A 54,972-nucleotide genomic window follows, 5' to 3' on the forward strand; every position below is an offset into this window, starting at 1 on the left:
TGAATGGAGATTTGAGTTTCAACCCTGCCATACCTATTGAATGGAGATTCTTCTATGACCAGTTCGCTTACAACCAATAAACTATTGAGGGTCCACGAACAATTTAGCTCCTTCTAAAGAAAACAATTTAGCTGTTAAGTACAAGTGCTAACACCACGGAAGGCAAAAAAAAATCCAATGCATCGAGATCCTTGTCGCGCTTTTCCGCTCTACATTCCCTCCCTCGCCTTGTTTATTCCTCACTGTCCCCGTCGCAGCTGCCTGCAGTTGTCGCCGGCATCTTCAGGCTTTCAGCCCGGCTCGCTCGCCTTATTTAATCCTCTTCGCTTCAGTCAGAGACGGCGGTGGACGGACATCAAATGCGGCGATCAAAATGATAATAACCCTCCCGCGATGACCGGATTGATGAGCGTCACGAATCCGGATCCCGTCGGCACGTAGAGAACTGACCCGCAGGCCGTCTGGATTACAATGCTCCCCGTGCTGTTCAACCAAACACTTCTTTTTATCCCCTGCATCCTGATGATGACAAGCTAGAGAAAGTCCACCAGAGCTAGAGATAAAAAGAGTCTTGCTGCTCCTGCTACCGATCAAGTTCTTCTTTTCTGCTCCTCGACCGCTTTGATGCGGGAGTTTGTTTGCTGACTCATCACCGCACCCGCCGTGTGTCGTAGCGTGTATCAGCGTCGCTCAACCACCGCCGTTCGATTGCCTTGGTTCTCCTGCTTTTCTCAAACCATCAGTGTCTTGTCTTAAAATTAATGACGTGCACCGGCACAAAAAGAAAAGAAAAACACGCGTCTTGGCGTGCGACGAGGAAAACGTGCTTGCGCTGCAGCGAAGGGCGCGTCATGATTCGTGACCGTCACCGGTGCTTGCGCGAAGGACGTCTCGGTTACATCCTACCCTCCGGGTTGGATATGTACTAGTACAGCCGTATATTTGAGCATATATGATCATATGCTGTGCTAAGTTGCCGCATTTAAGTAATACCACGCTACTTCCGAATATCTCATCAGAAATTTTCATCGAACGGTCCATCGCAACATTAATAAATAATAGTTGCAACATCAGAAATCAACGCTGGCAACATCAGAAAAACATGTACACAAATAATTCTGACATCCGATTTGATGATGAAAATTCCCACCGCAACATTGATACCATATTTCGTGCAACGTCCACAATGAAATATAAAAAAATAATAATTACAATATTGGTGCTCGTCTCTTGCAATATATGTAGAGCATCCGATCGATGGACGGAAATTAGACGTCTCATCCGTAGCCTTACCGTAAGTAATAAATCTCCCGTTAGCAAAAACCGCAAGCATCTCGCAAGTGGTTGCGCAGTTACTCAGTTATAGTCAGCACAATCTTAACATAGGAGTACAGTGTTAAGCACTCAGCATTCAGCAACATGGTCGCCACTCACTAACAGTCACCAACGTTGACCAAGCACCGACCGGTGGAGCAACAGCTACGACCGTTCCTCGCGGCACGGCAGAGCCTTTCATCGGACGGGCGTGACGCGGAGCGGCAGCGTGAAGCCAGAGCCGCCGCGTTGCCGCGTGAGGCGGGCAACTCTGCCGACCCGCCTCGCCGCGTGCCGGCGCGGTGGCTGCAGCGTCCCAATCACAGGGAACGTCAGTACGTCACGTGCTCGCGCACGGAAAAAGGAAAATCCTCCGCCCCCGACAGATCCTCTGCCCGCGCGGGCTATTTCCATGTGCCTTTTTTTTAACTTAGGTGCGTTCGTTTCACCCCTCTAAAACCCGAAACATCTAAACTTTAGAGATTTGACACCGAACAGCCCTCTAATCCAGCCTCTAATAAGACTGCGATTCTTTAGGGTGTGTTCGTTTCACCCCTCGAAAACCCGAAACATCTAAATTTTAGAGGTTTGGCACCAAACAACCCTCTAATCCAGCATCTAATAAGACTGCGATTTTTTAGAGGGACCGAGGCCTCTAAAATTTTTAGAGGCCTATAATCGGAAACGAACGCACCCTTAGAGGGATCGAGGCCTCTAAAATTTTTAGAGGCTTATAATGGGAAACGAACACACCCTTAGGCGCCGTTAGATTTTGGAGGGCTAATAGCCCTATGAAAAAAAATCTTACTATTTAGAGTATTAAATAAAATTTATTTGTAAAACTTTTTGCACGTATGGATACTAATTAGCGATACAAATTTAATAAGCTTAATTAATCTATAATTTACTACAGTGATTTGCAATTAATTTTATAATTAAATTTTATTTAATATTTCTAAACGATAAAATTATCTTTGATGTGATAAGCCTAAAATTTAGATCCCGGAGCCACACCCCCCCTTAATTTCCGTGTGCGTTTCGAGCGCCCCCATGTGCAGTATCAGGCGTGGTCGCATGGAGCCGTCTGCGCCCGTCCACCCCCGTTGAGGAAAAAGGCCGCCGCGCCGCACCACGCTGACGCGTCTCGGCCGCCACCAGCCGCGCCCCGCTCCCTTCCACTTGCTGACTTCCACGCGCCATCCCAACAACCGGCGCACTCCAAGCCCAAGCAACCGCGCCGCGAGAGCACAGTAAAATAAGCGAAAAACGCAGCCCCGGCCCGCACCCTTTCGACGACGCGCCTGGCGCCCGTGCCGTTGGGGGGGGGGGGGGGGCCAGGTGGAGACTTCACGTCCCCGCCTCCTCCCCCCCTCTCCTTCACCCCACGCGCGCGCGCGCGCATAAACCCTGCGGCCCGCCTTCACAGACAAGCCTCCCCTCCTCAGCAAGTCAACCGCCTTTCCACCTCCTCGCCACCGCCCCGTAGTGGGCTAGTGGCGTGACGCCTAGTCCTGCGCCGCTGCGCCTGCTATATACAAAGAGAGCCGCGCGGGTCTCTGCAGCAGCCAGCAAGGGACGGAGTGGAGCGGGGAGCACGCACGCGACGCGCAGTGCAGGCAGGCCGCAAGCAAAGGCGGGGCGAGCGGGAGGTGGAGCTAGCGTGACCTTGCTTCCGCCGCGGAGAAGAGCCGGGTGGTGCGCGTAGCAGCTGCTGCTGTTGAAGTCCGGCCATGGCGGACCACCAGCGGATCCACCCGGTCGACCTGGAGGCCGGCCGGAACCGCCCGACGGCACCGCTGGTGCCCGGCGGCTCGTTCCGGTCGGACAAGGGCGACCCGGCGCAGCGCGCCAACAACCAACAACAGCGGGGCCACGGCGGCTACGGGCACGGCCCGCTTCCCCCGCCGCCGCGCCGCGTGGCGCCGCCGGCGCCCCTTCCTCCGCCGAAGCGCCGCGGCCGCGGCTGCTGCTGCCGCTTCCTCTGCTGCGTCGTCGCCACCGCGGCCGTGCTGGCCGTCCTCGCCGCGGCGGCCGCGGCCGCGCTGTACCTGATCTTCAAGCCCCAGGCGCCGCGGTACTCGGTGGACCGCCTGGCCGTGTCCGCGTTCCAGGTCGACCCGTCCACGCTCACGGCGCGGGCGGCGTTCGACGTGACGGTGACGGCGGCGAACCCGAACGCGCGCATCGGCGTGTACTACGAGCGCGGGTCCAGCCTGAGCGTGTGGTACGGCCCGTACCCCCTGGCGCGGGGCGCGCTGCCGGCCTTCTACCAGGGCCGCCGCAACACCACGGTGCTGGCGCTCGCCATGGCCGGGGAGGTGCAGCTGGCCAGCGCCGCCGTGTCCGGGATGCGGGACGCGCAGCGGGACGGGGCCGTGCCGCTGGTGTTCCGCGCCGACGTGCCCGTGCGCGTCGAGCTGGGGAGCCTCAGGCTGTGGAAGGTCACCGCCAGGGTGCGCTGCGACCTCGTCGTCGACAGGATCATGGACGTCAGCAGCCCCATCAAGATCAAGGCCAGCAACTGCAAGTTCGGCTTCAAGCTGTGACTTGCGATTCCGTTCGTGTTGCCGCGCTCCTAGATTTCGTTGGGATTCCTGTTGGGAATCGGGATTGGGAGATAGAGTTGCTGCGTTCCGATTGGATTCTTTTGGGCAGAGTGCTCCTGGCGGTGTGGTTTTTGCACGTACACGTGCGCTCCAGCCCACCCCGTCGTGTTCATCTTGTGTACAGATTGTAGCATACTGTATCACATTATTACTGTTAGAGAGGAATAATACTGATGGCCTTTCAGAGTTCATTTCACCATTTCCGCCTGTTCTGTGGGAGAGATTTTCACAACAGCTGAGCTGAACAATGTAGCTGACAGCGACCAAATGATTCTGCCATTACTCGACATGGGAGAGGCTTACAAGTAGCCTGATAATGTTAGGCCCAAGATCCAGATGCGTCGCTTGCAACAAAGCGACCTCTGATAACGCCGGGTCCTGAACCCTGACGCGTGGTCATTTACAAGTGCACCAATGCTCAGCTGCTCCACCTAAAAGCGATGGCGAAGCGAGCAAAGGAAAGTTAACTTGTGCCATGTATGCTCTGCGAAGTCAACACGGTTCACCTGCTCCAAAGTAGTCTCCAACATAGGCCGCGACACCGAAGGACAGAGTATGCATCTAATTGATCGAGAAGGTACAGACCGACGGACGATGTTTACGATCCGCGCAGTCTCGCTCTCCCTGAACTTCTGAAAAGCCATCAAGTCAACTTGCAGTTTACCTCCTCTCTCTCAAAATAAAAAAAATAAACTTAAAGTTTACCCGCCCCAAGTCCAACTTCGTCAAGAATCAGTGCACAACATGCCGGCAGAACAGAAGCTAGCCACGATAATTGACTACACCGCAAACCGGAGCAGGTTTGTAATAAATATGTTTTCTCATTGAGAACTTACTCTTCGTTCCAAATTATAGATTGATGAAGTACATTAAAAAATAGACAATGCAAGTTTTACATCCCCACATTACTCTCTCTCGTTTTAACAAATTCTTGGGTCACAATTACCGCACAATTACTTCTAATCCAAGAAAACTTCTCTTGGGAGCTTCTCCATTACCACGGTGATACATGTTGAAGTTGGTTCTTTCGAGCTAAATTTTAGTTCCGTCATATTAAATATTTGAACACCAATTATAAGTATTAAATATAGTTTAATTATAAAACTAATTGCATAGATTGAGGCTAATTCGTGAGATGGATCCATTAAACCTAATTAGTCCATAATTTGATTATACTGTGCTAAATATGTGCTAATAATGGATTAATTAGGTTTAATAGATTCATCTCGTGAAATAGCCCCATTTATATAATTAGTTTTATAATTAATTTATATTTAATCTTTTTATTTAATATCTAAATATTGGATGTGATTCGGATTAAAAAAATTAGTCCCTGCTTGATTATCCTACGACAGCCCGGCCCAATTCCTACCCGAGGGAAGGAAGGAAACACGAGGCAGCCAACCCGGCCGGAAAAGACTTGCGCAAGACGCCGCGACCGCAACCCGGCCCATAAACGCGCGCTGCGACCGGCGAGCCGGATAGATACTCCACGCAAGAGGTGGACGAGAGCGGCGGCGGCGCGGTGGTAGAGGACGAGAGAAGGTGATGGCGAGGACCGACAGCTGCCTGGCGCGCGTGGGCGCCGGAGCCGCCATCGGCGGCGCGGTGGGCGGAGCCGTCGGTAAGACCCCTCCCTCCATAAAACCTTAAACCCTAGCCCTGTATCAATCCGCGCGAAATGGTGCGGGTTCCCATGGTTTTGCGGTAGGTTGAAGCGGATTAGTGTGCGATTCGAGGGATCTTCTAGAGCTAGCCGCTGATCCGTGGCTTGTCTGGTTAGTTGGGGGGCTCTGCGGCCTCAGATGTGCGAGCCACGCAGCTTTGTTGAGAGTCCAAGTTTAGGTAGCAGTTCTGGAGGTTGAAGTACTAGACGATGAGTCCTGGGAGACTAGGTCGATGCTCTAGTTGGGGTTTGTTTGCCCAATCGCGTGTGCTTTAAGGGTTGTTGCTTGTTTGGTGAATCTGCTTCTGGTTGTTAGGACTTGGGATGAAAAATATAAGATTTTCTATTTGCTTTTGACTGAATGACTTATAGTGTCAAAAGCCGTTCAATGCCACTGTGGAATGTACTCTGTACCCATGTATAATTCGATTTTGGTTTTATTTGCTGATTTGGACTTCATTATGGAAAGATGACAGCGATTTGAGATTGTTCGTATGTCCAACTTACTGGTATTTACCGTTGAAAAGTTATAGTTCCACCTGGTGGTTTTGTACTTTCCTCTGTTGAAAAGGGTTGGATATGGTTGTCGTTGTATTAGGCTACTAGTCTCTGGCATTCTTACTTATTGTTTTTGGGTATTGTATAAGGCAGAAAAGATGCTCCTTTGGAAAGTATTACTTTTTAGGCATGTTTTTACGGCATGTTAGAGGACCAGTGCTTCCACCGTTGGTAGCTAACATGCTTGGCTTCTTTGCTTCTTCTGGGAGACGACTCTGATACAATTGTTCATCCAAGATGTAGCTCCAACAGAAAGTTGCTTGTAACTAGTTCTCGAGACCATGTGCTTCCTAGGATATGAATATCACGAAAATAAATGGCATATTGTTTTCTTCTTTCTGCTGCCATAGGATATGGGTACCGAGTTAATAATTGGCATGTTTTCCATCTTTCTGTGCAGGTGCTTGCTATGGAACTTTTGAGGCATTCAGATACAAGGTATGCATACATTGCTTGCTTTTGTGGTTGTGCTTTTATTTGATTCCCCTTTCAATATTTGGTTTTGTGGCATTCTTGATGAACAACGTTCATAAATTATTAGATATTGATGCATCAATCAAAACAGTGGAAACGAAATAAATCTGTCATCCTATCTTTTAAGACGCAAAAGGTGCTACATATCATGGTGTTACTGATATTCTGTTGAGATTAAGCCTTGATTGTCCATTCAATTAATGTTAGTGGAGATTTACTTTATCAAACTCATGGCAAAATGTAGCTTTTTGTTGATTTAACTGACAAGAGAAAACGTATTTGAATGCTAGTTTATAGTTATTTCTATGGTTATTATGGGTGCTAATCAGTGTGTTATTCTGTTTCATAGATTCCTGGGTTGCTAAAGATAAGATACATTGGACAGACCACTGTGGGCAGCGCAGCAATTTTTGGGCTTTTCTTGGGGGCTGGCAGCTTGATTCACTGTGGAAAATCCTACTAGTTTGTGTCATCCTTTTTTTTGGAAAAATACTCAGTTGATGGGCTTCCCTGGGTGGCCTCAGATGACGTCTGTGAAAACATTTTTCAATGCTTATGTGCAATTTAACAGCTAATAGCTCAGGGTGGAAAGAACAATCATGTTATTTGATATGCTGGTCCTAGTTTTGGTGTGGAAATAAAATCCATGTTCATCTGTACGCTTGAATCATCAATTTCTGGATGCATCTAGTGTCTGATGTTCCTATACGATCTATAAGAATGTTTTGCTTGCTAGGGTATCAAAAGTAGCTTAAAACGTCTTCACTTACAGCTATAATGGTAGGTCCGACGCAACATAAAACATAATTAGCTACTCAGTGAGCTGAAATTATCTCGTACGAGTATGACTAGTTAATTGTGTCATGCGTTCAGCCGTTCATCCATACCTATGCTGAAGACTTGAAAACTAGTGCCACACATGTTATGATGTTTGACTTTGACGTCACAGGGATACTACGGGGTACATGACCGTAAGAAGTACGATAAATGAAAACACCATTCTCACTCCAAAAAACTTCAGTGGATCAGGACCATATAAAGTTATGTACAAAGCAAGCAGGACAAGATAGACATCACTGCACCAAGCTCTCGGAACAGCACAACTAAAATGACTACAACTTCTGATAGATTCATGTTCCGGAGGGGCAGAATTACAACGCTTGGATCTCAAACACCTATACCTTAGTTTTTGCCCACCCGTCTGTTACAGACCAATCAATGCCCGAGGTCTGTGCTCGATGGTTAGCAAAGGCATACCAGACTGTGAAACAGCCCTTACAAACCCCATGTTAGCAGTCAAAGTTGGAGCGCGCCAATGGTCACCTGTACCGAAAACAACTTTGTTCTTCATTGCGAGCTTCCTTGTGGTTGGAAGATCCATCATACGTGCTGAAGGACTGTCTGGGATAATACTGCAGGCCCAAATGCGTTGGTCAGTGTTCTGTAAGATACTGGTTGTGTGGTTGGAAAAAACGAATTCAAGGCCATTTGCAAGCACGGAACACATAGGATACGATAATAATGACGTACAGAAAATACTAGAGTTTCTAGTCCAGCACGTGTCTAGTATGGTTATATGGACAGGAAAATATTAGTTGAATCAGAGAACAAAATATTTGTGCAGATATAGAGGGCAGGTGAAACAGGTAGCTAGCAGCCACAACATGTTTGATTCAAAGTCACTAGAAGCTAAAGCAGTTCTCAATTATCTACCAATTTAGCAAATCTAGTGTAATAACATAGATGGTATCGCCAGTTCTACCAATTTATATGGCTGTCCTTTAGCCTACCAATTACTACAAAATTTTTACTTGGCAGCCAATAAAGGTCCACTCGTCCACAGAATTCAAGGGTGAAATGACAAATTGTTGAGTACTTTTATTTGTAAAAATCTTGTAGAACCCAGTGCATCTACATATTTTCAACATATAAGGATCAGAAGAACAAAGAAAATCGTCTGACAGCTACAATTGGGCACTACATGCACCACAAATGATCCACATAAAGATAGGAAAAGTAAGAGCAAAAATCTGCCTCACAAACTTGATCATGTGTTAGTTCTCAAAGGGAAAATTGATGATGGGTTAGTTCTCAAAGGGAAACTTGATGATGGGTTATGTCTTAAATCCTGTATGCAATATTATGGTAACAGAAGAATCGTGTTCAAATTCAAGATAAGGGTTACTAAACCATGGCACAAAATACTGGACCTTGAATAACCATATTAGCTATGTGACAGAACTTACGTGAGTTGTTTCAGTAAGTGTCTTGCTCTGGTTTTCTCCTCAGGCCCACCACACATCGAAACAATTTCTTTGAACTCTGAGTTGACAGTTCCACATATGATACATTGCTTACCCTCAACTGCTTTACCCAACTCTAGGAGTATTGGTAACTGCAGTTCGGAATGTGCCTACAAAGCAAGCATGAAATGATTCAAGATACAATGTACTGCATGAGATATTTTGTAAGTGCACAGTTCTCTAGTATAGCAATTCACTATTTCTATTATCATTTATCAATTTGGACTGCAGAAACATATTTCTGAAGATTCAAGTAAGTGTTTGATGTGGGCTTCCTTATGCAAATCGCGAAACACAATTAAATCCATGTACTTGATTACAGTTAACAACTAATCAACATAGTTTAGAACTGGGGAATGAAACACTAGCTTCTAGATTGCAAAACGAACATTTCCAAATGACCTGATCCATGACGAACTTGTAGTTGCACTTGAACCTTGCCCTGGTCACTTCCTTGGGCGCAGCCATCAGTTTCCCCACCCCGCCGTTGCTGATCCCTGACACTATAGCAACCAGGGCCGTGGTGTCCAAATTCATCAGCTCCCTCGATTCCCTCCACATCTTCCCCACGAAGGCACCAAACGCTCCCTCAAAACCCAAAGGCACCTCCTCATCAGAGCTTCCCTCAGCCACCGTGGCCTCCGGTGGCAGCAAAACCTCGGCAGCACCCTCCACGATATCAATCTCGAACGCCCTGAAGCTCCTCATCTCCTCACCCGTGTTGAAGCTGACGGCAATCCACCCTTCATCATCCTCATCCTCGGAAACACCGACGAACTCCGCGAGCATGTCGGTCTCCACGGCCCCAAACCCCACCGCGAGCCCCAGCGCGATGTCCGCGCCGACACCGCGGGAGAAGACGAGGAGCAGCTTCTCGGGTCGCGTAGCGGGCGGAGCGCCGCGCGCGGCATCCAGCACCGACGCGACGCGGGCGCGGAGCCCCCCGCGCGGGACCCAGGCGAGCCTGGCGGGGTTGCTCGCGGAGAGGAGCGCCCACGCGGGCCGGCCGCGGAAGGCGCAGGCGAAGTCGACCCCCGGGAGCGGCGAGAGCCGAGACGGGCTCCGCACGGCCGGGTGGGTGAGGAGGAGGTGGAGCGCCGCGAGGTGGGGCAGGTTGGAGGAGAGCGGCGCCGCGGGGTCCGGGTGGGCCGAGGCGAGGAACCCCAGCTCGGCGGTGACGAGGCGGAGGAGGGAGCGGAGCGCGGGCTGGCGCGGCAGGTCCGGCGAAGCCGCGAGGCGGCCGTGCAGCGCGCCGCACCGCGCCCGCGCGAGCTCCAGCTCGGAGCCGGCGGCGCACGCTTGCGGAGCATCCATTCTCGGCGCTCGGTGCGATCCGGGTTCGCCGAGTTGGGGAGAGAAACGAGAGAGCAAGAGGTTCGTGGGTTGGAATGGGCCGGCCCAGCTGGAGCCGAACGTGTGGGCTGGCAGCGGGAAGCACAGAATGGCCCAGGTAAGTGGTTGACGCTGGCGGCATATAGAAGGGCCACAAATATAGCCGTTGGGCTCGACCTGGGCGTTGGCGTTCGCTTTTTTGCTCCGCCATTTTTAAGCACGTTGCGGCCGTGCTTTCGTTTGGCCTCCTCTTCCGGTCCTCGGCTCTTCGCTCCCCCAACCTCTCTCACCACAACGGCACGCTCCCGCCGCCGCCGGCCGACTCCCGCGGCGAATCCTGCGTCCGAAGCGCCGCCCTCCTCTGGATCTGAGACGTCGAGCGCGCCGCGGGCTCTAGCCGGAGGTAAATTTCTGGGATCTGGTTTGCTACTCTTGGCTAGCGTTCTATCATACTACTGTCTGCAGTTCACCCATGTCCTTCTATGCATTTTGCATTTGTGTTCAATTTAGTTTGGAGCATATAACTTATGATCCCACTATTTTAGTGTTTGGATCTGAAAATGAGTGAGGGGAATACTACTCAGCTTGACCTTGAGAAAGGACTGCCTCAAATTTCGAATGATAATGATTCAAGTAGCCCTTCAACAATACACAAGATGAAAGCTAACACGGAAGATTCTGGAAGCAAAATTGAATCACCCACTCCAGAGAAGCTTGAATCTAGAAGCAAAGGGGTTGTTGTGAGTTCGCTAGCAAGGAATTTGCTTGCAGAGAGGTACAAAGACAGATTTGCAAACCAGCTGGGGGAAGATGAGGATGACACAGATGATGAAGACTATAATGACAGTCTTTCACCTGGTGTTAGCCGACCTCTAATTTCAGGAAGCATCGAACTCCTTGAGAAGTGAGCCATCTCGATATATCATGCATCTCATATCTGAAGCATCTGATTTTTCACCTTGTCTTTCTTATTCACAATGGCAGACACAAGGATTTGCTGAATTTTTTCAATAGAATGGAAAGTTCTATAAGGTTGCTACGGTTACGGAAGAAGATGACTACATTTAAGAATATTGCTACCCAGGTGGAAGTACTCACAAAGAGGTACCAATGACAATGAAACTATCTATATGGATTATTATTTTTATTTTCTTTTTTGTTGCAGTTGGATGGTAATATTTCTGCATTACAGGACATTCTCATACAGTCATTTGGCCCAGATGAAGCATTTATTTCCAGAAGCAATCCAGATAAAGAGGATACTCTTACATGATGAGAAAAGCTTATGCATGTATCCTGATATGGAAATCACACTTGTCATGGATGTTGTGGAATGTACAAGTCCAGATGAGTCTCCATCAATGGCAATCTGCGAGGCGTTTTACTCAAAGCTTTTGAATTTTTTGGATGCTCATCATAAGGTACTAAACTTGATTTAACTTGGCCTTGCTCAGGTGGTTGTTAATAATAGAGTTTCACTGTACAATATTTTTCTTAGTTTGACCTCAACTGAAATTCTTTCATCCCAAGTGAGCCTGTATGGGCCTTTTTAAGGTGATATATTATATTTAGTCTTCAGATCATGATAGTTTACTCAGCATTTTAGTTGCATTTGTTATGTATGCAGGGTACAGACATTCCTGAGGCAATCCTACCAGAACCCTTTAATTCAAGGCCAAGGGAGAAGTTATATCTTCAGGCACCTGATGGACATGCTGCGGAGCCACCTCTGCAGGGCACCACTGAGGATGGATTGTCATATGCTTCCCACTTCCCACAAACTTTTCAAAAACTCATGTCACAGAAAATTGTTGCTGATGGAACAGAAAAGACTCAGTTGCTATCTGATCCAGCAGAACTGAGCTCTGTGCGTGCTTATGATACGGAAGGGACAAACAGAAGCCCTAAAAAGCAAGACACACATGCTCCAGTTCCAGTGAACTCTGAAATCTCTGCTACTCCAAGCCGCCATTTGATCTCGTGTTGTCAAGAGAGTACACCGAAACAAGGGACCTCAGAATCATCATTTTTGGCTGGAACACCAGCAATGCAGACACCAAAAAGGCTGTTGCCGACTTCACTTGAGAAACTTGAGACCACTTGTGGACACATTTCTGAACCACGTTCAACCAGTTCAGCCCGCAGATCACTGAATACATCGTTAAAATTTGAAGGAGGAAGCCTGTCTTGTCACGATGGAATGGAACATGAGGCTACAGCTAAAAAGGACGTGTTCTCAGAAGTTTCATCTAGTTCCAACAAGTCACTAGAGGTACTGATCTGATTCCTATCCATCAGATAGAATTGTATTTATTTTATATGGATTAGCACATAACTAAATGCTGGAGGACCACAGATGCCGTAGTCAATAACATAAGTTAGATAACAAAATCCTTGTGCTTGGATTCTGATTTCTAGAAAAAAAGACTAATGTGCAATGGAGAAAATGTGGACACTGGAGTACTGGACAGCTCTTTCTGCATTCAATTGCGTGCTTTTCATCATAGGATTGGTAAACTGCGTTAATCTGGGTTGTGTCAAATAGACTTAGAGCTACCTTCATCTAATAGTACAGTGCAGTAGAATGTTGACCGTGCAGTAGTTGATGCTATGGAAATAAGCCAGGTATTAGACTATTAATAACCAGTAGTAGCTTACTGATGATCTTGGAACTTATCCAGCAATAGGTTAGTCAGGTAGAATGACTTTTCCTGTACAAATGCACTATAAAAAAATAATGTACTCCTGTTTTTGAAGGTATGTCATGGTGTATGACTAATAGATGTCTTCCTCCTGCTGTTTCAAGAGTTTTACCTATCAAATAAAAAAAAAAACTTGAATAACTCTAAGCTAATTCATTTCTTTGATGTAACTTTTTCCTTGCAGGAAAATGATCTTATCTCCTTTACTTATGAAGAAAAAACCAATCAAATAGACCCAGTGGAAACCCAGGAAAAGATAGCTTCGCTTTGTAGCACATTTGATATAGTCTGTGATATTTCTCGTTCTACCAAGAATTCGCAAATCACGAAACAGGAACTTTTCCACTATATTCTTGCCAGCAACTTGGAGATAGAAGAGACAGGTAATGATGAATTGATTATCAATGTAAAAACTGCAAATTATACTTGATATTTCCTGAGTTATGCTGATGGTGTGTTATCCTTGCCCACTCCAGGGGAGATAGAAGAGCAGCTGCATATTTTAGAGGATCTGGCTCCCGACTGGATATCTAAGAAGGTGATAAATGGAGGAGAAATACTTTACAGGCAAGTTTCATGAGCGTCCCTTTTTGTTTGCCTATGTTCTTGAGTTGTATCATTCGGTATTACTAGCACACATACTTTTTTTTTAGATTTTCAAGGGAATACTAACAACTATTTTCTTTTCATTGGCAGCATTGTACCTATACCTATAACAGATCAGAGTTCAGTTCGGGCAAGGCTTGTTGAAGCCGTATGAGATAGCTGTGATCGGTTCAAAGCTGAAGAATCCACCTGATACTTCTATGTATGTACCACTAATGGAACCCATCAAGCAGCCACATTAGCCAATTTACCATCATGGAATCCGCTGGATTGCTCTTGTCTGATTCGAGTTCAATTGAGTAGCAACAGAAGCAGATGGGATTCCTCAGTGCAATCTGTGTTCTTGTTGACCTGCTCAATGCTAAAACTGTTATGAAGCTTGAATGAATTCACAGCTGAGTGTAGTTTGCTGCTCAGATTTGGTGCGTCCCAGTGGCCGCGTACTGCCGCCTGAGCTTTCTGTTGAAATCCCTAGAATTCAACATTAGAATCTGTGTGGAAATCAATTGCCCTTTGCATCTCCTCTGTGATGTGTACTCATGAAAATGCGGTACCAGAATATGTTTTCTGCTGTCAGGGTTCTTATTGGGCATGCACATGCTTAACACATAACGATGCACACCATTCCGTGATGTTAAGCTCTGTACTACTGGTGTCAAGCGCATTACTAGCTTCATTAATGTTCACTATACTCTGCGTGCACTATTTATTCCATATATATATAGACTATAATGATACTGCATAGAGTACACTAGAGCAGGGCAATGAGCCCAGGACCTGTATCCTCTAATCGTACACAGCATGTGCCAAGTGCCAACAGATAGAGCACTACAGCAGACAACCATCTCAGACTCACTCCTCAGACCAGGTGATGTCCACCATCCCGACGCTCTGGTCGAGCCCCAGGGCGTCCCAGACCGCCGGCGACGCGTCGACGATGTTGTTGTCGCAGGGCGGCTCGAAGTTGTGCTCGTCGTCGCAGCCGTGCACGGAGTCGCACTCGTCCACCACCTTGGCGTACACGGAGTTGCCGTTGGCAGAGATCTTGATGCGGTGGCCGCAGCGCGCCATGTTGCTGAACCACCCGGTGGAGAGCGCCACCACCTTCTCCTCGTCGCTGTGGTAGGCGTTGTCGCACTCCGACGGGCCGCCCCCGTCCTTGCCCTTCTCGAAGCTGTTGAGCGTCAGCACGGCCTTGGTGCTCGCGGTCACCGGCGGCGAGCAGCGGTACTGCGGGTACCTCTTGCCGTCCTCGCAGCAGTCCGGGTCGTTGCTCTTCTCGCAGTTGCCGGACCGGCCGGGGAGGTAGCCGCTGGCGCGGCACACGCCGAGGCCGGCGCCGGGGCGGAGGGAGGACGCCATGTGGGACGCAGAGAGCGCAACCAGGACGAAGATCGCCATGGCGGCTGCAGCTCTGGCAGTGGCCATCTTTGCTTCCCTGAAAAATGAAGTGCTCAAGCTCTCTCTGTTTTTCTTATTTCCTGTGCTCTGGTTTGCTTGCTGCTTTGAGATTAGTCGTGCATGGGATTATATATAGTGCCATAGTGGTCTTTCCGCGTGCTACATTAGTCTGAACTTGCACTGATACACATGGCGTACCGGATGGTTTGATTGACGATGTGATTGCCCGAGACGGCAATCCGGCCACCACGTAGTTGTTTTTCGCCGTGCCGTATGGAATGGTTCGAATTCGTTCCATGTGAACACGTGGAGAATTTGTTCTACACAGCAACGTGGGATCTGCACAAGTTAATTTCATATTCAAATTAGTAAAATTGGAAAACTCGAAGAATTTTGGAGCTGCGGCCTTTTATCCTTCACAACCCAATCCATGCAGTTTCGTGGGATAAGTCTGCCCTGCAGTACTGCAAGGGGGACTCACTTGCTGATGTGTGGCCCGAGTGCAGTAGGACCACACGTCAACAAGGGAAAATCCTCTACAGTTTCTCACCATGCTGTAGAATAATATCTATTCAGCCTTTCTAGTTGGCACATGTAAAATCTAGTTCTGCGCAGCCTATTTTACACTCCGGACAGGGCGAGTGTGTTTTTTAAACCTTGCTACGCAACATTTCACTTGTCAACCGTCAACTATGAAAATAAATTTTTTAACATTGACTTAAATTATGGTTCGATGACATGGCATTAACGTGGCGATGTGGTCAGCAGTTAAATGATATTTAAATTTTTAAGTTGATAAAAATATGCTTTTTACTAAGAAGTATTTATAACCTAAATAACTTTTCATAAGTGAAATAATATATATCCGGAAAAATAAAAAAGATAATGTTTAAAACAAAACCAAACTTTTTTATTATGTTGATCAAACTAAACACCTATACTAAGTTGATTTAGGTTCTATCTGACTAATCCTATGCACAATTTCTAAAAAAATCAAGTCATTATAAATTATGAAAATTTGGAAACTATGCCTAAATTTGAAAATTTTAGTATACCACCTTAAACAACTATGTACAAAAAATTGAAATTCATATGCGAAACTTGAAAGAACAAGTTGCATCTGTAGGGAATATAACAGTTTAATTAGCATGCAATAACTTTTTTATCCGTGTCACAATTGATTTCAAATATGTAAAAATATTTATACCACATATATTCCATAACACGTCAAAAAAAGAAACATTAAGTTTTCAAAGATAGCTTTGTAAAGGACTGTAATACCATTTTATCCCTCGCCACGTCTCCACATCAACAAAAAAAAACATTCCAAATTCCACAAAATTTAAAAATAAAAAGTTTAACTGTTGATGACCGGAAATGAACGATATTATAGTCTTTTCGCTGAACATAGTACAGATGCTAACACTTATATACATGCACACACTCACCCCTATAAATACAATCACGCAAACCCTACCCCTATCGCTACTCCTATGAACATCACTGAGAGATTGAGTCAAACGTGAGCACCTGTGTTGAGTCGAGAACTCAGAACCCGGGTGGACAGATCCATCACAATAAACCTTACATTGATTTTTAGGGTTAGAAATGTGCCTAGTAGAAAAGAAGTACTGTACCTCTCAAAGTTTGACAAATGTCTTGCCATTCTTTAAAAAAATGTACTATTCCTTTTATTCCATATACTATCATAGCAAACAGGATAAAAGCAACGAGCCACGACTACTAATCTCTCCATCCGTACACGGCATGTACCGTACTGTACAGAAACCAGACACTACCATGAACTGGCACTCACTCCTCAGACCAGGTGATGTCCACCATGCCGACGCTCTGGTCGAGCCCCAGTGCGTCCCACACCGCCGGCGAGGCGTCGACGATGTTGTTGTCGCAGGGCGGCTCGAAGTTGTGCTCATCGTCGCAGCCGTGCACGGAGTCGCACTCGTCCACCACCTTGGCGTACACGGAGTTGCCGTTGGCAGAGATCTTGATGCGGTGGCCGCAGCGCGCCATGTTGCTGAACCACCCCGTGGAGAGCGCCACCACCTTCTCCTCGTCGCTGTGGTAGGCGTTATCGCACTCCGACGGGCCGCCGCCGTCCTTGCCCTTCTCGAAGCTGTTGAGCGTCAGCACGGCCTTGGTGCTCGCGGTCACTGGCGGCGAGCACCGGTACTGCGGGTAGCTCTTGCCGTCCTCGCAGCAGTCCGGGTCGTTGCTCTTCTCGCAGTTGCCGGACCGGCCCGGGAGATAGCCGCTGGCGCGGCACACGCCGAGGCGGAGGGAGGACGCCATGTGGGAGGCGGAGAGCGCGACCAGGAGGAACATCGCCATGGTGGCTACACCTCTGGCGGTGGTCATCTTTGCTTCGCTTGAACAAGTGCTCGAGCTCTCCTCGCTCTCACTCTTCTGTTGCTTTAAGTGTGCTCTGGTTTTGCTTGATGGCTTCAGATCGGGGTGCATGGGCTTATATAGTTGTTCTTCTCGCCTGCTCGTTGCTATGTTCGTATGAACTTGCTCTGATGCCCGTGGCGTACCAAATGGTTTGATGTACGTGTGAACGAGGCGGCAATCAAATCACTAACTGCTGGTGCGTTCAGTCTTGGCGAGCTAGATGATTTTTTGCCGTGCCGGATCAGAATATCTGAATACGTCTGATGTGGAAAAAGGAGACACAGAAACGTGTAGTCCTTGATCTACTGGAGCCATCCTCTTGAAGTTTCCTCCCTCATCGTCGACCTTGTCATCCACGCTAGCCCCCACCTCGTCCTTCTGCTTGTCTTTGGTGTCTCCCGCCAGCGGTCTTTGATGAGCAGTTCTTTCACTTCCCCTGCTGCTGGCCCCACATCACCACGCACCCTCCTTTCAATCTCCATTCTAGCGGCGACCCCGACCATTTTTAGGCAAAGATAGTGTGAGTCGTTCCGTAAAAGATTTCTCTAGCCTACGCAGTGACGCGGTTCATCAAAGACAAATCTAAGCAACTAGACGTATGCATATCCCATCTTTCACGACCCGATTGAAATCTGCATCCATTTTTCTTCAACAAGAGTTTCCATTTACAGTTTGTGGTTGCCACCAAAAAGCACAACGCGTAGCTCGTCGACAAGCGCACGGTGCATAGTGCACGCTTAATTACCAGCAATGGCAAGGAGCAGGAGGCGGGTCGCAGTCGGCGGCGCTGGCATTTGGTGTCTGCCACGCGATCGAAGGCACCCAAACGGGAACCAGGACGAGCAGTGCGAGAGGGGTAGGTAGCAACTGCCCCAAACGGGAAACAAGCCAAGGTCGCCTTGACGGCCAGCTTGGCACAAGCCACCGGCCAGCTCCACGCCTCCGCGTGTCCAACGACCGATCAGCCATGCTCCTCCTCCTCGCCGTCGTCGCCGCGACGGCGAACCCCGGCGCCGCTCTCGTGGTGGGCACCACGGGCGTCCACCACCCGCCCCTGCTCGACTGCACCCCGGCGCCGGCGCCGCCGCCCACGCGCAACGGCAGCTCGTTCCGTGCGAACCTGGCCGCGGCCCTCGCCGACCTCCCTCCATCGCCGCGGCCGCGCCAGGGCGCGCCGCCGCCTTGCAGTCCGTCGAGGCCGGCCCCGACCGCGCGTTCGCGCGCGGCTTCTGCTTCGGCGGCCCGCCAGCGGGCTCCTCCTCGGCCGGCGCCGGCGCCTGCCTCGCGTGCCTGGCCGCGGCGGCCGCGGACGTCAGCCGCGGCTGCGGCAACGCCAGCCGGCGCGCCGGCGTCTGGCGCTCCGGTTGCTTCCTGGCCTACGCGGACACCGGCGCCGCCTCCGCCCACGAGGACGCGTTCCGCGGCTGGTTCTACGCCGGCCCGAAGACGGCGGGGGCGCTGGCCGGCGGCGTGTGCGTGGGCTACCGCGTGCCGGCGGACTGCACCCGGTGCCTGTACGACTCGCTGCGAGCGGCGCCGGCGCTGGGGTGGCTCTCAAGGCTCCGCGGAGACGAGGTGATTGTCGCCGGCTACAGCTGCTGCCTACGCGTCCAGAAGCCACCGTACGAGCAGCATCGTGAGTTCCCTCTTCGTTGCCATCTGTTTGATCGAAAAGTTTGGCGCGGGGTGGGATTTTTTAAAAAAAAGAAAAGTAGGAGGCGAAAGTATGGAGATTTTGATCGATGTCCGGGATTGGAAGCGTTTTCTTTGGACTCTGGGTTCTGTGTATGTTACTTCTCGAAGCCGTAATGATCGTAGCATTGTTCTTCAATATCATCAAGACTCTACAAGGTGGTTAACCTGTCTCGAATTGTGGCATGCGTATTGTGTTGGCTTAATTTTTCCAATGTTCTTAGGATCGAAATAACTGCTTATTTCATATATAAGCTATATGTTCTTGTAACCTGGGATATGTTTGATTGTTTGAAGTTGATATGTACTTAGCGATGCAAGAACTGGTATGATGCTAATAAGATAGAGAACTCTCCACAACAAGCTGAGATGCAATTTAACTGAGGATAGATTGTTTCATGTGTACTCATATTTCTTCCCCTATATATGTTTTTGCAGAACTCCCAGAGCTGATACAGTAAATGGAGAAAGCAGCCTGACACAATTAGTGAATAAGGAGTAGTATATATGTTCTATCCATGTCTGATGTCTGAGATGTCCTCTTCGAACAGGAGACTTGAGAAAATAGGATTAAGTCCATAGTATATATGTGCTGGTGAAGACATGAAAATAATATAATGGATTGAGTTGGAAGAGTAGCTTTTATGAGCATCGAGAGTGAATCAAGTAGAAAAACTCCAAACTCAAAATTGTTCAATTTTCAATAGTGGGCCGGACGATAGTGCACGATCTAACGTTGACACTAGATAGAGTTTGTCAAGCTAGCAGACACCGTTCAAAAGTGCCTAGCTAGCTAGCCAATGAGCTGTATACGGAAGATCCTGTAGTAGTAATCCATGTGATGAGCTGCCATGGCTTGTTTGAAACACGAACTAAACTTCATTGCCACAGAAAGAATCCGAAGGCCGTCACTGAAACAAACTTGAGGTTTGCCTGGACGAACAGTAGAATATTAGAGCCATGGCCGCGCACGAGAGTACGATGCCATGCCATTGCCAATAACTTGTCGCTGTTGCAGGTCCAAAGCATGTGTGCGCTCTGTTCCGTGCACGACGCGGCCACGCGTGCTAAGGTCCAGATCAAATATTTTGGACCTGCGTGCGTCAGAGATCAATCCAAGCCATCAAAATCTAGGAGGAACACTAGGATCAATGAATAACTACTTGCCGTTTTATTTCTTGCTCCCCATTAGCCCTCTTCCTCAGGTCAAGGGATCGGAGATGAAAATGAAATCGGTGGGGCGTTGGCGCTCGCTCCCCAGCTCCCCCCCACAGTGACCACCTCGCCGTCGCCGGAGTTTCTTTCCTTCCTGTTTCCTCCCTGTTGCATTCTCTCCTATATATTCCGATGTCTTCCACTCCCTGGTTCTAAGGTCATTGCCTGGGTGTAGTTCTTCATTTCGTTACGAAAGTCTTGTATTGTCTAAACCAGTAACGACTACCAGGGGACAAACAGAAATATGATCAAAATGCTAATTAGCAGAAGCTTTCAACAGACCTGTACCTGGTTGATGCACAATCTATTCGTGTACAGTATGGCCATGTACATTTAACATTTTTCACGCGATATCTGTAGCTTTTCTTTATAGTGTTTGTTATCTTTTTTTTTAACGAACGAGCACAAACTGTACGTATTTCTATTAATAAAGAAGGGATTACAGTAGGGAGGCTAAGGGAGGCTACGGCAGGCTTCTAAAAGACATGAAAGCAAGAAAAACTGCGGTCAAAAAACTGTACAAAGAGTGGCAAGTGGCCCACCACTAGACTCCGGTGAGATCCGCCAGGCGTCGAGTGTCTGTTATCTAGGTCAAGACTAACTGACTAAGCTATGTATGCCATGCAAATTTGTTGTACTGTGCTGCAAGTTGGCACGGAGAAAAAAACGTGATGTAAAGAAATTAGGATTTGAGATCCTGTTTACTATATGTTTAATGCCTTCATCCCTTGAAGGCGTGCTTGTTTTATAACTTTGTTTTTACACAAGATTTTCATAAGATGATGCTCACGCAAGGGCCACATGGGGAGAAACTTTTGATGTATACCATTGAATGCATGGACCAACAATAGTCGAACAATTTCAAATTAAGATCACATAGAGAAATGCGAATTTTCCAACAATGGTCTTCTTGAATACGGCAAAGTGCTCCAACAAATGGTCTAATGTGAATTGCGCCTAGTTGAGGCCTTTGATTTTTTTTAAAAAAAAGAACATCAACTACAAGGAGTAAATAGTTGCTCCCAACATATTCCTTAGAACTTGGGACTAAAATTATTACTATCGTATACAACACAAGCATTCTAGCAAAGTGGTCATCATCTTACTCTCTCGCCATCCATGTTCCAAATGTTTGAAACTAATTTTTGTAAGGTATTCCCTCCGTCCTAAATTATTAGTTATTTTAGCTTTTTATCCTAAATTATTAGTTGTTTTAATTTTTTTAGTGTATAGTTTTTATTATACATCCAAATTTACCAGAAACTCACGGACGTTGTTTGTGTACAGGCCAAACACAACAACCACACGGCGCCGCGCAGCTGTGGAACACAATAGCCCCTCCTCGGAAAGCCAAATTCTTTGTCTCCATCGTCGTTGCTGCACTAGATAAACAGAGTTGGTCAGCAGTTACTCGTGGCATTCTAACGGGTTTGTTTTTAGGAGCCCAGCCCACGCGGGCCACAACTGGTTTGCGGATTCCACTATGGGCCCAACCGACGCGGGCCACAACTGGTTTGCGGATTCCACTATGGGCCAACCGGGTACAAAAATTAGTACACACAAATCACCAAATTCTCAAATGAGATGAGCTAACAACACCACAACATGCCGCATGGTGTACACACACACATGTAATCATGACCAGGGTTCGATATGGGCTAACCACGCTTGCCACGCGGTGATCACCATGTCCGGGCCCCGGCTTATCAATCGCTTGTGTCTAATCTGTGTAACCCGTTTGGAATCATTAGACTTCAGACAACTCCCGGGTATTTTGCTCCGTGAAGTACCGCCTCCTGGGCTGGCTTTCGGCCCGAACACGGCCCACGAAGATGCGCGTCCGGCTGGAGCCCAGCTGTATTAAGCCCGCGCGCGCAGTTCGGTGGCCCGTCATGCATAGCTGTCGCCTATCGTTGCACGCCCGATCCGCCGTCGCCGCCGCCGGCTCACCGTGTGCGCAGGTAAAGCTCCCGGCCGCCGGCTCCGCGCCCGCCGACCGCCGACTACGTACGTACTCGAACGCGTCGGGAGAGACAAGTGGTAAAGCAAAAGCATGATATCGTCGCCGGCATGGTGGCATGCGGTGATGGGATCGGCGGACACCCTGCCCTCGTAGACTTGGCTCTAGCATAAATGGATCATTCCGCGAGCCGATCGGCCGGCCACCAACAGGCCAGAGCTAATTACCACATGCATGCTGCATCCTATCTATGACCGGTGATCTGAAACCCCAGCAGAGCTTAGGCTGAGTCCAGTGGCGGGGGAAGATATCTCCCTGCCACGTCAGTTCTCACCCCCACTCCCACTCCACTCTCACCCCACCCCTCCAATGCACAGGTTATAGTGCCAGCTCTCACTTCTCTCTCCTCCACGTCAGTTTTTCTTTTCCAGATTTAATTATTTCAATCTCCTTTGTTCGAATTCGTGGTAGATGAAGACATGGCGTCGAGAAAAGTGAAATTAAAGTGTGGATGGGAGAAATGAGCTCAAATGGGGTGGGGGAAGGAGTGAAACCCGGGTGGGGTATTTATAGGGGGTTTAGGGATGAAATTTGGGATTTTTTGCAATTTTTTTCGAATTTTTTGGAGTTCAAACGGTCAAATAACGGCTAGTTCAACGGATAGTCTGCATGGACCAATAGAAACGCGACACGTCACTCCCGCCCCACCCCTTTCGCTCGCGCATGCCGACGCCAGCGCGCCGCCTCGCTCCCACCCGCCTCCCGCCCCCGCGCGCCTGCCAATGCAGGCGAGAGCGGGGCGACAGAGCCCGCTCCGGCCCGGCGGGATCCATCCCGCCCTCTCTCTCCCACTCGCCCGCCTCCGGCCCGCCTCCCGCCTGCGCCACGCCGATAGGGGAGCGGTACCGGCCCCGTTAGCACCAGCCTAACGTACGTGTGTTTGATCGTCATGCATGCGAACGTACGTGTGTATGTGATCGTCACGACAGGCACACAGAGTTAAGCATGCATGCGTTGGCGCGCGTACGTGCGTGCAGTCGCGCGCCGTGCATTTTCTGTAGGCAGATCACAAGAGCCTTATTATATGGCAGGGTTACAATCAGCCTGAACTGCTTCCGCTAGCCTTGCCAGGAAGACGGGAACCAGTCCGACCAGAACAACTCAGGGTCCGACTCCGTGTGCAAGCTTGCGCAAATATGAGCCACCACGTTGCCTTCCCTATTTACATGCATAAGTTTAAAAATCCTACATAGCTCTCGGATCTCTCGCCAGAGACCAGCAATCACACTTCGGCCTCCATCTTCAGAACATAGCAGGTTCACCAACGGAAGGTTGTCAAGCTCCAGAATGACCTTTTCATGTCCTTGCTCTCCAACCAGCACCAAGCCGTCGCGTGTTGCTAAGGCTTCCCCGTTAGAATGTTAGAATGTCAGGAACATGCAAATACCGCCGTGCCGCCGCCGAGAGAAGATGACCATCCAAGTTTCTGATCACGACGCCCCCCGCCCCGGACGAAGAGGATGACATGAAGAACGCATCAGAATTCACCTTAACCCAGTTCTCTTGCAGTCATATCCAGCGGCCAGCACCCTTGTCGGTTTATCCGCCTTAGCTTCTAGACACATCAGATCTTCCACCATGGCGGCGACATGCCTCACCGCAGCTCCAGGGCTCCAACGTGTTCTGCCATGTCTTCTCGCGTTCCGCCCTGTCCATAGGGACAAAACCCCACAAATAACGAGAGCTGCATCCTTCTGCGAGCACATATCAGCACCAGTAGGTTCCTCGTCCAAGTCGCTGGGTGAAGTGGAGGCAGCTTGCAACCATTAATCTCCCGCACAGCTTGCCAAAACTGAATGGCGTAGGTGCACAAAACCGCTATGTGGTACATGTCCTCGCCCTAAGCACCGTATGTCTCACAGTGATCTTCCCTGGCGACATGTCTCCTTTTCAGTTCACCCTTTGTAGGTAGGTATCCATGCAACACCCTCCACCAGAAGACTCTGATCTTTGGCGGTATTTTTAGCTGACACAACTTTTACCACCATCCAGCTTCATCTGACGAACTCGCGTCACCTTCATCAAGTGCTTCTTGCATCTCCTGTTCCTTTTTCAAAGCACGGTAGCAGGAACGGACGGAGTAAGCACCAGTACTTTCAAACGCCCACACATCAACATCCTCCTGCAGCCTGACACCTGACTTAATCTTCAGGTATTTCCAATGCATCCCGATAAATGAAGGAGGATCGGACCAGCTGTTCATCCCACTCCCTTGTACCTGGCACAAAGAGTTCCTGGACGCGCTCAATCCGAGCTGACTCCAGCCTAACTGTCGGCTTAAAAGAATCCAGACCAGCGACTCAATTATCTATCTAGATATTAACTGTATCCCATGGCCCAATTCGCTTGATCAGTTCTGCAACGCTTCTCGCCTGTACAACATCGCTCTCCATGTTTCCGAGCTTTTCCTCTTCCTGGTCGCTGTCATGAACTCACCATTCGGGTAGGATTTGCCTTTGATCACCCTAGCACAAAGAGAATCAGGTCGAGTCATGAGTCGCCACCCTTGTTTCCCAAGCACTGCCTTGTCGAAAAGTGTCATATCTCGAAATCACATTCCACCATCAGCCTTTGACCGTGACAGCTTGCTCCACTTCTGCCAATGGATCTTGTGATTATCTACCGAACTTCCCTACCAATAATTTGATATATAAGTTCGTGAAGGACCGGACAGGCGACCAGAGGGGGGGGTTGAATGGGAGCCTCAAATTCGATCCGAAAATCGAAGAAGAAAAAGTCCCGATACAAACACCACACCACAGCTTCTAAAATGTGCCAACACTACGCAGCATGGACAAGCTGCTAGTGCTAGGAACACAACCAAAGTGTCGCAAAACTCTTGTGGAATCAAAACCCGAGAGCACACACAATCAGATAGCAAAACGAGTTGAAACTAGGCAAAACGAGAACAGATCAAAACGAGAGGGTTAGTCGAATAAAAACTAAATTAAATGCTCAAGTAAAAACTAATCTAACCCTAGCATGCTAGTAGGCAAGATTAAAAAGGCTAGCAACTAATTTTTTAGAGGTTTTTCTGATTTCAATTAAGCAGAAAATTAATTATGGCCTAGAGCAAGAAATTTAATTCCACAGCAAAACTTCACTTGACTAAGCATACAAAAAGTTCAACAATTAGCACATCTCAAAATCCAGTGGAAGCAAAGCTTAACAAGAAGCTAATATTAAACCTAAACAAGGCTAAGCACCAAATTGGAGATTAACCTGCTGAAAATAGTGTGAGACAATCCGTCGAACAGTGTATGGGCATGTAATAACTCACTTGAAATTGACCTCACATTTACCTAGGATTTCTCATGAAGACCTTGGGTTTGGAGCTGAACCAGGATATGCTCATCTGTCTCCTGCGCCCAGTCCAGCTGCTACTTAGCCTGGTGCTGATCAGATGCCTGTGCTGCTTGCCTCCCTGCCTCGCACCGCTGCAGGCTGCTGACGACTTGCTCTGCGCCAGGGACCAGATCGCCTGGACCTGCACTGCTCCCTGCACCAAGAACAGCCCAGCGACCAGCACCAAAAATTCCTGCGCAAGAACAACAGAGGGAGACCAAACCAAAATCCAACACCGGAGAAACAAAATCGAATCAAATCAACAGCCCAGAGGGCAAGAGGAGGAGAAGGCCTCCTTTCCCATCGATTTGCAGTACCAGGTCTCAAAGATCCATAGGAAAAAAACTTAACCCTAGGTGGAGAAAACAAAAGGCAAGGAAAAAAGAACCAGAGAGGGGCAGGAAGGGGGTGACGGGAACTTGTGTGGCACACCACAGTTGGCTGCCCTCCTCTCTCTATTTTATCCCCTCTAACTCTCTAGACTAAAGACTAAAATACCCCTAGACTTAACTAGACACTAGAAAGCCCGTAGGGGCTAAACCAGAAAAGATACATTGGACTCATCCGACGGCCGAGGTTCTTTCTTCGACTCGAAGCCTTCTCCGCGATGCCGCCATGTGGACGAAGATCCGTTCCGCGGTTTTGGAGGGTCCGCGAAACTCGGGTAGGTGGCCGGTTTTGAGAAAACCGCCAAAACTCCACGCGCGGGAAGATTCCCACCTCCATGCCGTGGCCCTAGACGTCGTTCCCGCCTCGGCCTTCTGACGGCCCTAGACGCCGCCCGACGCCGTCACCTCCTCGCCCGCAGCGAGGCCCTAGACGCCGTCGACACCCGTCGCCTCCGTCAGTCCCGAGATCGACGCCCGTGCCTCCACGACTTAGCGTCTTCAACCGCCGTCAGCTTCCTTGGTTTTGTGGCGCAAACCAAGAAACCCGCCTTCCGTCGCCGCTTGCGCCCTCGATCCAGGAGTGGACGTCACAGCTGCCGCCCGGCCTGAGCTCCTCCACGGCAACTCTCCATCGACACTCGACACCCGTGTACCTGCAATCCAAAGACCAAGCGCACGATCACACCGTACGGTTGACAATTCACTCATCACAGGCAGGATAGAGTACTCTCATTCCTCAGTTCGCATCTTCTGGCAAACATTAGCAGGGAGCCTAAAACAGCTCATAGGACAAGTGGGCACTGATTAGGCATTTGCTTTGATCAACACCTCCCTCCCTGCACACCTCCAGCCGAGGTCTGTTTGCCAATGTTTTAGAACAGATTTTGTAAAGAACGTTGCAGATAGAGATTGGCCTGAATTGAGTCAATTCTTGCGGATGAGAGGGCAGGTGGGGCCATATGCATGCGACCTGGTCCGGACCCGGCCCGTCTACGGTCTAGAAGGAACGCGTACGCAGATGAGTATATAACTACGCGCGGCCTCGTGCGTGCGCTCGCGGTGCCGGTCGACGCGCGCTCATCTGAGCCGTCTCCTGCTAGCGTACCGCGCACGCAAGACACCACGTTCTCTGTCCGACTCCCACTCCAATCCTCGGCTGCAGAACCACCGCACGTACATGCATGGCCACCGCATGCATCATCGTAGTTTGATTAGTACCGTACCGAGAAGATCGAGCGAGAAACGCGGCTTCATCTACGCGCCGCTCCGGGCATCCTTCGCCGGGCAATGTGGCGGTGCCCAGTCATCCCTAGCCTTGGGGGGCAAAGGTGCTGGCTCGGCGGGGAGGAGAGCTCGTAGACTGGATCCGACATCTTCGGCTCACTGCAGCAAAGGCCGGTGTGACGGTCCTGACCGTAAATCTGGTGTGACGGTTTCCATCGTAAATCCGGTGTGACGGTCCTGATCGTAAATCTGGTCGCTGTACGCCGAGGGTGGCTCGCTCCATCTAGAGTTCGCTCTCCACCGAACCACCACCTTTTGCGAGAGTAGTCACTTCAATAAAAAATGATAGGCTCACTGTGGCGGTGTGATAATAATAATCAGTATTCCTCTAATGAACCGGTAGAATTAGCCCTGTTTCATTCTTAGAGTAATAACAAAAATATCATCAAATATCTCCTATTTTATAATATAGTTTTTTTAAATAATTTCTCACAATCTTGTATGTATCTTCCCAAACTAAAGACCACTTCACAAATTTGTGGCATTCTAACAGGTTTGTTTTTAGGAGCTCAGCCAACGCGGGCCACAACTGTTCTGCGGATTTCACTATGGACCCAACCGGGTAAAAAATTAGGATCGTAGAATCTAAGATCAAAAGGCACAAAAAAAAAGGCTGAGCACACTTTGGCAGCTTGGTTCGAATGAAGCAGGCTGCCCAGCAGGTCGAGTTGCATGCGGTGCCCTGAACCTGATCCTACTATACAGGAAGGAATAGAATAATGGACAGTGCCTGATCAACCTGATCGTACTGACAGCTCTATTTATAGTTAGTCAACAATGTTTCTTCTTCAATCAACTAACAGTTTGTTGGTTTGGTCTGCCTCCGCTCATGCTCATGTGAGAGCTTGTTGATCTACCTTGCGAGCGAGACTGCTCATGTTCTTCGGTGAACGATGCCTTGCCTGCCCTCCTCAAGTTACCTTGTTCAGTGGCATGTGTTGCATCTCCAGTGAGAGGCTTACGGCCCGGGTCTCTTGGCTGGCCCAGTGTTCGTTGCACGCTTTTATAACCGAGTAGCTCTTGATTTGATCAATTGGGATTCACAGTTGGGATCAAAATGCTGCAAGACAGATTCCTCCACGATTTGATCAAGAAAAGCTTCGGTACAAAACATCAGTTCCCTGCATTTCCTTTTACATTCTCTGTAACTTTTCTTCTCCTTTTTCCCCCTTCAATTTTCCTTTTTGATGCATTGTTGCACTGATGCATGTGTACTCAGCTCATATACAGCCTTTTCTCTTCCAATGAAATTTTAGGTAGGGTCTCCCCTCCCGACCGGCTTCCTAAAAAGAAACATGATCCAAAATACTGCATGCCAAAGTCAAAAGACTAGATGCAAATATTTATAATCCGATCTCTGTCCAATGCAAATATAAATGGTACTTCAAATCAGCCTAGAAATTCCCGAGTTGTAGAGATATATACGTACCATTAGTAATAGGTCAAGAGCTACTTGGTTATAAAAAGCAATACGTGAGCTGACGCTGGTTTTTAAGAGGCGTGCATGCATGTTCATGTTTAGCTTGCTATTTTCCGCCGTCCCCCCTCCTCCTCAACGCTCTCTCCCCACCTCCCACCTCAGCCCCCTCCTCTTATACGCGCCACCCAAGCCTGGCCTCCGCCCTCCCTGCTCCCTCCACCTCGCCCTCCCCTCCCGCGGCAGCCCCGAGAAGCGCTGCGGGCCTCGCTTGCCCGTCCTCCTGCCCCAAGAACCGCGGTTCAGGAAGGAAGGAAGCAAGGAAGGGAAGCGCCTGCCTGCCTGCCTGCCGGGGCTGAGCGAGCTGCAACCATGGCGTACAGGGCGGAGGACGACTACGACTACCTCTTCAAGGTCGTGCTCATTGGCGACTCCGGGGTCGGCAAATCCAACCTGCTCTCGCGGTTCACGCGCAACGAGTTCAGCCTCGAGTCCAAGTCCACCATTGGGGTCGAGTTCGCCACCAGGAGCATCAGAGTCGACGACAAGGTCGTCAAGGCCCAGATATGGGACACCGCCGGGCAGGAGAGGTAACCCAACCAATCCGCCACCCTTTCCCTCCCCTTCCATACTTTCTCGATTTCTTGGTTGGTCCATCAGTTGCGATTAAGCTTGCCGGTTCTCTGCCGTTTCTTGAAGGAATTCAATCCGCTTCTGTTGGATTTTCATTCTGCTAGGCTTCATTATGTTGGATCAAAATTAATAGTTCCATTTAATTCCTACATGGCTGTCGACAAAGTTTGCACATGATCATTGCATTAATGATGTCCTGTCACCATCATATCTGAGGATATGTTAGGTGACTCTACATTTGTACTACCCTCCTGGCCGGCTTTATAAAAAAAAATATTTTGTTGCAACCTCTGTAACTGAACAGGCAGGCAGCTCTTATTTCCTAGGCTGGCTCTAAACCAACCTAATATGGTGGTACTTGGCCACCTCTCCTTCAAATAGTAAATTATGCAATAGTTGTGTAAAAATACAATGTTTCTAAGATTGTCTCCCTCTGTAGGTATCGGGCAATTACAAGTGCGTACTATCGAGGGGCTGTTGGCGCACTTGTCGTGTACGACGTGACACGCCATGTGACCTTTGAGAATGTGGAGAGGTGGTTGAAGGAGCTCCGGGATCACACGGACGCAAACATTGTCATCATGCTTGTCGGCAACAAGGCTGACCTGCGACACCTCAGGGCTGTATCCGTGGAGGATGCCAAGGGCTTTGCCGAGAGGGAGAGTACCTTCTTCATGGAGACTTCCGCGCTGGAGTCCATGAACGTTGAGAGTGCCTTCACCGAGGTCCTAACTCAGATCTACCGTGTGGTCAGCAAGAAGGCCCTCGACATTGGCGATGACCCTGCTGCTCCACCAAGAGGGCAAACCATCAACGTTGGAGGCAAGGATGATGTCTCTGCTGTGAAGAAGTCAGGGTGTTGTTCATCCTAAATATATCCCTTATGACCATGGAAAGGAACCATATATATGCTCATCCCTTATGACTCCCTTGTGCTGCCTAGCCTGGTTGGTTACGAGATTCTGTTGGTACACCAGAAAAATGGTGTAGAGGTTAAGAGTTTAATTCCAGGTTGGGACAAAACTAACTTTTCGCAGTGCCATTGACATTCATGGTTTCCTTGTATGGTTTATATGCACCACTGTTCCACACTAATAGGCATTAGAATTCTCTCCCACCTCACTACGTAACATACCCTGCTAAAGTGTTGTAATCGGAGCTACTGATGTTTGCTTGCTGGGAGCAAAGAGTTTAACTTTGTCTTTTATGTCACGAGGGGTTATGTTCCACTCGGTAAACACCTGTCATTGGTAGGCAGCAAGTGTTTTTAGAGGGTTATATCATGTAATTCTCACAGATGTACAAAATTTGGATTGAAGGTTTATGTTCCTCGTCAGCCTATTCATTTTCATGTTCAGACATACACATTTATAGTTGCTGTTCATGATGGTTTTATTTGTGGCTTTTTTCATCCGTGGGATCATTACACGGGTTAGATCATTATGATGTTTGTGGACATGTGCCATACAATTCAATCAGTCTGTCATGCCGCCCAACCTACAAGTCTTAACAAGTAATCTTGCTTGCCATGCCTTTGTGCTATGATGCGAGGTATCAACATAACGGGTTAGATCTCCTCTATACTATATACCACTAAGCGGTGATATTATGCACCATAAAAAATCTTAAAAAGAATATAATCAACTCTTTCAGTAAAGCGATCTCATTGAACTTCGCACATTTTCTGCTGTGAGAAACTTCTCAGTTCATCAACTTGCGATGATGATCGGTCTCGCCATCGTCAGGGACAACCCCTTGCCTCCCGGCGTGAGCTGGTGGTGGTGCGGCGGCACGGAGTTGCTGTCCAGCAGGTAAAGCACGGCAACGGTCAGCACGGTGCAGGCGAGCATGGCCGCCGGCCCGAATGAAGACGACCCACACGAGCAGCGCCGTGGCGAGGTAGAGCGGCCGGAACCCCGAAGCCCAGAAGCCACCGCCCCGGTGCACCGCGTGCTGCAGGTGGCTTGCCGGCGCGTCGGAGCCCAACGCGCTGATCTGGAAGCTGGTGTGCACGTAGCATCCAGCGGACTGCACGAAGCAGGTGAAGGACGCGAGGAAGCAGGCCAGGAGCCAGGCGTACTTCACCGTGGCGTCGCTCGTGCCGCCGCTGGATGTGACCGCTGCGGGCGCGCTGCTGCTCACCCACGCGCCGATGAGCGACGCCAGCGCGATGCACAGCGACGCCAGCGTGGTCGACGCCGAGACGCCGTCGGAGATGACGCTCAGCGCCAGCGGGGCCGCCTCCGGCTCCGTCGCCTGCGCCATGCGCTGCACCCAGGCAAGCTTGTTGTGGTTCTCGTAGCCGATCACGGTGGTGTGCGGACGCGGAAGTATCCGGTGGAGGAGGAGCAGGTGGTACTCGACCATGACCGCCAACGCGCATAGGGGACAAGAACCAGGTCCATGGAGCTCTTGCCAAGCATCATTTCTTCCGACTTCCGTCCCCTCCAGACCTCGGATCAGGTTTATGTCGATCGATCCTGGTGTTTTTCTGGTCTTCTTATCTTGCCCTTTTAAAAGGAGAGATATCAGCTGAAAATAGATCAATGGGACTTTTCACTGGCGTTGGGTAGAAAAATCTTATATCAAAATATGAAGAAAAAACTACTCTGAAGCTAACAAAGAAATAAATAAATAACAAGTTCGACAATATAAAAAAGAAATATATATGGTTTATGGAGTTCAAAAATTGTGCCACTGGACTAAAACAAACTGTTGAATCCTCTAAGGAATGGTGGACTGAACACCTTGATGTAAGTATTATAATAATATTTAGATATTTAATTTCCATTCTTTTTTATGTTTATATGGTCTAACTTGCTAATATTTTTATTTAGTTTTAGAGATGCAATAATCCTGACAAAGGCATCAAATGCAACCATGTGAGGTTCAAGGAAACAAGGACCGAAGCACCTGGATGTGCATCGTGTCCTGGAGATATATCCTCCGATGTGTTAAGTGATGATTATGTGGCTGAGGTATGGAAAATCCCAGTTTATGATGATGTAAAGCTGGGTTCTTTGAAGAATTCAAAATAAGAAAAAATAAAATGCAAAGAGTACTCTGGTGCTACTCAAGAGGAGGATGAGACGAGCCCGTTCTTTCTTTTAATTGTAAAAAAAATACTTGTTCGAAGATAGAAACTGTCATAGAGAAGATCTCCACAAGTATTGAAGTATCATCGGCTCCTCCAACCAACACAGTCCCAAGCATTGCAGAGGCAATGGAGATGGTGAAAGGTTGTGGGGTGCAAGAAAGAATTGCTCGAATGCACACAACCACCTTCCTGATCGTCAAGCTTGAATTTTGGGAGGTCTTTAGCTCCCTGGAAACAAATGAAGGAAGGTTGGATTTACAGCGGAGCGTGAAAAGGAGTTGATGAGGCGCCTATAGAACCTTTGAATTATTAATTTCCAGTGTCGAGTTGTGAACCAATATTTTTTTTATTTTCCTTTAAAATATCATTGAGCGGGCTTTCAGAGTCTTGAAGTAGAAGTGATGTATTTTGAAGGGCATCCTAAGTTTCTCTACTCGTACTCAAAATCATATCATTCTTGCTTGTATGACATTGCATAGTTTTATTCGTGACAATAATTTACACAATAAGGAGTTTGATGGATGTGATATTGATGATGACTATCTACTACAAGAGACATCGGCCATACACAAACATAAGAATAGAATCCAGGTCGTGAGAACGAGAATACCATTCGTAGTAGGCTGATGCTTTGGTTAGTGTGGGAGGAAGATAAATTATGTTGAAGAAGGATACATATATGAACCATATATCTTTTATTATAATATTATTGTATTTATGTGGATGGTAGATGCAAAATTTAAAAAATAATTAATTTTCCCTTTGAAATATGATTATTTACATGTGCATCGGTGAACAACGCAAAGTTGTATAGTCAATTTGTATATAAAGAGTCTCTCAGGCCTTCAGAGTATTACGTAGTACCAAACTTACAGTTTCACAATTATTTAAACTAAACGGTTTTTAGCTTTATCATAACCTACGTATTGCGGTAGCTTTTCACACCTCACGGCTACTTTCCCACCTGTCAGGATCCAACCAAACGTATCCGAAACCAGGGTCACGCGCACGGTCACGGGTGCGCGTCTTGGGCCGGCTCTGGGCTCCCGCGCGTGCACTGTGTATTAGTTCCTCCATTCGTGCCAGAACATTTCCTCGAGGTCGCGGTCCAGGCAGCGGCAGCCATTGATCGACGGCCATGCTTGGCACTGACCAATGCTTGCTCTAAGCCTGTAGCATATGTAACTCGCCCTGACGGGACATGTCATGGGTACGCGATCGACGTAGACAGGTAAGAAGAGTATGCACGGTAAACACATCTAGTAGTGGTTACAAATTAAATTAGAAGCCGCGTCTGCGTGATGCGCGCATTAACAAAGTAAAAGCAGCGCCTGCCTCGGTGGATTGGCCGGCCAGCCGGCCGGTCAGCCTCTTGCACTGTCCCCGCTGCTGGTTCTGCTGCGCAACGCATTATCGTTAACGATGCGATCCGGTGCCTGGCCCCCTTTGTGATCGGCTCCAACGTCTCGTGAGGGTAGTGAAATCTTGGATGTGAATCTAGCTTGGAACGGCAAAACAATCAGAAAAGCTCAACCGGCCGGGGAGGCGACTGCAAAAGTTCTCCACTAAGACGGTCAGCTGACCAATCAGAAACCTGAGCCATGCATACGATTTTCATTCCCCACGGCTATAAAAGGACATGCCACCATGCTTTATGGACATCACAGGCTCACAGCATCACACAACACATCCTCTCCTAGTCTCCTCTCCAGTCTCCACTCTCCAGTGTGGTTAGCACGAGAAGCTGCTGAACCGCACACGCCCAAGAAAACTGACCAAGAAGCATGGCTAGCGCAACCACCGCTCGCCGTCGTCTCTCCTCCACGATCCTCGCGCTCGCCGCCGTCCTCCCGCTAGCTCTCGCCGCCGCCTCCTCCCCACACCGCGCGCTCCTCCAGTCGTCGTCCTGCCAGCCCAGCGGCTCCATCCGCGGCAGGTCCGGCCGCTGCAACCCCGAGAACGACTCCGTGTGCTGCGAGGACGGGAGGCGCTACGCCACCTTCGCGTGCTCCCCGCCCGTCGTCGCCGCCGGCGGGGGCGGCACCCGCGCCACGCTCACGCTCAACAGCTTCGCCGACCACGGGGACGGCGGCGGCGCGGCCAGCTGCACGGGCACGTTCTTCGGCGACGGCGAGAGGGTGGTCGCGCTGTCCACGGGCTGGTTCGGCGGGGGCAGCCGGTGCGGGAGGAGCGTCGTGATCCGGGCCACCAGGAACGGCAAGTCCGTCACGGCTAAGGTCGTGGACGAGTGCGACTCGCTGCACGGGTGCGACGGCGAGCACAACTTCGAGCCGCCGTGCGCCAACAACATCGTTGACGGCTCGCCGGCGGTGTGGAAGGCCCTCGGGCTCAACACCGACGACGGGGAGGTGCCCATCACCTGGTCCGACGCCTGAGGATCGAATTTGCAGCTAGACATTGCTGCCTGCAATGCACGCTCGCTTCTTTATTACTAGCCTATAACACCATATCGTCCTTGTCGTCGTCGTTACTTATCAGGAGTTCTAGCACGTCGGTAAGTCCGTGCCCTCCGTAGTCCGTAGCCCGGTAGCCGCAGGAATAAGATCATGTATGAGCATACTTGTAAGCGCGTACGTCGCGTTGTCAATCTCGTGTGAGTTGTGTAAGTGAAGTGTTTATGCAAGTGTTTTTTTAGAAGGACAAGCTCACACCCTGTCCTATTTCCACTATGAAAAACAAGACATGTAAATGTTCATGCATTAATTTCAGGTTCTCAGCTCTCCAGAAGGACACGCCGTACATTTTTTTCGATAAGAGAAACTTTATTTAATTAAAAATATTTACATCAAGTTGATACAAAATTCGTGAACATTCCTGACCTCTGCATTACGAGGATGCACACAACCTATAAAGAAAGTGGAAAAAAGATAAACCGAGACGCTAATGTGTAGACTAGACCGTCACTGATGTACCTGAGTAAAAAATTCCTTACCACCTGAGCCAACTGTTGCAACGTCGCTGCAACAAAGTTCTATAAAGCTGGTTTTTTAGTATAATCTATGAACGGAGCCAATATATAACTGAAAAGACAACCTGCAAAGGAGAAGGATTAAATATTCTTTCAAAAACAAAATCATTCCTACAAAGCCATAACAACCATTAAGCAGTAGCCGCTTCTAGCAGGACTAGCGATTTCATTTCTTTGCTTATACCCATAGCAAATTACTAAGTATACATGATATACTATGAGGCTGAGGAAGACCTGAAGCCGCGGAGAGAGTACTCACCCAGCTCTCATATTGCCAAACTGAAGACTCTTCACCGGTGCGATACAGTTCACTAGAGTTAATTTCTACCGAGAACACTTCGAGGACTCCATACTCCCATACTCCACCCGAAAAATACATAGAAAAATCTGCATGATAAATTCAACCAAAATATGGATGGATAGAGGATGCAAAAATCTAGGTTCATGCAAAGTTTAAGATTGAACAAGATTTTGTACAGGAGAAACAAAAATGAGAATCGGCAGATGAATAGTGTGGACCCCGGCCCATTTACATGCTGATTTTTTTCCTTTTTTGTTTCTTGTTACACAAAATTTTGCTAAAACCTTAAACTTTGCATGAACATGTCAACGAAGAGAAGCATCAGAAATGTCTGTGTGTCTTCTGGAAATCATTGTTCTCATCACCTAGAGCATTTGAACGACCAAAAATGACTGCATTTTCAACAACATTGATTCCTCGGCCAATTCTTGCAAAAGAAAATTCATAATCGAGTCACTACATGAAAACAGGCTCTTAGTACTGGTTGATAACTAGTATAGATCCTGGTTGTTCAACTGGTACCAGAGAACCGAGACTGAAACTCTCGGCTTTAGACATCGGGTATTTTACCCGGTGCCTAAGGCCTCCTTAGGTACCGGTTGGAAAGACCAACCAGTACCTCAGAGGCCACAATGTTGACGTAAGCTGACAGCCCCTTAGGTACCGCTTGGTCTTTCCAACCGTTACCAAAGGATTTTCCCCCTTTTTCCAAATCCTATTTTATTTTAATTATTTATTACCGTTTATGCTTTCAGAATTGCTACGCGTATCCGAGCTATACACTACTATACATCCTTTAGTCGCGTTCATGTGAAAATAATATATGAAAATAACTAAATATTATTGACAATCATGTAATTAAGTTATCTAGATATAATAATATTTACAAATATACAGATGTCACGATGACAAGCACTGAAAATTAATGTAACGAGCAATCATTTTTGTCTCGATTACAAGTTCATTCTGAGCCCCTCACGATGTCGAGGTGAACAGTCTATGGATCGGATGGCCGTCGTGGTAGAACTCGCCTCTAGGATCCAGGATCTCCCTCGAAATAAATACTATGAGCTGCTCAGACACGGTCACGATCTTATCCACTTGGAGAACTTCGCCCCTTATTTGCATCATCTATCATTTTATAAAAATGAAGCTCGATATATCAATTATTCGCGTCAGCATAATTAGAAACTTATTTATGAATGGTTTGTGCGTACTCTTATGTCCTCTGTCATAACCCTCCCAAAATTTGTTAGAGTATGCATGTAATCACATATAGTACCCACACCAATTAATTCCTGCTTTTTGTCCCGAACACTAAAAAGAAACAAATTAGATATAATTATATGCGTATACAGAATAGTAAATGAGACATGCAAAGAGTAGCGGACCACATACCAGGAAGTCCATTCTAACACCCAATTCATTCTTAAAATTACCACTTTGCTTTTTCACAAAAGCTCTCCATACCCTGTGCATAACAATGAAAGGTAAATGTTCGAAGCTTAATCGAACCCAAAATTGTTGTGTTTTGTGCAAAATACTTGTTCAATGGATCTAAGAAGTGTTTGATTTTCTCCTTTTTCTACCTTGGAGTTGAACACTATAACTCTACTAGTCTTCGTGCAGAGTACCAGCAAAATCCAATGGAAGCTATATATATATATATATATATATATATATATATATATATATATATATATATATATATATATATATATATATATATAACGAGTTTTATCTACACTTGCGTGTAGTTACTCTTACCGTTAGTATACCACCGTGCGTATGTACTCATACTTATTTATCACTTTGAATATGTTTATATACTAATTCTAAGATATTTCAAAAGGATATATAAAAAAATTTCAAAAGCACCCCTATTTTTTAAATATATTATAATTTATAATTATACCTTAGTACTAGTATATATAAATTAGTATGTCCACATACCGTATGTATGGTCATATACCCAACGTATATACCATCATAGATATTCTAGTATGATCACATACTTCACGTTCATACTCTTTGTTGGGTTCAGATACGTCCAACGTCACATAAGATACACATGTGAGAGTTGCTACAAGTGCGTGTAGAATGAATTTTTCATATATATATATATATATATATATATATATATATATATATATATATATACATACATACATCACTAAAGTTAATATTTATTTAGGAATAGAAAAGAGTTACGAGTCGATCAGAACTTACTCATAGTTATAGGGTATGATTATATAGAGTTTGTAATATTGTTGCATTAGGGTTTCGTACATGTTTGTACACGTTTGCTTATATTCATCGATCTCGTAAATTACTCTGGTTGTTAAGCATGGGACACATGAAGCCCACCCGATGCTCCCATCCTTCTTTTTGGCATTTTGAAGCTCCATTCTACACGATACAATATAAATTAGATTGTAATCAAAGAATAGAGCGTTGATTAATAAAATATAATAGTGTAGAGATTGGAAGACACTTACAGAATCCAGAAAGTCATGAGAGAGATATCGAGGGCGTCTCGACGGTATATTGCATGCACATCTTCAAAGTCAATCCAGAAGTCATCGTCCCCACGGAAGAAATCATGATGGTGATATTTAACTCCAAACGTGCATTGGCCGGCCTTCGAACGTTCCATGTAAAATTTATGGAATGCGCACATCTTCGTGGGTAGGTTGATGAACTCCTCATCAGTGACCAAGGGTTTTCCATGCTCGTATGGATGAGCAGAAATATTGGCGATTGGGATATCATCATCTTGCCCGGTTGCCTACTCAATGGTAAAACATGTTTCTTCCAAAAAATCCATCACGTGTTTCTTTTTCCGCGTTGTCACTCGGAGGGGCTCAATTTCTTTTTGTTGTGTGCCTAGTTGAGGAACGTCCTTGCCACTTTGCCTCATCCTCTGGGGATCCTTTATCAGCGTGCGGTCGTAGTCTGAGGGTAGTTTTACTGGTCCCTTGGGGATTCTCAAGGAATTGTACACCTTTTATGATACGACTGGGTCAACTGACACCCTCTTCTATGGTACTTTAAGTTTGAAATGTTCTGTCACCTCTTGGTGCGTATGCTCCCCCAGTTCCTCGTCGGTCATCTTGTAAGCTAATTTCTTCTTAGGGCTTATTTTCTTCATGACAACCTTTCGCTTCTTTGGGGTTCCAACCAGTGGGAGGGATGAGGTCTGTTTTTTTCCTTTGGCCGGTGCTGGAGGAGTCAGAGTACTCCTAGCCCTTGGTGGAGATGATGGTGAGGAGCCCGTGCGGTGGAGATGAAGGACCACCAAAGTAGCCATCATCATCATTATCCGGGCCTGGCGGTGAAGGAGGATCCACGGGAGCCGCTGTATACCCAATAAGTTTGATGTGGGCCATGCGCCATAGAATGCAATCGTGGAGTGCCTTTCCCAACGTCCTTTCCCATCCCCTCCAATGAAACCGAGCTCTGGCTTTTCATTATCTCAGCCGACTTCAACGATCTGCTCCACGGTTACAATGGAGTAGCCAGGGGTACCTGCCTACCATGAATCGTACCACTAGGGATCACCGGTAAGGCCGACCTGTAGGTTACCAGAGCGGTGATATTTTCTGCTTTCACATGTAGCTCACATGCTGTCTGCATGGTGATATCATCTACTAGGTATATTCTGGTGTCGACCGCTAGCATGTTCTCTTGGGGCTCATCCCCAAGGACCACCGTGGATGCGCAGCTGCTACATCGCTGAGAGGCCGGGCTAGTCACAACATCCAGCTGCGCCGCCCCAATGCTACGCTGCTAGCTGAGGGCATGAGCCACCGCCTTCTAGACCCTTTCGTCCATCTGAGATTGTAGTTGTTCCACTTTTCTATTCATGTCATCTTGTAAGGCATGGAGTTTGTCTTCTTGTTGCGCCTTGCTTTTGCAATGGTCTTGTACGTGCTATCTCCAGCCCAAGCAACTTTCCATGGGACCACGCCGATGCCGTGGGCTCGTCCAGGATGTTCGGGGTTATGTAAGGCCATGGTTAGCTCATCGTTGTCCCTATGAGGCTGGAATGTTCTTGCTTTGGCCTCTTTGAATGTTGTGACCACATTCTGGGCCACTTCTTCCATTGCTGGTGGCATGACCAAAGAACCATCCTCTTCGTTAAGTGTGACACCATTAGCAAACTACCACTGCTTCGATCCTTCCGATCAGTCCCAAGTCACCGGCTGGATACCTCTATCCATGAGGTCCTGCTCCACCTTATGCCATTTTCGAATAGCCTTCTTATATCCATCCGCCCCGATGCGGTGGTTGTATTTCTTGGCAGCAGCATTGATCTTGGTTTTTTCAGATAACTCTCGAGCTTCCTCGGACAACTTGTATTCCTTGCACTCCTCCCAGTAAGGTTTAACCTAGAGGAAAATGTCCCAGTCCGGTTACTTGTCCTGCTTGACGTAGTTTCCAAATAATTTCTTCTTAAATGTTGAAAATGAAAGGGCCATCTTTTTCAGGGCACATTTCTTGACAAGTTCTTCATCTACTCCTTTAGGAAGAGTGAACATATCCTTGAGTTCTCTCCATAACATCTCCTTTCGGTTTGGAGGCATTGCGTAGTGTTGTTCATCTGGATCCTTCGCTTTCTAGAGTCTTGTGGTGATTGGCACATGTTCCCGAACAACAACCCCACACTGGGCTGTAAACTTTCCACTAGCCTCCTCAGGAGCACATGGGCAGCCCTCTGCATCCACTTGTGTGACTACCTGTTTTCCCTCCATCTTCTTGGTCTGCCATCGTTTTCCTTTGGACTTGCTACTCTTTGATCTGGAGGAGGACTGCAATATATATATATATATATATATATATATATATATATATATTAATTACAAAAATAATAGTAATACGAAATGTAAATCAAATTTCTGTAAGCATATATATATAAGCATAACATATGTACCCTGACAGGATTCTTGATGGGAACAGGCTTCTCATGCCTCGGCGCAAAGTCATCATCGTCTTCTTCTCCAATGCCATCACCGGACATATTTAGGAAAGAATCAGCAGCCTGGGCCTCTTCTTCACCATATCGTTCATGGGCCGTACTCTCATGGTTGATAGCATCCATAAGGAATTGTTCGGCGTCTTTACCATCCCTAGCACCGTCCATCTTAACTGAAACACTAAGACATCAAAGATAAACAAATTAGCAAGTTTGTGTGTGTGTGTGAGAGAGAGAGAGTGTGTGTGTGTGTGTGAGTGTATGTGTGTTTGTGTGTGTGTGTGTGTGTTTATGTGTGAGTGTTAGTGAGTGTGTGTGAGTGTATGTGTGTGCGTGTGTGCGTGCGCATGTCTTAGGGTGTGCGTGTTTGTATGTATGCGTCCAATAATTAATAAGTCTAGAAAATGACACATGTAATTTTTATAAACAATACTATATATATATACATCTTTCAAATACACATCCTTATAATACATATACATGAAAGTTCATAATTAAAGAACTAAAAATATCTAAAACAACTAAGAATTTGAATATACAAAAATAATGAAAACTAAATTTGAACCTAAACTAAAGGAAAACTGAATTTGAACCTAAACACACACACACACACACACATATATATATATATATGTATTAAATGAAATAAACTAAATTTGAACCTAGATTTCACCCAAATCAAACCCTAAATTGAAATAAAGTTTGAACCTAAACTAACACTAAATTAAATTAAAAAATCTAACAAAATTAAAAAAACTTGATCATGAACCCCACCGAGGAGGTCGAGAAGGTACCGGCCAGAGGAGAGGGCACGTGCCGAGGAGGTGCCGGAGGAGAGGGCGCGTGGAGGAGGAGGTGGCCGGCCGGAAGTGTGGTTCGGCGATGTCGCGGCGGTGGCAGTGGAGGCGAGGGCCAGCGTGGGGAGGAGGCATAAACGGCTGGCGCGGAGCCACGGGGCGGCGTCGAGGCAAAGGACAAGGCGGGGTTCCGACGAAGGGGCGACGAGCGACGTCACGGAAGAGGGGCGGCGTGCGGAGGAGCGACGGCGCGCGGCGTCGAGGCCCGGGCGGTGTCGAGCAAGGTGGAGGGTTGGCGTGCGGACTGGCGCGGCGTTGAGGTGGCGCAAGGCAGAGGGGCGCGCGGCGCCGGCGCTGGCGCAGGAGGCGAGAGGCAGCGGCATGCGTGATGCTGAGGCAGAAAAGGAGGCGGTGCGCGGGCGGAGGACATCGGCAAAGGCGGCGCACGGTGTGCGCGGAGGTCGGAGAGGTGGCGGAGTGAGTCGGGCCCGAGCGGAGGAGGCTAAGGAGGGGCATACGCGTGGAGGGGCGTCGAGGCTGGGGCGGCGCGGCCGGAGGATGCAAGGTTAGCGCGGTGTGGCCGGAGGAGGTGAGGGCAGGCGGCGGCGTGGCGGAGGAGGACGAGGAGTGCGAGGGGGCACCGGGCGTCGATCTGGGGCGTGGCGAGGAGTGGAGGAGGAAGAGAAGGGAGGAAGAAGGGCCGGAGATATTTATACCCCGGCCTTTAGGTATCAGGTGAAAAGTTCACCCGATTCCTAAAGAAGCCTTAGGTACCAGGTGGAAAGATCACCTGGTACCCTAGGCTGAGCCTTAGATACCGGGTGGATCACCAGCTGGTACTTAAGGGGGCGCCAACGGGCAGGAATGACCCCCCACCCCCTTAGGTACTAGGTGAATAACACCACCCGGTACCTAGGGGGGCGGAGGGATTTCGTTTCCCGCTATTTTATTTTTCTTTCTGTTTTGGTTTTGGTTTATTTTTGCTTTTTAGAAAGTCTTTTAATTCCTAAAAGTCAAATATCGGCTCAAAAATTCACCCAAAAATTTGTAAATGTTGTGTTTTTTATATCTAATTATAGAAAATATTATTTCTGTGTTAGTGAGTATGAGAGAGTGTGTGTGTGTTAGTGAGTAAGTGTGTGTGAGGGAGAGAGAGTGTGTGTGTGAGAGAGTGAGTGTGTATGTGTATGTGTATATGTGTGTGTGTGTGAGAGAGAGAGAGAGAGAGATAGAGCGTGTGATGAGTCAAAATAATATTAACAACATAGTAGTACAAATACATGAAATGATGAGTCAAAATATTACATGAATACTTGAGCTGATCAGTCAACATATGTCAAGAGACAATTAATGATCTAGTGGAATATTAACAATTCTTTACAATCATTTCTTCATTATGATCATGGCATACGTAGGGAGCGTCCTCCTAGGCTAAAAGGATACTTGTGTCAACATCCACTGCTAACGGAGTCATATCTTCAGCCTTATTATATTCTTCTTCATCCATGACATCGTCGACTCCCACAATTTTTCTTTTACCTGCCAGAACTATGTGGCGCTTTGGCTCATCATCTTCTAGCTTGTACTTTGTTGATTTGCTAGACTTGTTCTTCTTAGATTTGCTGGACATATTCTTCACGTAGAAAACTTGAGTAACATCTTTGGCTAGGACGAACGGTTCGTCTCGATAGCGAAGCTCTTTAAGGTCTACGGTTGTCATTCCATACGCGTCAATATCGATGCCTTTTCCAGTCAGCTTCACCCATTGGCAGTGAAGTAGAGGAATCTTCAAAGGCCCATAGTCAAGTTCCCATATCTCCTCAATGTAACCAAAATATGAGTTGCTTTAGCCTTTAGTATCTATAGCATCTATACGGACACCACTATTTTGATTGGTGCTCCTTTTGTTTTGGGATCTTGTGTAAAATGTGTATCCATTAATTTTATATCCTTGGTACATCAAGATTATATTGGATGGACCCTTGGCCAACCATGCAAGTTCTTCATGTATGTCCTTGTTGGCCATAGGTTCCGTGCGCAACCAGGTGGGAAAAATATCGATGTGATGCTTTGTAATCCAGGTTTCAGACTTCCAAGGGTACTTGCTTTGTACGATCTGCTTGTGCTCCTTGATGTACAGAGCCACCAAGGCTGACTGTTGCAAAACCGTGTAATGTGCTTTGCTCAACGAAGCATTATCATTAGCATTTATTGATTTCTTTCCTAGTGTGCCCTTTCCAGTCAACCTCCCCTCATGCCGTGATACTGGAACCCCAATCGGGCAAAGTTCATCCACATAGTCACCACAAAACTCAATGATCTCCTCTGTCACATAACCCTTGACCATGCTTCCTTCTGGACAAGCACGGTTACGAATGTATTTCTTTAGGACTGCAAAGAATTGTTCAAAAGGAAACATATTATGGAGGAAGATAGGCCCGAGAATACCGATCTCTTTTACAAGGTGAACCAGGTGATGCATCATAATATTAAAAAATGATGGAGGAAATATCATCTCAAGGCTAACTATACTTTGGAAAACATCCTCCTGTAGCTTCAGTAGACTCGTCGGATCGATTGCCTTCTGTGAGATTGTGTTGAGGAATGCACATAGCTTTATGATTGTTGCTCGAAACTTATCCGGTAGAATACCTCTCAATGCAAGTGGAAGTAATTGCGTCATGAGCACATGACAATCATGGGACTTTACGTGTGGGAATTTTCTTCTCTTTCATATTTAGTAGCATTTTTACATTCGAAGAGTAGCCTGACGGGACCTTGATACTGTTCAAACATACTTTCCTTCTCTTGCTTGCTTAGAGTGTAGCAGGCATGACCTAAGTAATGGCGTTCTTTATCACTCTTCTCTGGATGTAGGGCGGCTCTCTGTTTCATACGTTGCAGGTCTTACCGCGCTTCCAGTGTATCTTTCGGCTTACCATACCCACCAAGGAAGCCTAGCAGGTTCACAGAAAGATTCTTGGTGAGGTGCATCACGTCAATTGTGTTGCGGACCTCTATGATTTTCCAATAAGGTAAATTCCAAAATATACTCCTTTTCTTCCACATAGGTGCATGTCCTTCAACATTGGGCATTGATCTGCTACCAGGTCCCTTTCTGAAGACTACTTTTATATCTTTAACCATTTCAAATACCATTTTTCCACAAATGTGCCTAGGCTTCGTATGATGATCTGCCTTTCCACCATAATGATCATGCTTCTTTATTAATGGATGCTTGACGGAAAGAAATCGACAATGGTCCATGTATACAATCTTCCTACAGTGTTTCAGATACATGCTGTCGTTTTCATGTAAACAATGGGTGGTTACCCTATATCCCTTATTGGAGTATCCGGACAGGTTGCTAAGTGCAGGCCAACCATTGATGGTTATGAAAAGCAATGCATGTAGGTTAAAATGTTCCTCTGCATGCGCATCCCACACACGAACCCCCTCCTCTTTCCACAGCAAAAGAAGATCGTCAACCAGCGGTTTCAGGTACACATCAATATCGTTACTAGGTTGCTTCGGTCCGGAAATAAGCACCAGCATCATAATGAACTTCCGCTTCATACATAGTCAAGGAGGAAGATTGTTTATACAAGATGTCACAGCCCAAGTACTATGGCAACTGCTCTGTTCACCTAAAGAATTTATGCCATCCATACTTAAGCCAAACTCACGTTCCTTGCATCATCTTCAAAAGTTGGGAATGTTCTGTCCACCTTTCTCCACTAGGACCCATCAGTAGGGTGTCTCAACATATTGTCTTCCTTCCTTATCTCTTTGTGCCATCGCATCAACTTTGCGTTGGTTTTGTTCATGAACAGACGTTTCAAATGTGGTATTATAGGAAAATAACACATCACCTTGGCAGGCACTCTCTTCTTGGTACGCACCCCCTCAACGTCGCCTGGATCATCTCGAGAGGTCTTATACCGACATGCTTTGCATACTGGACAGGCATCCAAATTTTCATACTCCTCACCATGATAGAGGATGCAATCATTAGGACACGTATGTATCTTTTATGCTTCTAATCCTAGAGGACAAACAGCACATCTTGCCTCGTACGTTATTTCGGGCAATGTGTTACCCTCAGGGAGTAGGATTTTTATAAGTTTTAGTAACTCCTCGAATCCCTTGTCAGACAAACCGTTTGATGCCTTCCATTACAACAATTCCAATATGGTAGCCAAATTTTTGTGTCCTTATTTGTAATCTGGATACAACAATATTCTATAGTCCTCCAACATATGCTTCAAATTTCTAGATTCCTTTTTATTTTCGCAGACTTCCTCTGCTTTGCGCAACATTTGACCAAGGTCATCTTTTGCAACCTGTGCTTCAGCATCTTCTTCAGGCTCACCCATTGTAGTTGGGTATGAAACAGTTTTCAAACAAGTGACTGTGAATGGTTCTTGTTGTCGAGTAATCCTTCTGGTTGACGAGTAATCCCTCTCGTTCTTACATATTGGCATAGACAACAAAAGAAACCATCATGCTTATGTTTCTTGACCGCGTCGATGAATTCGTGCACACCATTAATAAACTCCATTAAACTCCGGTCGGCGTTGTACATCTATTGCCGACTCATCTAGAAAAAAGTAAATCTACTAATTACTTATGTTCAAATATACGCCATCATTTTAGTTCAATGATCAAATAAATGCAAAAAATAATTTAAATCACTTGCTAACTATAACTAAAAATTAATTAACACATGTAAAAAATTAATAAACTAAATCATTTGCTAAGTACATCTAAATAAATAATTGAATGCAAAAGTAAATTGAATAAATTTGACACTCTTCAGTTTTTTTCAAACCGCATCTCCACAAATAGGCTTTTAGAGATGATTGTTTATCTCTGAAAAAATTTCCGTGTTTCTTCCAACATAGCCTTCGGAACATTAAAATCTTTCAGACTGACACTAAAGCCCTAGAGAATTAAAGATTTCATCAACATTGGCTGCAGCAAATCCAGAAATTGGAGAGCCTCCCCTGGACCCTTCTTAGACAGAACAGAAGACACCAAATCAATTAAGGAGTCATGAACAAAATCTTTAGAAAGATACAACTTTGTAACATCATTTATAAAGTTGGATCTTAACAAAAAGTATGTCCATGCCTAGTTCACTGATTTGGTGTCCTCTCTCTTTCTGAGAAGTGTCCAGGGGAGGTTTTCCGGTTTCTGGATGTGCTGCAGCCATTGTTGATAGAATTTTTAGTTCTCAAGGGTTTTAGTGTAAGCCTGAAAGATTTTAATGTTCCTAAGGCTATGTTAGAAGAAACATGAAATTTTTTCAGAAATATACCATATATACATCATTAGAGTGTCAAAATAATTTATTTCTAAAATTGTAATTACAACATAAAATTCAATACACTAAAACAACCTCATTCGAGTGTCTAAATAAATTAATTATAATATGTATAACAATTATTATAACAATAATAAACTAAACCAATTGCTAACTACATCGAAATCACATGGTATCTACATCTAAAAATAATTATCACATATCTAACAATTATTATATCAATAATAAACTAAATCGATAGCTATATACATCGAAATCACTTGCTAACTACATCTAACAAATTAATTATGACATGTATAATAATTATAATATCATTGGCTAACTAAATCTAAATTACTTGAAAACTAAAACTACAAAAAATATTTAGCATGTGTATAATAATTATAAACTAAATCAAAGGCTAACTGCACCAAAGAAAATTAATTGCTAGCTCAAGAAAAAAATTCTAACCTTTTTAGAAAAAAATTATAAAAACTCCCCTCCCCTACCCTCACTCGGCTGCTATGAACAGTGCAGAGTTCATGGCAGCTCGGGGAGTGGGAGGCTGCTATATATAGGCAGCTACATTAGTACCAGGTCGTGGTATGAATCGGTGCTTATGCTCAATCATTAGCGCCGGGTTATGCTACGACCCGGCACTAATGCCACTAAAGTTATTAGCACCGGGTTATAGCACGACTCGGCGCTACTGTCCGCTCCGTAGGAACCGGGTCGTGCCACGACTCAGCGTGGCTCGAGGCCCCGTGAAGTCATTGGTACCGGGTTGTGGCACGAACCGGTGGCTATGCTGGATCATTGGCATCTAGCCGTGCCACGACCTGGTGCCTAAGGCCTTGTCTATGACAGTCGCTGTTGCAACCGGTACTAATGCGAGTATCTGCTGCAACAGTAGCTGGTAGTTTAGATATAGATCTTTAGCCTATTTTCTAGTATCGAGTTTTATCTAGTCCAACATAAAACTAAACCTAGTCTTCGTGCGTCCATGGAATTTTGGCTGAATGCCTTGTAATTTTTCTTTGGTTTTAGGTCCTTGTTGGTTATTTTCTTATACTAATATATAGTTTTTTTTAGAGGTCGATACTAATATAACCAATAGGGGATTGTCCTTCCTGTTCCCTTAAAAAAAAAGAGAAAAGCATCACAAATATGGCAGCGTTACGGGGAGGAGAGAGCTCCTTGGCCCTTATCCATTCGAAATTCGGATCAGCAAATGTCAGATGGTCAGATGATGGCCATAGAACACATCTTGGATGACCCGTACACCGACACAGAGCCACGCACGCACAGCCAGGCGGCGTTCTATGAAGTTTGAACTTTGAAGTATCTATCTGTTTGGGGAATGGGCCGCAGAATTATTGGCACCCCGTAGCAGACCGGCCTGGCTCGTGGCTGGCACGTTGATCCACCCAACAAACACAGGCGGCCTTAAGGATCCACTACTGCCCCGCAGCAGTGTGCGTGCGGCCGGCTTCGCACGGTGGCTTCGCACGGTCACCGTTCCAGCCTTCCGGTCGACGCGGTGTCTCGGTGCATCCGCGACAAGAACAGATACTAGATTTGAAGGCTCGAGGCGCGGGCGTCGTGCTCTAGCTCCAGGTAGCCGGTGCCCGGTACGGTGGTCTTCACGGTGCACACTAACGGGCTAGGGGGGCGCGTCGTGCGCCGGCTAGGAGAACCGCAACGTGAACAGCGGCTCTGGTTGCAAACCGGCTTTTGCGTGCTCCCAGTGATTTTTCAGGCCACGCGTCAAGGCTACCGGTCATGCCATGCGCGGCCCAGCCGACTCTGGTCTGCCCGCCGGCTGAACTGACGACGCCGCGATGAACGCCCACGCGGCCACGCCGGCGCCGGGGAAACCGTCCGCCCGCGTCGGCCCACCGGGGTTTACGGCTAGCTGTTCCCTTGCTGCCTCCCACCGCGACTACCGCAACAACGTCCGCGCCGAGTCCTACTCCGCCGGCCGACTCCGAGCCGACGTCCGGCCAGTATCCGACAAGGCCACGAGACAATTGACTTACGCAGTATAAAAAGTTTCCATCTTCCTCCTAGTTCTGCACTTGCCATCCACCCTTACGATCCCCAAACACGCGTGTCCCCCCAATCCCTAAATTTGCATCTGTGATTTCCGTCGAATCTTGTCAAAACTGTAAACCCTCGCCGCCATGCCGGCACTGGATTTCGCCTCGGCCAAAGTCGGGGGCGCGGTAGATAGGTTCGAGCTCGTATTCATCATCGATCTCTACTGGCACATGAAGCAGCTGCTTCGCAATGGCCAGCAGATCGCGTCTCCTCCCTTCAAGGCTGGGGGTTGCTCGTGGAGCTTCCGCTACTACCCCAATGGCGTCTCCTCCTCCTGCAAAGATTACATATCATTCTTTGTTGCTCTCGACAGCGGAGTCTCCGAGCTCATCAAGGCATGGTCCAGATTCAGTCTGCTTGCAGGCCGGCGAACCAGTGCCGGGCCACTCCATCTGCACAGACGTAAGGGAGCACTCTGAAATCGGCGCCAGCCACGGCTGCGATCTTTTCATCCGGAAGAAGTTTTTGGAGGCGTCGGCGCTTCTCGTCGACGGCTGCTTCACTGTCGGGTGGGAAATCTGCGTGGAAAGGGCATCGCCGCCGCAGCATCTCTTGGACACCGACGTCACGTTCGAGGTCGGCGGCGAGGCCTTCAGCGCCCACAGGAGTGTTCTTGCGGCAAGGTCACCGGTCCTTGAGGCGGAGCTCTTCTTTACGCGGCGAGGGAGCGCGCCACGGCAGGGGATTGCATACAGATCGATGGTATGCTGCCGCAGGTGTTCGAGAGCCTGCTGCACTTCGTATACACAGATTCGCTGCCGGAGATGACTGATGAGACAGAAGAGTCTATGATGGCTGAGCACTTGCTGGTAGCGGCGGACAGGTTCGACCTGCAGGGGCTCAAGCTGATTTGTGAGGAGATACTGTGCAGAGATATAAATGAGGACACGGTCGCAAAAATACTCAGATTTGCTGTACAACACCAGTGCTGTTTACTCAGGGACGCTTGCATCGAGTTCCTTGAAGATCCTCCTGTGCTCCAAGCGGTCGTGGCAAACGACAATGACTTGCTTGAGCTTGTGGCTAAAACTTGCCCTGTGCTTTTGAAGGAGTTGTGGGATTACGACGAGGATGATGACCCTATGCAAGACGAGTTGGCCTTGTGCTTCTGAGAAAGTTTCAGGAGGAATGTTCTAATTCCTTGTGCTAATATTAGACATGTGTTTATAGGGAATGCTAGTGGTGAATGCGAATCAATTCAATTTGTAACTATAAGCTACCAGGTACTAGTTCTAGTAGCTATATAGTATGTTGTATTATCCTTAGTACGAAATAGTATGCAATATGCCCCTCTGGGCCTCTTTCTGTCAGTCTGATCCTTTCTGCAGAACTTGAAATTCATATATGTTGGAAGAAGTTTTTTTTATTTTAATGACATTCATTATTAGTATGTGCCAGTTTATAAACCACACATTTCTTAAGCAAATGAAACCTTCTCTCGTCCACAAACTAATTGAATGCCCCGGCCCACGGGTCCTAAATGGTTGATGGTTAACATGCACTATATTTAGAATGAACTGAACTTTTATCACCTTGACTTATCAACAGTCTATAGCTTCAGCACAATACACAAAAACAAAGCAATCATAAGCGACAGTCATTCAACTTCAGCAACATAGTAACTGCAAGCCTAAACAACCAACCATCAGGAATGATATCATCCCAACAAATTTCCAGCGGTCAACAAAATCTCTGCACATTCTTCAGTGACCTTGTACTTAGCTTGTTTCTGAAGAAACGCCATCACAAAACCAAAGCAAATTGTCGTTGCAATTAGGCTTCCAATGACATTACTAACATTGTTCTTCACTTTTGTGGAGCATCACACCCCTTAAACAAAATTGAAAAACACGGATCACACCGGAGCAGCCTGTGAATTCAGAGGGATCCATCAAAATTCAGAGTTACTGAAAAACACTGTTCACTTGTGTGGCAACAGCTCAAAACAATGATCACACAGGAACGGCTAGTGATTTCAGAGGAAACCGTCAAGATTTATAGTTACAGATACAGGTAATTTAACCCATGTGAAACCAAGAATGCTCATCATCAGATCGGTTAACAAATAAAAATGGCCGTGTCACTGAATTGTATCCAGGAGAAATTTGAATGGAAATCCATGCTTGTCTCACTGAATTGTTCCTGTTTCTTAGTAGTGATGAAGTGTGCCTATCTTTCCCCTGCCGCATCATCTGTGGCCGTGTTGCATGATCATGGCTGCATCAGTATCCGATAATGAGTTGCGCAAAGAGAATGGATTTCGTGCGCACATGGGAACTGAAGCCGTAAACCAGTCTTTTTCTTCTACTGGTGCCTCCAGGCTGCAGAGTTTGCCAGTGGCATCCAGGCATCCTGTACGCCGTCGTCGGCGCAAACGTGGGCCTGGACATCGTTGCGGACATGGGCGCCGGGGGCTCGGGCGTGGCCTAGGCTGTCGGCGGTGTAGGATCGGACAAGGACTAGCAGTATGGCAGAAGTGTAAGTTGAAAGCGTTTAGACAGAGTATTGTGAAGCAACAGGTTGAGCCTTGATCCGTTAGATGGTCCCCAAAGGGGTATCTAGCGATCTCGGCCGTCGATTCGTTCATGTGTCTGCTGTTTCATCTCTTCGTCAGTTTCGTCAGACACACCTGCTTCAGTATCTTCAGGCTTCAGGGTCAACAGTGTGTTCTTCCGATTTTTTTTTAAAAAAATCAGTGTGTTCTACCAAATTACCGTTAGCAAGGCTGTCGCTTGATAACCCCTTGATTTGTCAGCTCCTTCGTTTCTTCCTTTCCTTGTCCTCCAAACAGCGCCACGGAGCAAAAAGACCAAGGTGAGATGATGATGGCTCCAGCGCGCCAGTACTTCCATCACCTTCAGAAGCCGAGCTTAGGGGCTCGGGGCTCGAGTGCCACAGAGTAAATTTGCAGTTTTCTCTTGTTGTTTTTCTCCTTCCAAACCTGCGAGGTCACTGTGATTACCATCGGTTTAGATCCTATTCTCGGTGTAGTACCACAAAGATGTGCTCCATATTGGTGAGTAGAAATTAGTTCACAAAAAACGAGTAGAAGTCAATATAGTGCAATCACAGGTAGATCAAATCAAGGTTTGCACTGTAACATGTCTGAAGAAACAAAAGAATATGATGGCAGAATACTTATCGTCAAGGTTTCATTTGCATGAGAAATGTGGACTGTGGTGGCATATAAATGAGAACTAATTGGTGCCAGTAGCGCCCTCCTCGGCCTCAACAACACTGGCAACCTCCTCCATCCGTTGGTGCCGGCGCGCAGCAGCAGCTCCAGCACGGGGCATAACTAGCCCTGTGCGCAGCAGCAACCTCCTCCATCCGTTGGTGCCATAGAAATCTATCCTAAGTTTTATCGTTGTTCATAATGGCTTTGAACCGGATCGATTTTTCTTTGCAATGTATTAACTGCAGGTGCTTCACAAATTTTCGAATCCCGTTGCACCACACGGGCAGTCATCTAGTTGACTGCAGATATATGTCAGCACTCAGCAGTTTCACTTCACTACAAGCGGAGAGCATAGCAAAACCACTAATAGCAACTAGCTAGTAGCACACAAACTGCACCCGGCGCCATTTCCAGCTTGTCCCTTGCCGCGCGGCCGGCCGACCGGCTCCGGTGAACGCGTTCAGGCGTCGGCTCGCGGACCACGTGACGGGTACCTCACCGACGCCGGTGTCCAGCCCGAGCGCCCTCCACACGGCGGGCGACGAGTCCACGATGTTGCCGCGGCACCCGCGGCGGGAGTCGCACTCGTCCACGACGCGGGCCTCCACGGAGCGCCCGGTGCGCGCGCTCGTGATGCGGACCGCCCGGTGGCACCGGTGCCCGCCCGCGAACCACCCCGTGGACAGCGCCACGATGAGCTCGCCGTCGCTGTGGAAGTGCCCGTCGCACGCCGCCGGGCCGCCGCCGCTCTCGCCGCTCCTGAACCCGTTCACCGTCATCACCGCGGGGGTGCCGCGCCGTGGCGCGACGACACCAGCGTGGCGCCGTAGCTGCACGGGTTGTGGCTCGTGCCGCCTCGCAGGTCGGTGTCGGCGTTGTCACACGGGCTCGGCTTGCCGTGGCGCCGGGAAACGGCGCCGGAGACCTGAAGCAGAGCAAGGACTGCAAAGAGCACAAGAACTTTGGCGTTCGCCATTGCCGGAACTCAGCTCTAGGCGGTGAGCCCGCTCGAGGTGCTCGTCGGGAACTGGGATTTCGGATGCACTAGCCATTGCCCATTGGCTCGAGAGGCTTATATAGGCGCGCTAGCCGGACGGTGGATTTTCTTGAGATCGGTGAGCTCGATACCAGGTTGATGGCTCTATCCGAGACAACTGCATCGAAGCAGTAACAGCGATGCTAAGCCTGTGTTCGTGACGGTGACGGTGTCAGCTGCGATGTTACCACACGGGCGCGGTAATACCTGAGCAAGAACAACAAGCCGCTGTGTTTGGAAGCTGAAGCTGGAAAGCCCCAGATGTTCCAACAGATGTGCTTTCCCCACCACATCCATTGTCTGATGAAAGCCGGATAAGAGTATGATTCTCCACTGAAGGGCCAGGCTTCGACAGGTGGTGGTTGCTAGACCTGCTGATCCAGTTCAGACGAGGGAGCTGTGTTGGTCGTTTTGATCTCGTCCTCGAAATTTTGAGTGCTCATTCGTTTTGCGTGCTATGCCAGTGGCAGAAATATGGACCATTCCGAATTCGATTGGTACCTATGTAAAACGGGAGGGTACGTGATTGGTAGTAGGAGTATATCACAAGAGATTTGAATGGAAGTTCAGAATTCAAACAGGAGGGTAATGTTTTTTTTTTTGTGCCAGAGAAATTTAGTCCCGGATTTCTTCGGAGATTTGGAGGTGCAATATAACAGTAGAACATCCAGTAAATTAATTTATCGCAATCTGCAGATATTCCGAGAGAACAGCTGCATGGAGGAGCACAACGATCTGGACTAGTACTCTTAGTTTCACTAGCACCAAATTAAAAGGCCGATACGTACCAGTGTGCGCACAGATAGATGTTTGCCCTTATTTCTACAGGATAATCTGGCGGCTGTGGACAGAAGGGATTAGACGACCAACATCATGGCCGGCCAAGAAACAGAGATTTCTTTTCTTTGCAACGTATTCTTCTCCTACTGAAAAATAAGTTTAACATCCTTGATTACAATATGTGATGATGCATAGTTTTACCCTTTTTTTCATGCCGCCATTTGAAACTATTTTAGCTAGTTGAGCAGGCACATATTTACACTTGAACTAAATTCTTTGAAACAAATAGTGGCAATCCTGCCCATTTTAAATATGGACAATTTTTTACTCCCTCCAATCTTTATTACGGGCGTAACATTTCGGACAAGCTTCCATCAAAACTTTTGATTACTTGACCACCAATATCTTTCAAAACATACCTATAGGTCGCAAGCAAAAAGTTGTGTGAGTTGATTATTGATTAATCTCAAAATGATGCAAAATTATCATATTGTTGGATTCTATAAACATGTTTTCAATAGAAAACAGTTGTAAAAATGAAAAGCCTGTCCTTGTCCAAGGTGTTAAGTACGGATGTCAACTTTGTCTACCTTTATTAGAAAAAAGAAGAGAGACACTGGATGTCTGTTGGTAGATTTAGAGGGAGGAAATCTATCGAATATCTTGTTGCGAGATCTGTTCCATGATTCGGGTGTCTACTTTTGCGATGAGCTCACATCTTCCCTAGCAATTCCTACTCTACAATGAGTTTTAGGGGATTGGAGATTTTTGCGGCCCTTGTTTGTAGAGGAATGCATGGACGATGGCTGTCAAGATAGAGGATAGCCATCAGTTGGATGGTATTATATGTTGGGTGTAGTATTTCAAACATAGTGGTTAGTGTTGATGCTGACGGTGGTCAATCATGGCAACTCTAGTAGCGTTGGTAGTACCAATGCCAAACTGAAAGGTGACAGAGGTGAGTCCGGATGGAGGAAGTTTTGACTCATAGAGACGTGAACATATAACTATGATCAGGGTGATCTCGCAAGAGACGCACACATGGAAC

At 47.4% G+C, this 54,972-nt stretch overlaps 10 protein-coding genes, 1 long non-coding RNA gene and 1 pseudogene across 12 annotated transcripts; 7 read left to right on the forward strand and 5 right to left on the reverse strand.

Annotated features, from left to right (window-relative positions):
- The first annotated feature begins 2,732 nt into the window (after nucleotides 1-2,732).
- On the forward strand, nucleotides 2,733-4,119 carry LOC112873591 (NDR1/HIN1-like protein 6). Its single transcript, XM_025936600.1, has one exon. The coding sequence runs from the start codon at nucleotides 3,045-3,047 to the stop codon at nucleotides 3,858-3,860; it is 816 nt and encodes a 271-aa protein (XP_025792385.1). The 5' UTR covers nucleotides 2,733-3,044; the 3' UTR covers nucleotides 3,861-4,119.
- Nucleotides 4,120-5,371: 1,252 nt separating this feature from the next.
- LOC112875742 (reactive oxygen species modulator 1) lies at nucleotides 5,372-7,288 on the forward strand. The gene is made up of 3 exons (XM_025939701.1): nucleotides 5,372-5,544; nucleotides 6,545-6,582; nucleotides 6,968-7,288. The coding sequence occupies exons 1-3, from the start codon at nucleotides 5,469-5,471 to the stop codon at nucleotides 7,079-7,081; spliced, it is 228 nt and encodes a 75-aa protein (XP_025795486.1). The 5' UTR covers nucleotides 5,372-5,468; the 3' UTR covers nucleotides 7,082-7,288.
- A 314-nt stretch (nucleotides 7,289-7,602) lies between these two features.
- LOC112875164 lies at nucleotides 7,603-10,373 on the reverse strand. Of its 2 annotated transcripts, none has more exons than XM_025938904.1 (3): nucleotides 9,324-10,373; nucleotides 8,865-9,013; nucleotides 7,603-8,030 (listed from the first exon to the last, which is right to left on the reverse strand). In XM_025938904.1, exons 1-3 carry the CDS (start codon nucleotides 10,233-10,235, stop codon nucleotides 7,823-7,825), a joined length of 1,269 nt encoding a protein of 422 aa, XP_025794689.1. In that variant the 5' UTR covers nucleotides 10,236-10,373; the 3' UTR covers nucleotides 7,603-7,822. The 2 variants fall into 2 exon arrangements, with proteins under 2 accessions (XP_025794689.1, XP_025794688.1); XM_025938903.1 differs by having other exon boundaries at nucleotides 8,865-9,031.
- A 112-nt stretch (nucleotides 10,374-10,485) lies between these two features.
- On the forward strand, nucleotides 10,486-14,083 carry LOC112875163 (CDT1-like protein b). The gene is made up of 8 exons (XM_025938901.1): nucleotides 10,486-10,656; nucleotides 10,799-11,157; nucleotides 11,238-11,357; nucleotides 11,446-11,674; nucleotides 11,881-12,525; nucleotides 13,140-13,338; nucleotides 13,432-13,522; nucleotides 13,652-14,083. Exons 2-8 carry the CDS (start codon nucleotides 10,814-10,816, stop codon nucleotides 13,713-13,715), a joined length of 1,692 nt encoding a protein of 563 aa, XP_025794686.1. The 5' UTR covers nucleotides 10,486-10,656; nucleotides 10,799-10,813; the 3' UTR covers nucleotides 13,716-14,083.
- A 211-nt stretch (nucleotides 14,084-14,294) lies between these two features.
- LOC112875165 (putative ripening-related protein 5) lies at nucleotides 14,295-17,468 on the reverse strand. The gene is made up of 2 exons (XM_025938905.1): nucleotides 16,782-17,468; nucleotides 14,295-14,888 (listed from the first exon to the last, which is right to left on the reverse strand). The coding sequence occupies exons 1-2, from the start codon at nucleotides 17,438-17,440 to the stop codon at nucleotides 14,414-14,416; spliced, it is 1,134 nt and encodes a 377-aa protein (XP_025794690.1). The 5' UTR covers nucleotides 17,441-17,468; the 3' UTR covers nucleotides 14,295-14,413.
- Nucleotides 17,469-18,121: 653 nt separating this feature from the next.
- LOC112872804 lies at nucleotides 18,122-19,691 on the forward strand. Its single transcript, XM_025935848.1, has 3 exons — nucleotides 18,122-18,161; nucleotides 18,282-19,007; nucleotides 19,502-19,691. Exons 1-3 carry the CDS (start codon nucleotides 18,122-18,124, stop codon nucleotides 19,522-19,524), a joined length of 789 nt encoding a protein of 262 aa, XP_025791633.1. The 3' UTR covers nucleotides 19,525-19,691.
- A 3,733-nt stretch (nucleotides 19,692-23,424) lies between these two features.
- On the reverse strand, nucleotides 23,425-26,063 carry LOC112878046. The gene is made up of 2 exons (XR_003225629.1): nucleotides 25,601-26,063; nucleotides 23,425-24,930 (listed from the first exon to the last, which is right to left on the reverse strand). It is a non-coding gene; the product is annotated as an uncharacterized LOC112878046 (long non-coding RNA).
- Nucleotides 26,064-29,105: 3,042 nt separating this feature from the next.
- LOC112878045 (ras-related protein RABA1f) lies at nucleotides 29,106-30,238 on the forward strand. Its single transcript, XM_025942438.1, has 2 exons — nucleotides 29,106-29,323; nucleotides 29,806-30,238. Exons 1-2 carry the CDS (start codon nucleotides 29,106-29,108, stop codon nucleotides 30,236-30,238), a joined length of 651 nt encoding a protein of 216 aa, XP_025798223.1.
- An 837-nt stretch (nucleotides 30,239-31,075) lies between these two features.
- LOC112872806 lies at nucleotides 31,076-31,792 on the reverse strand (annotated as a pseudogene).
- Nucleotides 31,793-34,247: 2,455 nt separating this feature from the next.
- Nucleotides 34,248-34,859, forward strand: LOC112877544 (ripening-related protein 3-like). Its single transcript, XM_025941868.1, has one exon. It carries the CDS (start codon nucleotides 34,248-34,250, stop codon nucleotides 34,857-34,859), a length of 612 nt encoding a protein of 203 aa, XP_025797653.1.
- Nucleotides 34,860-49,188: 14,329 nt separating this feature from the next.
- On the forward strand, nucleotides 49,189-50,042 carry LOC112872807 (BTB/POZ and MATH domain-containing protein 2-like). Its single transcript, XM_025935849.1, has 2 exons — nucleotides 49,189-49,548; nucleotides 49,647-50,042. Exons 1-2 carry the CDS (start codon nucleotides 49,189-49,191, stop codon nucleotides 50,040-50,042), a joined length of 756 nt encoding a protein of 251 aa, XP_025791634.1.
- A 2,443-nt stretch (nucleotides 50,043-52,485) lies between these two features.
- LOC112872808 (putative ripening-related protein 7) lies at nucleotides 52,486-54,019 on the reverse strand. The gene is made up of 3 exons (XM_025935850.1): nucleotides 54,015-54,019; nucleotides 53,852-53,902; nucleotides 52,486-52,900 (listed from the first exon to the last, which is right to left on the reverse strand). Exons 1-3 carry the CDS (start codon nucleotides 54,017-54,019, stop codon nucleotides 52,486-52,488), a joined length of 471 nt encoding a protein of 156 aa, XP_025791635.1.
- Between the last annotated feature and the right edge of the window lie 953 nt (nucleotides 54,020-54,972).

Source organism: Panicum hallii, chromosome 9 (assembly GCF_002211085.1).
Source record: "Panicum hallii strain FIL2 chromosome 9, PHallii_v3.1, whole genome shotgun sequence".
Taxonomy (NCBI): Eukaryota; Viridiplantae; Streptophyta; class Magnoliopsida; order Poales; family Poaceae; genus Panicum; species Panicum hallii.

Excerpts from the sequence above, each read along its gene's own strand:
- LOC112878045 (XM_025942438.1), top strand. The coding sequence starts at position 29,106 with ATGGCGTACAGGGCGGAGGACGACTACGACTACCTCTTCAAGGTCGTG. Across the intron at positions 29,324-29,805 it reads GACACCGCCGGGCAGGAGAG|GTATCGGGCAATTACAAGTG; the intron begins GTAACCCAACCA and ends CTCCCTCTGTAG.
- LOC112875742 (XM_025939701.1), top strand. The coding sequence starts at position 5,469 with ATGGCGAGGACCGACAGCTGCCTGGCGCGCGTGGGCGCCGGAGCCGCC. Across the intron at positions 5,545-6,544 it reads CGCGGTGGGCGGAGCCGTCG|GTGCTTGCTATGGAACTTTT; the intron begins GTAAGACCCCTC and ends CTTTCTGTGCAG. Across the intron at positions 6,583-6,967 it reads TTGAGGCATTCAGATACAAG|ATTCCTGGGTTGCTAAAGAT; the intron begins GTATGCATACAT and ends TCTGTTTCATAG.
- LOC112875164 (XM_025938903.1), bottom strand. The coding sequence starts at position 10,235 with ATGGATGCTCCGCAAGCGTGCGCCGCCGGCTCCGAGCTGGAGCTCGCG. Across the intron at positions 9,032-9,323 it reads ACAAGTTCGTCATGGATCAG|GCACATTCCGAACTGCAGTT; the intron begins GTCATTTGGAAA and ends CTTGCTTTGTAG. Across the intron at positions 8,031-8,864 it reads CACTTACTGAAACAACTCAC|TATTATCCCAGACAGTCCTT; the intron begins GTAAGTTCTGTC and ends TTGGGCCTGCAG.
- LOC112872804 (XM_025935848.1), top strand. The coding sequence starts at position 18,122 with ATGGCAAGGAGCAGGAGGCGGGTCGCAGTCGGCGGCGCTG. Across the intron at positions 18,162-18,281 it reads GGTCGCAGTCGGCGGCGCTG|CTTGGCACAAGCCACCGGCC; the intron begins GCATTTGGTGTC and ends CTTGACGGCCAG. Across the intron at positions 19,008-19,501 it reads GCCACCGTACGAGCAGCATC|AACTCCCAGAGCTGATACAG; the intron begins GTGAGTTCCCTC and ends ATGTTTTTGCAG.
- LOC112872807 (XM_025935849.1), top strand. The coding sequence starts at position 49,189 with ATGGCGTCTCCTCCTCCTGCAAAGATTACATATCATTCTTTGTTGCTC. Across the intron at positions 49,549-49,646 it reads CCCACAGGAGTGTTCTTGCG|GTGTTCGAGAGCCTGCTGCA; the intron begins GCAAGGTCACCG and ends ATGCTGCCGCAG.
- LOC112875163 (XM_025938901.1), top strand. The coding sequence starts at position 10,814 with ATGAGTGAGGGGAATACTACTCAGCTTGACCTTGAGAAAGGACTGCCT. Across the intron at positions 12,526-13,139 it reads GTTCCAACAAGTCACTAGAG|GAAAATGATCTTATCTCCTT; the intron begins GTACTGATCTGA and ends TTTTCCTTGCAG. Across the intron at positions 13,523-13,651 it reads GGAGGAGAAATACTTTACAG|CATTGTACCTATACCTATAA; the intron begins GCAAGTTTCATG and ends TTTCATTGGCAG.
- LOC112875165 (XM_025938905.1), bottom strand. The coding sequence starts at position 17,440 with ATGCACCCCGATCTGAAGCCATCAAGCAAAACCAGAGCACACTTAAAG. Across the intron at positions 14,889-16,781 it reads GTGGACATCACCTGGTCTGA|CGTGTGCCGCGCCAGCGGCT; the intron begins GGAGTGAGTGCC and ends CGCCGGCCTCGG.
- LOC112872808 (XM_025935850.1), bottom strand. Across the intron at positions 52,901-53,851 it reads GCTCCTCCATGCAGCTGTTC|CACCCCCGCGGTGATGACGG; the intron begins TCTCGGAATATC and ends GCCACGGCGCGG.
- LOC112873591 (XM_025936600.1), top strand. The coding sequence starts at position 3,045 with ATGGCGGACCACCAGCGGATCCACCCGGTCGACCTGGAGGCCGGCCGG.
- LOC112877544 (XM_025941868.1), top strand. The coding sequence starts at position 34,248 with ATGGCTAGCGCAACCACCGCTCGCCGTCGTCTCTCCTCCACGATCCTC.